Genomic DNA, 72,089 nt, shown 5'->3' on the forward strand with positions numbered 1-72,089 from the left:
AATGAATTTCTCTCACATATGAAATATAAGGTTTGTGAATACTCAACATGCCTTTGACAGAGTTATTTCATTAAACTGACAGAAACATTTCAATTTTACAGCATTGATGGAGCCTTTTAAGCATATTAGGCATATAGCCATTTATAGATTGTGGCTAAATATAGGAACTGCAAGCACAATATTAGTGACAATATTTGATTTTTATTGGTTGAGGACATTCAAGTGGAGGTACATAGGGATACCGAATAGCTGTTGTCATGTAAACCTACTCATCTGATTGATGACTAAGAATTGGCGGTTACAATCATATATGCTAGTACTGATAAGAGTACTAGAACTTTATTATTGAATGATATATGATATTTCCACTCAAATGAACTCCCCATTTCTAGTAGGAAGGATTTCAAGTGTGATCACTGATGATATAGGGAAATTTGGAAGATTAAAGACCACAACAAATTGGATGGATTCTTACAGCTCAGATCCTTTCTGAAAATAACATACCCAGTGTGATCTCATAAGTAGGGTCTGGGGAAGGTAGAGTGTACGCAGACCTTAACCCTACCTAGACAGGTAGAAAGATTATTTTTGATAGACCCTCGACTCAAGTAAAGCAGAAATATGCAATACGAACACATAAGCAGCAACAATTTTAGGATAGTAAGAGATCTTAATCTTAAAGTAGACAACAATCCTATTAAGAAATCTTTTAGATTTTTGAATTTTTGGGTGGAGTATGAGACATTTCAAGAGGTGGTAAAGACAAATTGGATGGATTCTTACAGCTCAGATCCTTTCCTTAACTTTCATAACAAATAAAAAAAGATCAGTACAACTCTTTCTATATGGAGAAGGGATACTTATGGAGACATTTTCAAACAAATAGCTTCTTTGGAAGAAGTGGTTCTTATGCATGAGCAGGAGTTTGAAAAACATTCCATTAGTGTGAACAGAGAAAGATTATTGTAACATCCCGTAACTCCGTATAGAGTATGAAAGCATTGTATGAGTCCTTTGGAACCTTATATGTTGGGTTACATGCATGACTTTAGGCTAAAAACCCAAGAGGAGATGGTCATAATGAACACTGCAGTTTCACGAAAAGGAGGTTCGACGGTCGTCCTTTGTACCGTCGATCTGTTCGACGTTCCGTCCTTTTCACCGTAGACAGTAAGGAAGAGAAAGTTGCTCACTGGAAATTTCATGACTTTAACGGAGTAGATTGACGCTCCGTCGTTTGTACCTTCGAATTGACCTAACATAAAGACCATTTGATGGAGCAGATTGACGCTCCATCGATCTATTCGACGCTCCGTCGTTTGTACCGTCGATTGTGCCTGACGGGCTGAAATTATATAAGTTGCAAAATTTTAGTTTTTCTTCCATTCGTTTCACTCTCAAAAACCCTAAGGACGAAAATCTCTCTCTAGGGCTCCAACACTAAGGTAAGAACATCTTAATCATTAATTATCAATCAACATCTTAATCATTGATTATCAATCCTAACATCAAACCCATGATTCTTAACATGATTCTTGTGACTAAAACCTAGGATTTGCAACATAATACTTTCTAAAATGATTCAAGCTAGGGTTTGGGTGTTCTTCACTAGAAAAGTGAATTGTTAAACTTTGTTTAATGTACTAAGGTATGTCTCTCTTTTAAAAACCTTATCATGGATGTCTGTTTTCTTCTCAAAGGTTCTTTATTGAATAAAAAGGTGAACTTCTCATGCAAAACCCTAATTCATGTCTTTGCTTGTGGTTAGTGTGCATGAGGGGACAAGCCCACATTAAACCTTGATTGTATTATCCTCTATATACGTATATGAAATCATAATTGTTTTCTTCTATAAGAGATGATCAGTGATGATGGTTAATTGTTGGTATTGATGACTTTACAAAGAAACTAAGACAAAGGAATATTGTTTAAAGAAGTGGAAACATTTTTAAGATTATCTATGGAATTATGGATTTTTGTAATGGCATAATGAACTTTAATGCTATTTGATGGTGTGATTACTTTGAGATAAATTGTGAATCGGCTTCTATACTATGAACTTTGTTGTTATGTTTGGCTTTGCTATTCGAGAGGAAGCGTAGCCACTATGGATCCTAGTGTATTAGTTGTCTTGCCATTCGGGGGGAAGAGTGGCCACTTCCGGGTTCACTACCTGGGGTGTATTAATTGCCTTGCTATTCGGGAGGAAGAGTAGCCACTGTGAATCCATATTCCAGTGTATTGTGCAGCGTTGTTGATATGGAGTTGGGCCTATATGGGCGATTGTGATATCCATCTTTATTATGGAACTGGTATTTATGCCTGATTGATTTAAAGCATAATTGAAACTGGGATTTTGAAATGGCTTTATAAATTGTTTAACAAATGATATTAAGAATCACAAAGTGGAATAACTATTTTTATACTATCTTTTCAGAACTGACTTCTTTACGTATAATTGTACTCCATTTTTATATTACTTGTTGTCCCCGAGGCACTCTATGAGTACGAAGTACTCAGGCATACCACTGTTATTTTTTATGGTATGTTAGGTAATGGAGAAGAGCAGGTTCTTGATACTCCAGGTGCTTAGGAAGGACTTGTTGTTACTACTGATTTGGTGAGTCCACACATTCATTCATGGGACACCTTATTTATTTATTTATTCATTATATTAGTTTTTCCGGGCTGCGTCTCGATGAGTCAAACTATTAATCCTTTATCTTAGAAGCTCCATAGTATACTTTCTTGTGGGTAGTTGTTGAGTTATTGATTAACTCTCGGGCACGTTGTTGCGTTTGACTAAGTATTGATTACTAAAGACTTCCACTGATTTAATTCATATATACATGATTTGTCTACCTTTATTTTATAAACTGATGGAGGCGAATGTCGAACCTGGCGGGTTCAAGTGTTATTATTGTGTCGTTTAGGTTATTCCGATATTGTTCATGACGTTAGATGCCGGCCACGTCTAGGGTGGGTTTTAGGGCGTGACAATTATACAAGTTCAAGCTTAGCTTATTAGGTTCTATGAAGTGGAAGAGAAGTTCTGAAAACAAAATGCAAAAATGCAGTTGTTTATACCAATTTAAGAGGCTAAAATTTAGGGATTTTTTTTATTAATTCGTTACTCACTACATCCCAATTTATGTGATATGTTTGACTTGACACAAATTTTAAGCAAGGAAGACTTTAAAAAATTTATCATCTAAAACAAACCTTAGACATTTGTGTAGGATTAAATTGCTCGGTGGGTCATTTGCACTTTTGCCCCTAGAAAATGTGACATTCTTTTTGGACAAGTTAATAGAGAAAGTGCGCCACATAAATTAAGACAGAGGAAGTATAATTGATAAAATATTACTATATTACATAAATAAGTGCAAATATCAGAATTTCGCACTCCATTACTAAAGTAAATTTATGTACTAGATTTAGTTTTACAGCCCAAAGGTCAAAATAAGCCCAGATGGGATTAAATTGCTCTGTGGGTCATTTGCACTTTTGTCCCTATATTATGTTGGTCTTTTAATTTTGCCCCTCAAGGAAAATAATTTTTCGCGGGGCATAAGTTTATCTTTTCACATTATAATAATTTCACAAGTTATGCCCCGCACCCGTAGGGCCTGTTTGGAAAACCATGTGTAATTACTTGGAAGTGTAACTATTAGGGTAGTAATTACACACCGTGGTAATTGCACATTATAATAGTTGAAGTGTCCTATTTGTTTGCCACAATGTAATTACATTGTAATTTCAATTGTCATGTTTGGTTGAACAAGTGTAAGTAAACAATTAAATTTTTTTTTTCAAATTGACATATAAATAAGTCTTACTGCGTGACAAACACTATATATATAAATAAAAAAATATCAAATATTTGTTTATTATAAGGTATTTATAATAAGTATTACTCCGTAAAAAAAATTAGATAATTATAAATTAGTAAATAATAGCATATAATATCATAAAAATATAACGACCCAGTCGGTCATTTTGAGAACCGATACCTTGTTTTTTATGCCATCTATTCCAAAAGCTCTGTAATAATTATTTTGACTTGCTTGCAAATTTTGAAGTCAAACGGATATCATTTGGTTCACTTTGGGAGAAGGTTTCACTTTGAAAATTCTGGCACTCAATTATTTGGATAAATTTTTTATATTGGGAAAATGTGCTCTGATTGGTGATTCGAAGATTCCGTTAGATTTGAAATATTATTTATGACCTGTATAAATTGACAGAGCTGATTTTAGAGTTCATTTGGTTGATTTTTGATAATTAAATCGATTTTAACATTAAATAGGCCCATTTATGGTGAAAAGATGGTCCTGGAAAGAAATAAGAGCCGGATTTGAAATTTGTTTGTTCACATAACTTCGTATTAGGGTTTATGACTTGCAGGAATGGATGGCTCGATTTTCGAAGCTTTCAGGTGAGTTTGGGGTAAGGAAAAGGACATTTTGGAAATCCTTAAGTTATGAAATGAATAAGATCAACCAAAGTCAACACCGGGGGTAAATGAGTCCTTTTTAAAGTTTCCTTGATCCCATTAGGTCTAGAATGTGATTTATTACTTAGTCGAGTCATTGGTTAGGTTCCCAAAAGGTTCGGGTGTGATTTAAGTGGTTGGCTGAGAAACTAGCTTTTGAGATAATTTGGAGTTGACCAAGGTCAAAATCGAGTCAAGACGGTCCCGTTTGGATGTTTTGAGAGTTCGATCAGGTTAGTATGATGATTTTGGACTTGTCCAAAAATTTGGTTAGATTCCGATGAGTTTTGGATGGGTTTGGTTTGTATGGTGTTTGTTTTCAGTTTCGACGTCGTTTTGAGAAAAAAAGGGTACCATATTAAGCAAACAACTTTTGATTTGTGTTTCAATTAAACTGTTAGATCCGTATCATAATTTCAGAACTATAGCAACAGGAATCGTCGCGTTTCGCCATCGTATGAGGGAGATATGGCCATTTTACTAAAATATTTCACTGCTAGTTTTCTGGTGTTTTTCTAAAATAAAAATAAAAAGTTTGGCCTTCGCAATCACAACACGTGCGACGCGATCGCAAAGAAAGAATCGACCAGTCCGAAATATTTATAGAGCATATTTTAAGTTCTAGAGCTCCATTTGAGGTGATTTTCGCATCGTTGTTCTCGTCTCAATGAGGGGGTAAGTATCTAATCTTTATTTTGATGTTTCCTCAAGATTATTTTCGTTGGTTATTATTTTTATCCATGTTTAGTTGGGAAAATTGGAGTTTTGAACCCAAAAGTTGAAAAGTAGTAAACCATGGATTTGAGGATCAAGATGAAGGCTTTTTGAATTAGTTTCCTAGATCTAGACTAATTAAGCTATAGGTAAATCAATTTTGCAATAAAATTTCACTTGTACACTTTCGATCTCGGGTTACCTTTTTGGGTTTATTTTTGGGAAAATTGGACTCGTTTAAACTCGTAGCGTACAATCTTGACTATATTGAACTTGACTTTGCAACAAAAGTACAATTTTACCCTTTGGGGCTCGGAATTAGCTTTTTGGGTGACTTTTTGGACCCAAATTATTAACATAGCAATATGGGTGTCTACGGACTCGTGTACTTATGTAGATTTCGTATTTGAACAGTTTTGGATCGTTCAGAGGCTTTGAAGAAGGGCAAGGCCGTGTGATCATCGCTTGAGCTTCAGACTTTAAATCAAGCATGTTGAGACTATGAACCTTAACTTAAGCGTCATGGTTGGTTAAAATTGGACTAATAAGAGGGGGAAATAGGGTAATGTAAGGGGGTTCTGATACTTGTGAGGTGTGAGCACTTGTATCGGATAGTGGTGTCTTAATAAGGGTGTTAGCGTAATTTTTATTGTATATTCTGGTCTGAATGCCATGTTTTGGGCATTAGCTAATAGCGTAGATTGATTGTGTCTGTGATTGGAATATGAGGTCCCTTACTTATTGCTTCTATGCTTACTACATGTCTCATTGTGATTATATGTTTCTCATCACTCCTAAAATGCTCGTTTAAACGTGGAAAAAGATAAAAGGTTGAGTCATTGTTGTTTAACATTGGTTTATTATCATGTTGCATGTCATATTCATGCTTATCATAGTATCTCATGTGCATTTGAGGGTACTAGTGAAAGGTCCAATGGGAAGTGATTCCGGATGGAGTGATAATGGTATTGTGCGCTAGATTGGTGATTTGACAGGTAATGTGAGCCTAAGGGATATAAGTATTGTGATTGGAAGCCTAAAATGGCTAAGACCCGATGTGATTTAGGGAGATCTAAGAATGACCGGTTGGTGTATGGACCTCGCGAGTCCCCCACGGGTCACGATTCATTAATGTTCGAACGTGTGTGTACTGGGAGATAGAAAAGGCCTTGCATTGCATAGCATTTCATATCATTGCATAGCACATATTCTCATTGATTTCTTGGTTGTTGATTTACTTGAGTTGTTGCCTATTTTATGTTAAATGCTTACTTAGAAACTTGACGGACTTGTGGAATAGAAGCTTTTACCTAGGCTTATAACCTGATATTATTGAGATTGTTGAGAATATTTTTATTATGGACTAATAGCGGTTAAGGGTCGAAGTAGTAGTCGTAGGCCAACCCTCATCTCCGTTTTCATTAGGGTCGATCGACGATGCTGCTGAGTACAGGTTGATTTCCAGTACTCACTCTACACTTGCTGCATATTTTTTTTGGTGTGTAGAGTCTATCCCTAGCACTATTGTGTCTTGAGGCTTCATCGATCGTTGAGAAGCCTGCCTTGGAGGATTCGAGGTCAGCTGCTAGCTGATCCGTGGCATCATATTCTTCTTTTCTTCATTTACTTATTCCTGTCTCCTTGTTTCAGATAGTGTATTAGCTATTATCCTAGCCTTATATAAGTTTCTTAGTGATTCTTGTACTAGTGACACTAGGTTTTGGGTGGTTGTACTAATTTCGCATATTCATGATTATGAGACTTAGTTTATGACTCTTAAATGAATTTATTTATTTATTTCTGCATAATATACTTATTAAATTTGGCTTATTCGTTTATGGATGGTTCGCCTACCGAGTGGGGATAGGTGCCTTCACGGATTTGTGATTTAGGTCGTGATAAATTAGTATCAGAGCTTTAGGTTCACCGGTCTCACGAGTACAAGAACAATGTCTAGTAGAGTTTTGCAGATCGGTACAGAGTCGTTTGTACTTATCTTCGAGAACTTGTGGGACACTTAAGAAAATTCCACTCCTTCATTCCTTTTCGTTTGTATTTGATTCAGTTTAAGGTCTAAACTTATTTATTTTTATCTCTCATTGATGGTGAGGACACGTTCTCGGGTTCGTACATGAACGGATGGATATGATGTCGCATGGTATGGTAATGGAGATGTGTCACCGTGATGAGGACGCTTGACCGGATTCAGATTACAGTTGTGGTTCGAAACTTCGTTGGGTAGAGTTATGATTAGACTCTCTAGTTTAGTGATATCCCAATGAAATGGGAGTGATAGTGCAAACGACTACATGATAGCCAAGTTTCAGCAGTTAATGGCTCGGATGTCGAAGAAGTGCATTTATGGTATAGCAAGTGATGAGAAGATATTTAAAGATTCTAAATGGTACGGTTAATGGATTAACCAGGTGATGAGTGATGTGGCTTTGAAGACTACGCTTGAAGAGGTTCGGGCATAACATAAAGAGTTCTCGAGATATAATGAGATGGGAAATTCTGAAGACAGAGGAAAACTTGGATGAATCAGTTGATCGGACAAGAGGAATAATTGATGAGGCTATGAAGAGAAGTTGAAAAGCATATAAACATGAAAGATGACCTTTTGTGATAAGGTATGAGGAAGAAGGACTTCGTATTAGGGTACGTGGAAAAGTCTTCAGTTACTTGACGGAACATGAATGTAATGAAATGAATTTGAATGAATCATTCTCAGTTATAGGACGAGCACAGGTGGTGGATGTGCTCGTCTGGGCAAAAGTTGTTATGGACGATTGAATCTTGTGGGAATAGACGAGTGTAGTCTTTTAGCAAAGGTCGTTTTGAAGGTTCTCTTAATATTTCGGGGTTATGGTGATAATAAGGAGTCATTTGAGCTATGAACTTGTTGATTTTGGGAGACTACTCTATTTATGAAGAGAATGCTAAGGAAACATAAATTGATCGATAAGTTTGACTACGTTGTAGTCTTCTGGGCAAATAGTGAAAACCTAATAGAAATGACTCTAGCGATGTATGAGTGTGAAGATTTAATTACTTTAAGAGTTAGTAGTTGTTGCATCTAATTTGGAGAAGAAATGTGGATATTGTATACGTGATGCGTTTGGCTTATAGGAATGTTTAGTTTTAAGGTTCGAGTCAGGTTAGACGCTCAAGATTGTATTTACTACTACCTTTACGATTAACTTAGTTATTTTGCAAGATTTCTGTTATTTCAATCTACCCCATGAGTGGGTTTGAGTGATTTTTGGTTGATAATGATAAAAGCGATTTTGAATGGAATATGGAAACAAAAGAATTAAGATAAAGGCATCTTACTATCGGATTTAGAGGATTAAGGTTTGTAACACTTGAATTTATAGCGGCGTGACCACTTCAATCATAGCAGCGTGACCACTTGAATCATGTAGGGTTATGGTGACATTATATTATATCATTCAGATAGGGTGTAAAAGTGATAAGTATGATTCAGGAAGGAAGTCTATGGACAATTCTAGATAGTGTATGGCAAGTGCCAACGGGACTTTGTGATTGAAGATTGATGAGGAGGTAACTTGTGCAGTACCAAGATGGGTAATTTTAGGGCATCCTTGAATAGACGAGCTAGAGTTGATTGATAAGAAGAAATCTCTACAATTGAAAGTTGAAGACATAATTTCGAGGTAAGACTATGTCAGTGGTAGTATATTGTGTCGAAGTGATGGTTAGATGATGAGTTGAGTAATTCAAATACGAATGACTTGAGAGTATTTGTGCGTAGTAAGGCACATGGATTGTAAGATTTAATACTTTTGGATTGCTAAAGGTGTAATAAGGTAATGCACTTAGAGGTTTGATGGTTGTGAAGGGTGAAATATGGGGCCATAGGCCTTACGTTGGACTGTTCGTGATGAATGAGTTTAGTGAAAGTAAAAGGAGAAGAGTTCGATGTAATTAGATTGCATGAAGTTTATCGTATTTGGGTGACTAGTGCGAGTTGAGGAACATGAAGATTTTGAAGTCATAAGGTATAGTTCATCAGTGCTTGGTTGACGACTAGGGGAAATTTCAGCTTTTGAGGTTGGGAACGACAGCATAAGGTTGAGGATTCAGGAACAACAGATTACATGGCTTACTGTCCATTTTATAAAGATTTCAAAACATTTTGGGTGATTATTGGTGACATTTAGAGAATGGTGCATTTTAACCGGGTCAGGTCTATTTATTTAAAGCCGGGTGGCTTATGAATATATTACCAAGAGTATTTATGGTTATTCTAGTAACCCATCTCTGAAGATTTGATGGATTTCGATTCGGGATAGAGGAATGGCAGGTTTACGCGAGCGTTATTAGAGTTTATAAGGAGATTTGTTAATATTTTCTTGATGGCATTACGAGAAATTCTAATGGTCTACGCAGCTATCTGGTGATATTTGAGGAGGTACAAATGGATAGGGGAAGTCTTTGGGTGATCAGTTGCTTTTTACAGATTTCCTACAGCAAGATAGTCACTAGGATAATGCGCATAATACGTTATTTGAATAAGTAAGATGAATTGGATGATGAGTGTTGACTCAGTAGTTTCAGCTCGTTGAAATTAAACTAAGTGATTTGAAATTTGGGCAATCGACCTTGGATAAGGTCAGTTTTTTATGGAAATGCATGGATTTGGCTCAGTACAAGCACAAATTCTTTTGACAACGTGTTTTCTAAGGATTCATGTAGCTAAAGTCGAATTTGGAAGGTGTGGAAGAAAGATAAGTAGAATTACAGTACTTTACAGGTATAGTTTGACAATGGGTTACGACTTCAGCTAGAAGATTGAAAAAACTATGATGATAATTGTGGAATCAACCAATTGCATTCAGAGTTATGATTATAATCAAGATCAGGTATTTCAAGTGGAGTCGGATCAAATGTGTGAGAATCAGACGAATGAGCTATGTTAAAGGAAGATTTGACAGATTAAGTGAACAAGGGGATTTCTATGGACTTTATGGTAGAATTACCATGGACTTTGGGTTTGGTGATTATTTGGGTCATTGTGGACCGTTTAACTAAGTCAGCTTTTCGTATCGGATCAAACTACTTCCAATTTAGGCGGAGTTCAGGTCATTACACCCTTAGACAGATGGCTAGCCCGAGTGAACTATTCAGGCCCTTGAGGAGGTGTGATTGACCATGGTGATCATTGAAATCAGTTCTTACTTTTGGCCAAGTTTGCTTAAAATGATAGTTACCATTCGATCATTGAGATGGCACCATTTGAGATATTATATAGTAGGAGATGTTGTTCTTTGGTTGTTGTTCGATGCGTTCGAGGTTAGGCCTTAGAGTGCAGACTTGTTTAGGGATTCTTTGGATATTGTCAAATTGATTCAGGAGAGGTTTCTCATAGCTCAGAGTAGGCAAAAGAGTCATGGAGTAAAAGATCTTTGATTTGAAGTTCATGGTTGGCGAACGTGTTTTGTTGAAGGTTTCACGCATGAAGGGTGTGATGAGGTCCAAAAAGAAGGGCAAGTTGAGCCCGAGGTATATTGGCCCCTTCAAGATTATTCAGCGTATTGGCGATGTGGCCTATGAGTTAGCTTTGCCACCTAGTTTGTCAGGTGTTCAACCCGTATTTCATATTTCGATGCACAAGAAGTACCATTCGGATGCTGCTCATGTGATTCAATGGGTTTTGGTGTTTCTTGATCTGAGTTTGACTTTTGAGGAAAAGCCGATAGCCATTTTGAATAGGTAGATTCAGAAGTTGAGATCCAAAGAGTTAGTTTCAGTGAAGGTTAAATAGAGGCGTCATCCGGTTGATGAGGCTACTTAGGAGAACAAATCAAACATGTGGAGTGGATACCCATAGCTTTTCTATAGTTCAGATACCTTCCTTCTTCTCTTTACGTTCGAGAACGGATGTGTGTTTAAGTGATGGATGGTGTAATGACGCGGTTGGTCGTTTTGAGAACTGATGCCTTGTTTTGCATGTCATCTATTCCAGAAGCTCCGTAATAATTATTTTGACTTTCTTGCAAATTTTGAAGTCAAACGGATATCATTTGGTTCACTTTGGGAGAAGGTTTCAGTTTGGAAATTCTGACATTCAATTATTTAGATAAATTGTTTATTTTGGGAAAACATGCTCTGATTGGTGATCCAAAAATTCTGTTAGATTTGAAATATTATTTATGACCTGTAGAAATTGACGGAGCTAATTTTAGAGTTCATTTGGTTGGTTTTTGACAATTAAATCGGTTTTAGCATTAAATATGTCAATTTATGGTGAAAAGATGGTCACGGAAAGAAATAAGACTCGGATTCAAAATTTATTTGTTCCGTTAGCTTCGTATTAGTTTTTATGACTTGCGGGATTGGATGGCTTGATTCCCGAAGCTTTCGGGTGAGTTTTGGGTAAGGAAAACGACATTTTGGAAATCCTTAAGTTATGAAATGAAGAAGTTTGACCAAAGTCAACATCGGGGGTAAATGAAGCTTTTCGAAGTTCTATCGATTCCATTAGGTCCGAAATATGATTTATGACTTAGTCGAGTCATTGGTTTGGTTCCCGAGAGGTTCGGGTGTGATTTTGGTGGTTGGGTAAGAAACTAGCTTTTGAGGTGATTTGGAGTTGACCACGGTCAAGATCAGGTCAAGACAGTCCCGTTTGGATGTTTTGAGAGTTTGAACAGGCTCGTATGATTTTGGACTTGTCCACAAATTTTGGTTAGATTCCGATGAGTTTTGGATGGGTTTGGGTTGTATGGTGTTTGTTTTCGGTTTCGACGTCGTTTTGAGGAAAAAAGGGGCACCATATTGATAAAAATGACCTTTGATTTGTGTTTCAATTGAATCGTTAGATCTGTATCATAATTTCAGAAATATAGCAACAAGAATCGTCGCGTTTCGCCGTCGTATGAAGTAGATATGGCCATTTTACTAAAATATTTCACTACTAGTTTTCTGGTGTTTTTCTTTAAAAAAAATAGATTGTCCTTCACGATCACGACACGTGATGTCGCGATCGCAAAGAAGGAAAATGTATGGACAGTGTATAAATCGACCAGTCTGAAATATTTAGTGTTTTGAGCATATTTTGAGTTCTAAAGCTCCATTTGAGGTGATTTTTGCATCGTTGTTCTCTTCCCATCGAGAGGGTAAGTGTCTAACCTTTATTATCATGTTTCCTTAAGATTATTTTCATTGGTTAACGTTTTTATCCTTGTTTGATTGGGGAAAATTAAGGTTTTGAACCCAAAAGTTGAAAGGTGGTAAACCATGGATTTGAGGATCAAGATGAAGCCTTTTTGAATGAGTTTCCTGGATTTAGACTAATTAAGTTATGGGTAAACCAATTTTAGTTTTGCCCTTTCGATCTCGGGGTTACCCTTTTGGGTTCCGAATCAAATAATAGCAGTATGGATATCATTAGACTAGCTTAAACTCGTAGCATACTATTTTGACTATATTGAACCCGACTTTGCAACAAAATTATAATTTTACCCTTTAGGGATCAGAATTAGCTTTTTGGGTGACTTTTTTGACCCGAATTATTATCATAGCAATATGGGTGTCTACGGACTCGTGTACTTACGTAGATTTCGTATTTGAACAGTTTGGGATCGTTCGGAGGCTTCGACGAAGGGCAAGGCCGTGTGGTGATCACTTGAGCTTCGGACTTCTAATTAGGCATGTTGAAGCTATGAACCTTAACTTAAGCATCATGGTTGGTTAAAATTGGACTAATAAGAGGGGACAATGGGGTAACGTAAAGGGGTTCTGATACTTGTGAGGTGACGAGCACTTGCATCAGATACCGATGTCTTGATAAGGGTGTTTGTGTAATTTCCATTGTATAGTCCGGTCTGAATGACATGCTTTGGTCATTAACTGATAGCGTAGATTGATTGGGTCCGTGATTGGGATATGAGGTCCCTTACTTATTGCTTCTATGCTTATTATATGTCTCATTATGATTATGTGTTTCTCATCACTCCTAAAATGCTCGTTTAAAAGTGGAAAAAGATTAAAGATTGAGTCTTTATTGTTTAGCATTGGATGCTTATCATGTTGCATGTCATATTCGTGCTTATCATAGTATCTCATGTGCATTTGAAGGTACTAGTGAAAGGTCAGATGGGAAATGATTCTGGACTGAGTAATAATGGTATTGTGCACCAGATTGGCTATATGACAGGTAATGTGAGCCTAAGGGCTAAGTATTGTGATTGGAAGCCTAAAATGGCTAAGACCCAATGTGATCTGGGAGATCTAAGAATGCCAGGTTGGTATATGAACCTTACGAGTCCCCATGGGTCACGATTCGTTAATGTTTGAACATGTGTGTACCGAGAGATTGAAAAGGCCTTGCATTGCATAGCGTTGCACTGCATTTCATATCATTGCATAGCACATATTCTCATTGATTTCTTGGTTGTTGATTTACTTGAGTTGTTGCCTGTTTTATGTTAAATGCTTACTTGGAAACTTGACGGACTTATGCATTAGAAGCTTTTACTTAGGCTTATAATCTGATATTATTGTGATTGTTGAGAATATTGTTATTGTGGACTAATAGCGGTTAAGTGTGGAAGTAGTAATTGTAGGCCAATCCTCGTCCCCGCTTTCATTAGGGTCGATCGACGATGCTGCTGAGTACATGTTGATTTCCAGTACTCACTCTACACTTGCTACACATTTTTTTAGGTGTGCAGAGTCTGTCCCTAGCACTATTGTGGCTTGAGGCTTTGTCGATCATTGAGAAGCCTGTCTTGGAGGATTCGGGGTGAGTTGCTAGCTGATCTGTGGCACCGGGTTCTTCTTCTTCTTCATTTACTTATTCCTGTCTCCTTGTTTCAGATGGTGTATTAGCTATTCTCAGACTTGTATCAGTTTCTTAGTGGTTCTTGTACTAGTGACACCAGGTTTTGGATGGTTGTACTTATTCCGCATATTCAAGATTATGAGACTTAGTTTATGACTCTTAAATGACTTTATTTATTTATTTCCGCATAATATACTTGTTAAAATTGACTTAATCGGTTGTGGATGGTTCGCCTACCGGGTGGGGATAGGTACCTTCACGGCTTTGTAATTTGGGTCGTGACAAAAAATAATCAGTATCTTCCAAATAAATAATAGTTTTACTTCAATTAATTAATAAAAATTCCAATTGCGTATTTAATTTTTTTGCCAACTCATGTGAATATAAGAAAGTTACTATACGAGCATAGATCAATAATAAATATTTATTCTAATTACTAGAAAATAAAGCTAGTAAAATACAAAGAAAGAAAATCTAAATGTGTGACACATAAATGTATAAATAAGAAGTATTAGATTTTATTTGTAACTAGGTATTTAACTACATTTTACCAAAATAACAATATTAAATAATTATAAATTGTAACTAATATCGTAAAGACTAATCGATATCTTTAACTATCTTTCAAATACTTGATATCTTAATTTAAAATAATTAATAAAAGCTTCAATTATGAATTTAAATTTTTACTAACTCATATGAATATAATATGAAATTTCTGATTTATTGCACTTTTATATGACAAAAAGATAGATATACATTTAGAAAGTATTTTTTTTCGTAATAATTATTTAAACTAATGAATAGAAAATAAAGCTAATAAAATATGAAAGTGTATTTAACAACAAAGAGAAAAGGAAAAATATGAAAAGTTCCATATTGATATGGAAACATCATAATAAACACATCGGTAGGTTGAAAATGAGAATAAGAGAAATGGGAGAGAAATAGTATAAAAAGTAATACTAAATATATTTGAAAAAGGAAAAAAAAATTAGAAAAGTTACATTAGCTTGTAATTATACAGTGTAATAACCACAAATTTTCACCCCCTTGAGAATTGAAGAGTATAATTACGCCCCTCCAATACTTAATTTCATGCCGATCAAGTAATTATTTGGCCAGACAAATATGTCACTGTAATTGCACACAAATTTAATTCTTGGGTGGCTTTTCAAATAGACTCCAAAGTATAAGTTTGTCTTTGAAGAACAAAAATTAAAGAGGGGTAAAAATTAAAGACTAGCCCATTGAAGGACAAACCGTGCAATTTTTTTTTTTTTTTTTTGCACGGCAGGAGGATAATAGAAGTGCTCTGCCCAGTAGCAGTGGTGTACGTTAAGTGTGTCTCCGCAATGGCTGTGTGCACAACTTCCTCTTTCTTATCTTCATCATGCCCCTCTTCCTTATGCTTTCGTTTCAAGCCACTTCTCTTCTCCACTACAACACGCTGTAGTGGAGTCCTACTCGTACTTGGAACCTAATTTGCACCACAAAGAGTGCAGCAAATGTTGTATGAGTACAACCTCTAGTACTCCGTAGGTATCATAGGACGACAATGAAGGAATCACGTATAAAGCATATAAAGATTGAAAACAAACATTAAATTGACCAACAAAGCTGAAATTCCTTAGTCTTGACCATTTAATCATGCTTCGCATAATTCAACAGGTAATCACGTAATCACATAGAAAATGTAGTTGATGAAATGAATGAATGAACGAATGCAAGCAATGCATTGGCCAACATCAATCTCGGTACACACATACTATAGGCCATGCCTTATAGTCATGACTCATGGGGGACTTGCGAGGTTCATATACCTCTCAATTCCATTTGGAATTTACCCTCAGACTGGGTGAAAATCATATTATATCATATCATGTCATATTTTATCAACTCGACTCTGATTATATCACCCGGAACCATTTCTCTTCGGGCTTTGAGAACATCATTCTTACCTCATTTCCAGTCTCGTAGGACGATCTCGTGACTCATTCAAGTCTCACTCCAATGAATATATATGTATGCGTGAACAAGTTCAACAAGAATGGTAACATATGCCAACAATGTCATGAAAGTATGAAATGGGGTGCGTACACCACGAAATTACATAATATCAACTCAATATCAAGAATGATTCTCTTTCATGAATTACACGAAATATGGAGTGATGAGGACAAAATGAAGTAATATTAACGAGTATTAATCAAACATGGCCATCATAGCCCAGTAAGCAACAACCATACCAACCTAGTGGATTTATCAACACAGCCAATGCCCGTAGGTTCAACATGCATTCCCTGTCACAATAAGCTACTTTGCATTAATTACCCCAACAAAGACACAGATACCCACCCAAGTGTGGGACCCCTTTCACGCCCAATCCCCTTCAATATTTACAAATTATATACGCCCTCCAATCATAGTCTTAAAGAGTAAATCGTAACCTACCTCGAAGCCAAATAGGAGCCACGAACTCTCAAACCGGAGCTTTCCCTTCCGAAGTGCTTCTGAATGATTAAAGTCTATCAAATATAGAATCTATCTAAAATACGAATTCATAGATACCCATATTGTTATATTGTAGTTCGGACCTAAAAAGTCACCCGAAAAGGCAATTCCGAGCCTCGAAGGTCAAAACTGTAATTTCATTGTAAAATTGAGTCCAATATAGTCAAAACAGTAGTCTATGAGTTTAAACGAGTCCAATGATACCTATATTGCTATACTTTGATTCGGAACCCAAAAAGGCAACCTCAAGCCCCCGAGGGCAAAGCTGAAATTTTACTTCAAAATTAGTTTACGCATAGCTTAATTAGTCTAAATCTAGAAAATCCATTAAAAAAGTCATCATCTTGATCCTCAAATCCATGATTTATCACTTTTCAACTTTTGGGTTCAAAACCCCAATTTTCCCCAAACAAAATCAAGACTAAAACGCAAATAAGCCCCAGGGTTCATGGGGAAGTACAAAAACAGATGTTAGAAACTTACCCCCACTTCGAGACGAATTCATAGACACCGAAATCTCCTAAATCCGAGCTCATTTGCCCATCCAAATCTCAAACATACTCTAATTTGGGTTTATGTCAAAACTCAAAAAATTAGGCTACAGATGCCAAGATTTCACAGATAAAATCACTTCAAATTCAAATATAATACTAATAAGATGGTAGAGAAGCATTACCTTGAAGCCATGAAGAAATTCAACTCTAAAATCCAAGTCCAAAAAGCTCAATTTGGTCAAAAATGGTGAAATAATGGGGAAATTCGAAATAAGTATACAAAGAGGTGAAACCATACAGCATACGGTGCGCGAAGTACCAGATCTCCTCCAACCGCAGAAACATACCACCTCACTATTTTGGCTCTAAAAATGACATATGACTACGGAATTCGACGATTCAGGTTGTTACGGCTCACAAATTTCAATACGCATCTATCCAACAATCAAAACTCAATTCCGACAACAAATGGATATAATGGTGCATCAAAACGTCGGAAGCTTTTTGTAACGCCCCAAATCTGGAAAGGCGTGTTCGGCAACCGATGCCATACCCGGCCTGATCAAACCACTCTAAATATGTAACTCTGGAGGGGTAACCCTCAACTTAGGCCGATAGGGCCTACCTGAAAATAGAAAATACCAACAAGGCCGCACTCTATGTATACATAAAGACCGGCTATCTCATCTGAACGGGGCACACACGCCCATAACATATATATAGCTGAGCAAGCCGACCGGGCTGCACACGTACATAACCAACAGCATCGAAATAGGCATATACAAGGCCGGCAAGGCTACAACACTGACATACTATATAAAGGACTCGTCTATAAGCCTCTAAAGAGTAAACAACTATATCATGGATGGGACAGGGCCCCGGCCTACCCATCAAGTTTATATATACAAGAGAAAGACTCCAAATAGACTTGGCAACTCCGTACGAAGAGAGCTCACCAATCAGTTGATATCTGGTCCTGCCTACTAGGGAGGTCTGTCAGTCTATCTATCAATACCTGCAGGCATGAATGCAGTACCCCCAGCAAAAAGGACGTCAGTACAAAATAATGTACCAAGTATGTAAGGCAATAGAATAACTGAAACTGAAACTGAACTAAAACATAACAATCTGGAGGCCAAGGAATACCCTGAAATGTCTCACCTAATGCCTCATGTGAAATGCAATTTAGTAATAATGTACATCTCACTGATTAAGTGGCCAGGCAACTGTAAAATCTCACTGACCATAAGGCCAGGCAATAATGTCTCACTGACCCGTCGGCCAGGCAATAATGTCTCACTGACTCGTCGGCCAGGCAATCTTTGTCTCACTAACCAAGTGGTCAGGCTAAAGAAAAATATGCGTATATCATGCATATCTTTGAAAGGCAATAAAACTGTAACATGTCTCTTCTATCTCTATATAACCTCAAGGACATAGGAAGGGAATATGGACTATTCGAAAGGATAACGTAACACTCGGAAGCTATGCAACAATAGGACAAGCTCTACCTAACAAATCTCTAGTCATACAGTTCGTTACCCTCTTACTATATATGTAATCATGCCAAGAAAAGAAGGACCAGACTTAATATACCTCAATCTCCTCAAGCTATAATACTTCCCAACACAGCACACAATGGAGTTTAATCTACATAAGCACAATAAGGCATATGGTTAATACCATTCGAAGACTTAGTCGAATCTTCACACTAGCAACTCCTTTATATAAATTTGGGCAGCATCTCCCCTATAACCTTAACTTCCTCCAACTTCATATATCAACAACAACAACCAGAAAAATCTAGCAAGTATTGACATAAATAACAACATACCATGTAGCTACAACAAGTCATAAACATTTCACGACAAGCGACAAGCTCGGATTGGTACCTATATAACCGATGTCACCCCTTATGAATTTCTTACCTCAACTCAACATGACTCCTAACATGATAAAATGTATATTCATCAAAAGATCCATCCTTATATCATACAAGAATAACAAGAAAACAGCCCAATACTCAATAACATCAAATATGATTTACTATATAATTTCCGTACTTTCTAATTTAGCAACTTAGCTATGATCTAGATTGACTTAAATAAATCTAGAGGAGGAGAATTATTACCCTATTTTCAAAGAACTCCTCTTCTTCCACCTTACTTCACTTCAAAGAAACGCCTAGATTCAACAACGCATCAAAATGGAGCAACGAGATCTAAGCGGTGATTGCTAGCAAAACCCGAATGTTGCTTCGTGAGAAAAACATATTTGCAATTGAAAACGTTGTTGTTGCTACCCAATTAAAATTTACATAGCTGCTGGTTTAGGAAAATATATTGCTGCCCACTTTCCTTTTTAAGAAAATGTCTAGCTTGAGAAATTGTTGTATCTACATTTGAAAGAACTCTCTAACTAAATGGGATCTTATCAAGATTAATACTCTCCATAACCATGGGACCCACATCAATTAACATTTTTCACCAAGCTGCCACTTAAGCAATTGTTAATATTAGTCACTAGCACTTCTGATAGTTCCAAGTGCATTCGTGTTTTGATGATTGTCAAACTGTTTCAGAACCAGATAGAGACCTGGTCTGTGATCTGCTCTCTGTGCACCTTGCACTGTCGGCAGAGACAGCTGTAAAGCTGTGCCACTCACTGCACACAAGTACATCAGTGAGTTGGCCCATGCTTTAGGTCAAAATTGAAGAGTGGTCTCTTTTCACCCCCACATGCTCCCACTATATATACAACATGATGGCAATATATTTGGTAGACTAGAAAACTAATCTAAATTATGCAAAGCTGCCGATACAAGTTCTCAAGATCTCTAAAGAACAAAGTCACCTACAAGTTGATGAACCTGATCCGGACATAAGATTTAGTCTAAGTTCTTTATATTTTTGTGAGTCTTTATTTGTTTGTGCTTAAATTGTAAACCTACTCTTCTCTTTAAAGGAAGCTGTTTGTAGGTAGATCAAAAGTCTCAAAGGGTGCTTGTTGGAAGTGTGTTTCCTCAAGCTGTTGAGTGGTACATTAGGCTAGGATTAGTCTAAGTGTATTAGTGTCCTTAGCTAGAGTTAGCTAAGTGGAGTTGCTTGCAATCGGAGTATTGCAAGGGTTAAGGGACTATGGGAGTTAGTTCCTAGCTTACGCTAGAGTTGTAACCTGAAGTTGCTCGGTGTAATAGAGTTGAAATCCTACTGGGGTAGGTCGTGATTTTTAATCCCTTGAGCAAGGAGTTTTCCACGATAATATCTTGCCTTCTGTTCTTACTGCATTGCATAAGGGAACTGGTACTCAACCAGGTCCTTTATATATTGTGTTTGGTAGATGCACAGCCTGTATCAATTGGTATCAGAGCGGGTTCTTTCTAAAAGGTTAACACCTAGAAAGGATCTTCATCATGGCCAGTTCACTAAACCAAATGAAGGGAGAGTGCATCACAAGTCCTCCAAGATTCAGGGCAGAACACTATGACTGGTGGAAGGCTAGAATGGAAGACTTAATCACTGCTGAGGATCCAGAATTGTGGGACATCATTTGTGATGGTCCTTGTGCTTTTGCTCACAAAAGCCATACTCTATGACAAGACCAGAGAGCTAAGTACATTTTTCTTCGAAGCCTTGGATCACAAGAGCACAATCTGGTTTCTTCTTGTAAAACAACAAAGAAAATCTGGGAAGCTCTCAAAAGTACATGTGTTGGAATAGACAAAATCAGCACAAAGCCTGGATCTCTTAAGATGAAGGATGGTGAGACCACTCAAGATCCAGAAAGAAGAAATAGTCTTGATGATAAGAGCAGAAGTGAGTCAAGTGATGACGAATTAGAAATCGCATATCTCACTCACAGATTTCAAAGAATCGTTAGGAAAAATACCAAATCTTTAAAGAGAAGGAGTAACAGTAAAGATCTCAAGGATAACTCCAATGAGACAGCTACAGAAAGTCAGACATCTATCAAAAAGGTTACACAGAGAAGGGCAGCTGAAAAATTGATAAAGGAGGCCCTAACTGCATGGAGAGATTCAATGAGGGAATCCGAAGATGAAGTTGACTCAAGAAATACACCTAAGGGTGAAGTCAATCATGAAGCCTCGATGAGTAACTTGAATCCCTGTCTCCTAAAAGAATCTGGGACCTATGATGAAGCCAACGAAAAGGAGGCAGATCCTCTTAAAGATCAGGCAGAACTGTAAGGGCACTCTCACAAAAGGTTGATCTCAGTGGTAAAAGGATTGATAAGTGAGCTTCATGGACTAGCTAAAGAAAAGAAGGAGTTAACCGAGAAGCTTGACAGTGCCGAACAAGAGAGTTATGATATGGTCGTCTGCATCGTATATCTACAAGAACAAGTGGAAGAAGTCACCAAGGAAAATCATCTATTAAATAGCTAGATCAAAAAGCTGATGAATACGATTTATGGAAGGAAGAAGGTAGAAAAAGGAGATCAGGTGGGGCATAAAGGTAGACAAGAAGGAGAACCCCAAAAGATCAGCAGTCTCAATCATCCTCAAAATGAAGATACCGCCAAACAAAGGTCAAGAGAGGAGGAACCTGGTCCGTACCAGAAAAAGGAAGACGTACCTGGTTTAGAAGAAGGAAGCTCAAGCTTTACTAGTCATCATCCTAAGGCACCCGATCTGATACGGGTTCCCAAACAGAGCCAGTAGTTTAGTTTGGAGACCTGGGTGAGAAAAGGACGGTCAAAAGGTAGCATGTGAAGTGTTGTTGCTCAAAATCCTTTTGAAAAACTTGAAGAATGTCATCTCACTCAAGGAACTCTGAGGGGAGTGTGCGCTTTTGAAAAACACACTCCTGTTATATTAAATCTGCTTACTACTGAAGAAAATGCTACAAGGTTCATAAAACTCAGGGTGAAATTATTTCTTCATGGATACTTAGTGGAGCAAGCACAAAGGGACCTGGTCCCCATGACTCAGGCTAGTAGTCTTTCTAATGCTTATATATGCTAAATTGCTAAAATGCCATGTCATTAAAACTCCTCTCGTCCTCTTTTAAAAACCTAAGACCAAACGTTACATCCTCTCCTGAACCGAACCATTTTGCAAGCATGTCTATCAAACGAATTGCCTCTCAAGTTGTCCCAGACATGAACAGTTCTTTCACACTCTTTAAGAACGCATTCCTTTTGGAACCACAGTCACCAAAATCCTTCACACCATCTCCAGCTTTGAAAGACCAAAATTGTTCCTCTGCACGCTTAGATTCCCTCACAACTGGTCCCTCTACAACTAAAAATGACCAAACTCGTGAAAAATCAGTGTGCCAATCCTTAAATCCTGTTCCATCTTGTAAACCTGATTCTGACGAGAGCAGTCAAATACTCTCTGCTTCCAAAATTCCTCCAAACCATTGAGATAATCAATGCAAAGGATGATGGAGCAGAGGTATGTAGCAAAATAAGGGATTATGAATGTGTAACTACTAAGGTCCAAAGTTCTGCTACTAAAAAGTTGAGCTATGAGAGCATGGGTGACTCTAAAAATGCCAGTACTACTAAGGGAAATGAAGTTGCAACAGGAATTTCAGGTAACCCCATCTCCTTCAGTTGGGTTAAAGACGCAAAGGACTCTATCTTAAATGTAGATGGGTAACTTAGCTGAAAAAGGAGTGGGACTATCAAATATCTTAGAGAGTGAAGTGGAAATTGTGGTTGGGTATGTTGATGCCCTGCAGGCTACGAGAGATGATGAAAAGGTTAAGGGTGAAGGAAGTAAAATAGGAAATTTACAAGAGGGACCTAGTGAAATGTGCAAGAGGGACCTGGTCTCTTAACTCCAGGAGTGTTCGAATCATTCTGGCCTCTAAACTCCAGGAGTGTTCGAATCATTCTGGTATCTAAACTCCAGGAGTGTTCGAATCATTCATTCGTCGGACCACTCCTACCTCAATTGAAATTCCAGAACCCTCTAGAGTGATAAAAGATAGCATCCCTGTGGCTGTGCTCTTAAAAGAACCTTCCTCTGAGAAGGAAAGTGAGTCTAACAACTCCATTCTTAAAATAGATTCTAATGAGGATGTACAGAGTGAACAAGAAGTCAAGGAGAAAAGCATGGGTCGACCTCCTCAAAGGTAAAGAAAGCAAAGCAAGTGAGTAACCCTGTTCCTCCAAGAAGAAAAGAAAGATACAGGACTTGAATGATGAAAAATAAGTCTTTCTGGGGAATCAAAAAGTGCTGCTTCACAGAGTATTTGACCCAGACATATCTTAAAAACATAGCATGAAAGAACTTCTGGAGATTGTCAAATTTCAGAAGTGGGAACATCTTCTTGTTGCTCTTGCTCCCAGTGTCTTTGAACAAGAAGTAGCCAAGCTCCATGATAAACCTGATTTATACTGAGAAATCTACCTTGGCTCTGATAAATCATTCAGAGGAATTTGAGATCACTGAGACAAAGCTTGGAGAAATTATGACACTCCCAACCAGTGGATTGAAAACAGTGAAAAGAAAAGCCTCGTAAGCTTTCAGAAATTCGACTGTTAAGAAGGGTCCTGCGTCCTCCGAACGATTCCATAAGAAGTAGTCAAGCCGCAATATCAACTTATGTTTGAATTCGTTAGTAAAGTGTTACTTCCTAAAGCTTAAAGGAGATGCACGACTTCAATTTCAGACTTGGTTGTAAATATCAAAGACAACAAGCATGGGCTTCCTTATGGTCTCTTCTTGACCAAGGTGTTTGAGCATTTCAGTGTCAAGACCATAAAGACTACTGGGGGGAGCAAGGAAGCAGATGATCACTCTAGGGATCTTGGAAGAATGCGAATGCATACCCAAAAAGGAAGGTATGGGGAGTAGCTATGTTATCTCTGACCTAATCAAAACACAGCAGCAAGCAACCATTGAATCAAAAGGTGCTGCTTCACAGAGTATTTGACCCAGACATATCTTAAAAACATAGCATGAAAGAACTTCTGGAGATTGTCAAATTTCAGAAGTGGGAACATCTTCTTGTTGCTCTTGCTCCCAGTGTCTTTGAACAAGAAGTAGCCGAGCTCCATGATGAACCTGATTTATACTGAGAACTCTACCTTGGCTCTGATAAATCATTCAGAGGAATTTGAGATCACTGAGACAAAGCTTGAAGAAATTATAATACTCCCAACCAGTGGATTGAAAACAGTGAAAAGAAAAGCCTCGTAAGCTTTCAGAAATTCGACTGTTAAGAAGGGTCCTGCGTCCTCTGAACGATTCCATAAGAAGTAGCTGAAGCCACAATATCAACTTATGTTTGAATTCGTTAGTAAAGTGTTGATTCCTAAAGCTTAAAGGAGATGCACGACCTCAATTTCAGACTTGGTTGTAAATATCAAAGACAACAAGCATGGGCTTCCTTATGGTCTCTTCTTGACCAAGGTGTTTGAGCATTTCAGTGTCAAGACCGTAAAGACTACTGGGGGGAGCAAGGAAGCAGATGATCACTCTAGGGATCTTGGAAGAATGCGAATGCATACCCAAAAAGGAAGGTATGGGGAGCAGCTATGTTATCTCTGACCTAATCAAAACACAGCAGAAGCAACCATTGAATCAAAAGGTGTCTTTGCTTCACGAGTATTTGACCCAGACATATCTTAAAAACATAGCATGAAAGAACTTCTGGAGATTGTCAAATTTCAGAAGTGGGAACATCTTCTTGTTGCTCTTGCTCCCAGTGTCTTTGAACAAGAAGTAGCCGAGCTCCATGATGAACCTGATTTATACTGAGAACTCTACCTTGGCTCTGATAAATCATTCAGAGGAATTTGAGATCACTGAGACAAATCTTGGAGAAATTATGACACTCCCAACCAGTGGATTGAAAACAGTGAAAAGAAAAGCCTCGTAAGCTTTCAGAAATTCGACTGTTAAGAAGGGTCCTGCGTCCTCTGAACGATTCCATAAGAAGTAGCTGAAGCCGCAATATCAACTTATGTTTGAATTCGTTAGTAAAGTGTTACTTCCTAAAGCTTAAAGGAGATGCACGACTTCAATTTCAGACTTGGTTGTAAATATCAAAGACAACAAGCATGGGCTTCCTTATGGTCTCTTGACCAAGGTGTTTGAGCATTTCAGTGTCAAGACCGTAAAGACTACTGGGGGGAGCAAGGAAGCAGATGATCACTCTAGGGATCTTGGAAGAATGCGAATGCATACCCAAAAAGGAAGGTATGGGGAGCAGCTATGTTATCTCTGACCTAATCAAAACACAGCAGCAAGCAACCATTGAAATCAGCAAGCTTGAAGCTGAAAATGATAGTCTGAGAGCTGAATTGGTTGGACAGACACACGAACTGGTCCCAGCAGTGAGCTTGTTCATGCAAATGTTGAGGTCCAAGCAGAAAATGCTTACTTAAAGGAGAATGCGGATGAGCTTCGTGATCAGTTGATCGAGAATCAACGAGCTACGGGTGAACAAGTAAATAACATTCTAAAGGCCTTTGCTCGTGCTCCCTAGATCTTCTCCTTGTTATGTCCTCCATATTTCAGTCTCTTGAGCCCTAAAGTCCCCTCTGGCTACCTCCAGTCCTCTCTGCCTCTGACATGATGTTTTAGCTTTTTAATTTTCATATTTTTATTATCTAGACTACTGCTTTGGATAATTACTTCATCCTGCTTTGGATGTCTTTATGCCATACGACATTTCTATTATTACGTATGCCTGTGTTTGTTATATTTTTGATGATGTCAAAAGGGGGAAGACATACTGAATTAAAAGGAAAGACAATGCTGCATGATGTAGAATTAAGGGGACAGACAATGTTGAACTAAAGAGGAAGAAGAATACTGAACAAACGGGGAAGGCAATGCTGAATTAAAGGAGCAGACATGATGCTGAACTAAAGAGGAAGTTTGAAATGTGCTATAATTAAAGAACCCGTTAGTCCATTAGTGGGTGACCTGTTCTTCTAGTTCACACGGAAGCTGTATTTTGTTGCTAACATGTTGCAGGTGCCATGAAAATGATGGTCTTCTTCGAAGGGGGAACAAGTGGAAATCTAGTTCTCAGGGGGAACATTGTCTATGAGTTTTTAATCATCAAAAAGTGGGAAATTGATAGTTCCAATTGCATTCGTGTTTTGATGATTGTCAAACTGTTTCAAAAGCAGATAGAGACCTGGTCTGTGATCTGCTCTCTCTGCACCTTGCACAGTCGGTAGAGACAGCTGTAAAGTTGTGCCACTCACTGCACATAAGTACAGCAGTGAGTTAGCCCATGCTTTAGGTCAAAATTAAATAGTGGTATCTTTTCACCCCACATGCTCTCACTATGTGTTGCGGTTCGCATTTCGCGGGCGGGATTAGCGCTCGGAAAGCTACTTTGAACTTGTTGGTGCTCTTTCGAACTTTGTTTTTAAAAAGAGTCGCCACCTAATTTTTAGAAAATTAGGAAAACCGGGTTGAAGGATTTATTCCAATAGAGTGAAAAAGCCTTCGAAATCCAGAGTTCTAGGTAAAGATTCTGGTGATCCCATGGGGAAGGTGTTAGGCACCCTAGTATTAAGGATCCGTACTATACGGTTGACCTTTAAATTCCAGTGTGTGATTATTTGCTTAAACTGCTTATTTAGTGTTTATTTTCCGCATTATAGAAATACTGTCATTTGCTTGCATATCATTTGCTTTGAAAAGATTTGAATATATTCCCTTTATATATAAGGTACTTTAGATTCTGATTTATAATATCCGGGTGAGAATAGGCTCCTTTTATGTATAAGGATAGTGTATTTTGTTTTGTAAAAGTATAAAAATGTTTTGTCTTTTTTAGATATGTATGTGTATATAAGTATATACATATATTACATTTTAATCACACACTTTGTCTCGGGTCAATCCGTATGATATGTTAGACTATCTTATCTTAAACTTTGTATTCACGAACGTATTTCACTCACTTGAATAAATCCGGTTTTATAAAATGACTTGGTTTATTATTGAGAATTTGTGATTCATATAAAATGATTGTTTTGTCTTTTAGAGAGGCTTGGGCACAAAAATCATTCTTTCTTCCTTTTGTTTTCTGGTTCAAACTCAGATGGGCTAAGGCCCCAAAACATTAGTTTTTTGGGTTGGGCTTGGCCCAAAATCAGTCTGTTCTAATCTAACTTTTTGTCCAAAACATGTTTTATCTTTCCAGAATGAATTGTTTTGTTGCAAAAACTTAGGGGAATGATATAATGTTTGTGGTTTTTGAAACTTCTTTGTATCCGTTTCGAACTTGTATCAAAAGTTGTTTTATTTGTTATTCATTTAGGTTTTAAAAATCATTATACTAAATTCGGGTTTTTTTTTAAAAATCGTTTGGGGATTTAAAGTCTTCTAAGTGGCATAAGCACCGTTGGCCTAAGACGACTAGTTCATAACCGTAAAGGATTCCAATAAATACAAATGTTTTACAAACACACAAATACAATGCAATATCAAAATAAAAATATGTAAGTAAAAGATAAGTTAGGCTAGGGGCATACCAAGCCCCTAGTTAACCATTTTTACCCATGGTTGGGCCTTCAACGGATCTTCAATATTTGCTTCCCTTTCTCTCCTCCAATGATATACTCATAGGATATGTATACCAAGTGTATATCATACGTATATCCCTTCTCTTTCTCATTAACCTAGTGTATATTTTATGTATATCTAGCCTTAAAACATGACCTTGAACTACGATTCAATCAATCGCCTAACCCTATTTCCAAATTTGCAAGCAATGATGTTTAACCTGCACTAAGGCTGACTCAGACTCAAACTAACCAAACCGGCACTAGGCCGACAATCCACACTTCATTGCATGCACAACTTCACACAAGTAGCAGTTCTATTCAAGTAAGGAGACCACCATCGGACTGGTATGTCCTCTCAGTAACCCTACACATTACCTTAACTAACCAACAATCCTTACAACAAATTACTTCAAACCACATATGTTCCCAATTCATGATGTCAACAATGCTAATCATAACAAGGTAATGTGAGCTAAAGAAAATCAAGCATATCACACTTATTATCACAAGTAGGTTTGAGAATCAGACAGAAACAGAAACAAGTAGTATAGCATCCTTCTAGTTTGAGCAACAAGACGCAAAGGGAAAGGGGACAGGGCTGAACAGGTCCAAATGCATAGAAGATGCCACAGAGCTAGCCAATGCTCATTCTAATACTTGTAAATAGGATACAGAACAGAATATGTGCACAAACAACATGGGCCTTCATATGCATAGTTTGGTTGAACAGGAAAAAAACTATCTTTGTAGTTTTGACAAGGTCTTAAGAAAGAAATGGCATCAGAATTTCAAACAGCTTAAGTGGCTTGTGTGATTAACATTTTTAATTTAGATTACACTAAGGCTCCTACTTGGTCTATTTTTCCCCCAAGAGATTAGCATCATCAAATGGACAGTTCTTACTTTTCACAAATCATTAAGACACTTAATGAGTTTATTTTATGGCAACCTTTGGATTCAATGATAAGTATGAAGGACCAATAACATACATCTGATCACATTTATCCCACAGACTCATAGGGCATGTCATGGTGCCTTTTATTTGGAGGAGAGATGTTAAGGACCCAAGTTGAACTTGGACCCTCTCAACCTCTCTTTAAGACACCTTTAAAAAGACTCCCTATTGTCAAGTGATTTACATGGATGATATACACACTTGTAGTCCTGTCAACTCATCATCGACATAAACTAAGCCCTGGGCCAACACTGATATATATCTATTGAGGGGAGGTGCATAACAGATTCATGCCTAAAGTTATTATAGTCAGACAGGACTGTTCAATGATCAAGACAAAGCAGAAACACGAAAAGCCTACACTGTGAGCCTCATCTAGACCTTTTCCCAATTTTATTAGCACAACAAGTTGAAACCTTAAGCAAGTTAGGATACAATCAAGTAGCAAACCTGTTTCAAAACTTAAAGATAAAGCTAGCAATGTTTTACCATTAATTCTAACTAGGTTTGGAATCCTTTCATACTTAGTTTGCGAACACAGTTTCATACAAAAGTCTAGGCAAATTCATGTATACCCTTCCTCACAAAACCACTTTAAGTACATTTGAATAATTTTGAACGAAACTTAAGCCTATGCAAGCATGTTTGCATATTTTAGCTTCAACTAGATATGTCCAGGCCTAGCTGAGCACTTCTAGATTATCTTAGACATGTTTAAGGCTTAAGAGACATGCTTAGATTCATTTAAGACTTTTTTTAAAAACCTATTCAATCCTGTTCAAGTATAGTTAAGAGTATCCAGGCATATATGAACATTTCTAGATATGATTAGGCATGTTTATATCATTCAATAGATCCATATCAATCTCTTCCAAGCTAACAACCAAGCAAACAAATGCAAACCAACATAATTCTATACTAACAGGCCTATATCAACAAAAACAACTAAATTAGCATTAATACTAACTGACGTCATGCAAAAAACTAAGCAGATGAAAGCATAAAAAAGGTAAAAGGTGTGATAAGGAAATTACCTTTTTTGAGTGCAACCGGAGCAAGAATGGACTTGGAGCCTCCTTTGTGCTTCCAAAATCAAACTCAGCCACACAAAAGCAAAGTAAATTAAAATTTTGAACTCAAAACTCAACCCAAGAGGCTAAGTTGAAACTTTTAGACTAAGAACCCCAATTTTGAGTATGAAAGCTCAAAACTTAGGTTTTTGGTGTTGTATCCCTGTGTTCCCAACTTGTATTATTCAATGAAATGGGGTTCTATTTATAAGACCCCAAAATACCAAAACACTAATTCCCCAATCGATGTGGGACAAGTGAAAGTTCTAAAAAATACACTTGGTTCTCACAATGAACGACTCATATCGTCCCAAAATTGAACTGAATGCATGATTTCTAAGCTTATTCCCTTGATCCGGTTGGTTCATGAAGAACCAATGCGATTCGAGGGTTGAAGAAGTTCAAAACAAAGGTCATTAATGTATTGTGTACTTGATTCAGACGAAAAAAATGGAAAATCAAAGAGAGAAGGGTGAGAATTACCCCTCTTAGGTTGTGTTTGGTGAAAAGGAGTGGAGAGACACTTATTTGTAATAAATACGGCCTGATTCGACCATGCACGTACTGAGAAAAGACAGTGGACTCTGCGTTTTCACCATTTCTGGCAATCCACCTCAGAAGAGTGAGAAGGGAAGGGGGTGGCGGCTAGGGTTTGGTGAAGGAGAGGGAGGAGAGAGGGAGTAGGGTGTGTTTGGCGTGGAGAAAAAAATGAAAGGGAGTATGGGGTGTTACCCCCTTTAACACGGAGTTGGGCCGGGTCTTGCTCGTTTGGGCTGGACTCAGTCCATTTCCTTTTAAATAGGTTGATGGGCCATTCCATTATACACACGAGATATACATGTATACATATATCCGTGTATACATGCGTATATGTACCCAATTTTGATACTCATTTTAATACATAATCATAATTAAGAAAAGACTAATTAATTTAGACCCTTAATCCTAATTAGTTGAAAACTATTCAAACAAGTTGTCACGACCCCAAATTAAGGGCCGTGTGGGCGCCTACCATATTACTAACTAGTACGCGAACCCTTACTAATCAACCTAGTATTCTACCAGTTTTATTAATAACAAATGCTTAATGATCAAACTTATAAAAGTAAATACTCATACAGACTCTGTTATTGACACAAGAAAACTAAAAAATCATCGGAATCTAGTCTAGACAGGTACAAGAGCTCCTATTACACAAAAATGAAAAAAATTAAACGACACAACCTCCACCTGGAGTGAGATAAGCGAGGCAGTAGGAAGATGCCTAGTAATCCACACGAAGAAACTTCAACTTAAACCTGCAACATATCTACACCCAAAAAGGATGTAGCAAGAGTAGTATTAGTACACCACACGTACTGCTAAGCATCATAGATCAACTAAGATTAGTTTACGCAACACAATATAAAGTCAATAAGATAAGTCAACAACCGTCAAAACTCCCAACATATATTATTACACCGACATGAAATTACCCTCCTACTCCAGTTGTTGACTTCTCTTATCCCCATAGTAATATCGATTATCTGACTAGTCATTGAAGTCCTATTCCGTATTCCCTAAAGGCAATTAATTATGCCTGAGGCAGAATTAAAAATCTGGGTTTTTCAACTACTTCATGCATGCCCTAACACTATTAAATCTTAGTGCTACATTATTCTAACTCGGTCTTCTTTTTTTCAGGCTAACTCTCTCATTCTGTTATGGTGAATCCACAGCAACAACAACCAGATCAACAAGAACAACAACCACAATAATAACAACCACCAGCTCCCCTCACAGATGCTAGGTTTGCCTCTTATGCTTGCAGGAGGCGTTAGATGGAATAGCAGACTAAGTGCCTGCTCCATGAGCGGGCCTTTTTTATGGACCGGGTGGAAGAGCTGGCCCCGAAGTTCTACCAATGTTTACAACACATACTTTGGGGTCCGCTAGTCAAGGAGCTGGGAGACATTAACTACAACTGGGTTAGGGAATTCTACGCCATGCTCCCTACTGTAGATTGGACTGCCCTAGAGCCGGAGATCACTATTAGAGGTGTCAGCATAAAGGTTGGTGTCGAGGCCATCAACGCTGTTCATAGGTTGCCCAACCCTTCACAAGCTGAGCTTAGGGCCAAAGACCATGAGGGGAACGGACTGCGGCAGGTGAGGATGCTGGTGAAGGAGTCCTCGAGGAGGAAGACTACATGGGGTGTCACCCGTTCTGCCATTAAGAGCCGGTATTTTACTCCCGATACTTAGAGGTGGTTGAACCTCGTTGCTCGATGGGTTCGCCCTTCGAGCAATACTACTGATGTCACTTACCCCTGGGCCTTTGTAGTTTCTTGCATCTTAGATGGCATGCCCGTGAATGTGGGTATGCAGGTGATTGAGGAGTGATGTAGTTTTATGGCCATGGCTGGCCCGAGCTTGATGTTTCTCTCCCTGATTACCCACCTATGTCGTAATCTTTGGGGTGCTCTTGGAGCCTAACGACTACGATGTTGAGTGTGATGTCCCTTTTGACCCATTGAAGGCCAAGGGAGCACAGGGTAGGGGCAAGAGGAGGAGAGTTGACTCGGACGATGAGGAGGACAGCGATGGCCAGCAGGGCAGTAACGGGAGTGGTCATTCACAGGCCCCGGGTACCTTGGAGCGTATGAAAGCAAATATGGCTACGGTGAAGGCGGCCATGATGGGGTTTGCACGGCCTTCCATGGAGGTCGGTCATCTAGTGGTGCTGCCGATACTGGCTATTTCACTACTGATCAGATGAAGAGCTATATGGATGTCCAGACCGTTATAGCGGATACTATGGATGCCTTGCAGGGCACCTATGGATCATTGGCTCAGGCCCATGTGGATCTCTGGGAGGACTTAGATCAGGAAAAGAAGAAAAGTCGGGCTAGGGACAAGCTGTTTATGAGAATGTGGAAAGGCGTCAAAAGCCTTTTGAAGACACTAGTCCCGAAGGTGAAGCATCCCAACTGTCACGACACCAAATTACGGGCCGTGCGGGCACCTATCATATTACTAACTAGTACGCGAACCCTTACCAATAAACCTAATATTCTACCAGTTTTATTAATAACAAATGCTTAATGATCAAACATTTAAAAGTAAATACTCATACAGACTCTATTATTAACACAAGAAAACTGAAAAATCCCCGAGATCTAGTCTAGACAGGTATAAGAGCTCCTATTACACAAAGATGAACAAACTTAAATGACACAGCCTCCGCCTGGAGTGAGATGAGCGAGGCTGTAGGAAGATGCCTGGTAATCCACACGAAGAAACTGCAACTTAAACTTCCAACATATCTACACCCAAAAAGGATGTAGCAAGAGTAGTATCAGTACACCACACGTACTGGTAAGGATCATAGGTCGACTAAGATTAGTTTACGCAACACAATATAAAGTCAATAAGATAAGCAGATAAGTCAATGACCGTCAAAACTCCCAACATACATTATTACACCGACACAAACTTACCCTCCGACTCCCAGTTGTTCACTTCTCTTATCCCCATAGTAATACTGGTTTTCTGACTCTTTATTGAAGTCCTATTCCGTGTTCCCTTAAGGCAATTAATTAAGTCTCATCTCCTCATTTACACTAACATCTAATTCCTAACTTTTAGCCGTAGAGCTTTTCTATCCAGTTCACTTACTAGAATACGATGCACCTATGGAACAAACTTACTACTTAGTAATTTTTTCTTACACTTACCTTCATAATGATCACCACCTAACTCAACTTCCACAAAATCATAAGAGATGCACAATGTAATATAACAGACTGACAGTACACAACCATAAGGACATAGTAGTATGAAATGTAATGCAATGCAAATGCGATGCAAGGGACCAATCACGCTGTACATACATGCTAACTGATGTCATTGCTCAGTAGTCATGACTTGCAGGGGACCCATGGTGCCCATGTACCACTCGTTCTGAATACTCATTGGACCCGAACTTTAAATCCTTCGCTCCAGAAAGAACCTCGGACGCGGATCCACATCATATAGATATACTTACCTTTACATTACTGCCAATGATTGGCTATCAAATAGTACCTCATATTCAACCCAACTCGGCCATACAACCGGATAACACAACTGGCACGTACTCAGACTTTATGCTCTATGTATTACCTCATAACCACCTGCAATGTATGCAATGTATGCAATGATGCCAATGAATGAAAACAATGTCATGAATAATGCCCTTGATGGGCGTAGCACTATTATGCCTTCCTTCAATTCTCCCAATGCAATCCTCTTTGTTATCAAGAATGCCAATTATATGAATATTTCAATATACTTGAAAATAAATACGAAAATCAAATATACCTAGGAATACATATTCTGAACAACTAAATACCCCTTTTTAACTATGGAAAATAATCACTTCCTATCCCATAACGGATAAACCTCACGATAGTAGCACTCAACACTCAATTAAAACACTCGTTGTTACCCTAGTTACTATTTACATATAACTTCCGTTAACTTGCGAACATATCCATCCAAACTCCGTGTCCGAAGATCAAATCATGCAATCTCCTGTCAACTATAAATGCATACACGATTCACTAATCAAAGTCTAACTCAAGTAAACCGTAACCTATCTTGATGACGAACAGCTACTTGAATTTCCATGAAATACTCGCTCTCCTAGCCCTTATCTGAATCCATGAGAAATGATAGTTGTGGGGATAGATGTGGAGAATGTTGGAAAAAGCCTCTTCTCTTGGTGTCAAGGGTTTTGATTCTTGTGGAAACCTAATAGTAGCCTTGGATAGTCTTTTATTAAAAAGGAGGGTGAAATATAAACTGAGCATCAAAAACGCATCTACTGCCCCGCCACATCAGCTGCGGCGAACGAAGTCTCGCTATAGCGGGACCGCGGCAGCTGTCCCTTGGCCACTATAGCGGTCCATTTCCTGCCCCGGGCCCATGATTTTTAACTCTTTTCGAAACTGATTTTTCCCACTATTATACCTTTAAACACCCCATGGGCTTGCTATTTACGATCGTAGACCTGGATTGGACAGGGGTTCGCGACGTATTAAATAACGATCGGACGGTTCGTTACACAAGTAAAGGGTAATTTTTGCAAATATTCCCTTAATCAATCACGCCAATGTATTTGGCCTTTTCATACAAGGTCACAATTAAACTTCACAGGCAATTTAAAGGTTATTTTTGCAATAATGGCCTCAATTAGGTCAAACCACAAGATTGACTTTCAATTAACGTCAAAATTGACCATTTCAATTGTAACCACTATCAATTTTGTAGTAAACAATTTTTAGGGAATTAACCACAATTAAGCATTTAATTAATTATGGTAAAATCCTAATAAAAATGGGGAAATTAAGAGTTGAGGGGTAAAACGATTAATTTATTTAATTAATAAAATTCCTTGAATTAAAAAGAATAAAATACTTACTAATTGATTTCTTTGATAATTTAAACAATTAAATAATTGTTGTGAATTTTCTTCTCTTGGTTAAATTTAGCAAATTAATTTCATAAAGATTTATGACATCATAGAAATTATTTTACCAAATAAGAATGGTAACGTATTAGCTAAATAATTTTATAAAATCATTTTGACTTCTAAACATAACTATTTCACTCCGTTTAATATCCAAGGACTCTGGGTAATTAAAATAAATTATGGGAGGTCAAAAATTAGGTGTCAATAACAGCCCCTTCAGTGTTCGGGGATGCTAAGACCATCCCCGAGCAACGAAATTTGACTAACCCTAATTTTTGGCTGACCCTACTCATCCTACCTCTCATTTTATGTAGTTTTCAAATATGTGGCCTGACCCTGGTTTCTGGGCTTCCTACATATCTCGGGCTCTACGAGAATTCAGGTCACTCGTAGTTCGACTTAACTAAGGACTTTAAGTGATTTGAAGGGAAAGTCCTGAGATCTCCAATGTTGTGACTGATATTTCTCTGGACGGTTGTTAGATTATGATCGACTCTCTGGTGTTGAGCGCGCTTACATATCCCTAGTTTCGGGAAATCAGGTCCCATGTAGTTCGACTCGCTGGGGAAGAGTATGTCCCTTATGCGGGAATATCCTCAGATTTCCCGGTGTGTACCCGATCGTTCGCGGTTTTTAGTAAAGAAAGTAAATAACAAACAAAATTATGGCTAAGATTAAGATCAGATGGCTTCCAAATCTTAGCCGGAGAGCATGACTCTCATGGCACTCAATCTTGACCGGCTGCGTAAGAAAAAGTTCTATGTTTGCTCCGCAATCATCCGGATCTGGTTCAGTGAGCCGACTCCTTCTGGCCGCTGTGTACTTGTTTCCTGATTTTGACAATATTGCAGATATTCCTCGTGGTGTAATCATGTTTCTTTGATAAATAGCCTTTGTGGTTGTTGCTTGTTTGTGTAAATGGCCTTTGTGGTTGTTCGTATGAATGGCCCTCGTGGCAATTTTTATGAATGAATGGCCCTTGTGGCAGTTTGAATGAATGGCACTTTTGGCTGTTTGTATGAGTGAATGGCCCTTTTGGTTGTTTGTATGAATGAATGGCCCTTTTGGCTATTTGATATAATTGGCCCTTTTGGCAGTTTGTATGAATGGCTCTTTTGGCAGTTTGATATGAATGGCCCTTTTGGCAGTTTGTATGAATGGCCCTTTTGGCAATTTGTATGAATGGCCCCCGCAGCGATGTTTGTATGAATGAATGGCCCTTTAGGCAGTTTGTATGAATGGCCCTTTTGGCATGCAGATGATAGAAATGGCCCTTGCGACTGGATAATCTTTCTTTCATTCATTGTATTGGCTGTGACCCTTGTGGTCGGATATTTCCTTTCGTCTTTGTCATGAACCTTTTGGTCGAATATGTCTTTGTCATTTGTTATTTGTGTAACTCTTGTGGTCAGATATGTCGTCATTGTTCATTCTTTGTATGACCCTTGTGTTCAGAGACGTCTTTTCCATTCATTTGTTTTGTTAACCCTTTTGGTCGAATATGTCTTTTTTACTCATTTCGTGACCCACTTTTTGGTCGAATATGTCTTTGTCCATTCGTTTCATGACCCTCGTGGTCAGAGATGCTCTTTTCCTTTGTTTCATGACCTTCGTGGTCAGAGATGCTATTTTCCTTTTGGCCACTTGATGTCTGGTTGAGTTTTGTCTTTTGCTTTGTTGCGGGTAAGCCGGTTGATGACTTATCCGCCTTTCTGTTTAAAAACCTGCATCCACAAAAAAATAGTTAGTTTCCTAAGAGGCCAATTAGCGTCGTTGTCCTCCCGTCTGGTGTCTTCTCTTGATGCTCCTCTGAATCCTCTTGGACTCGGTATTTCGAGAGATGGCTTTAGAGCGAACTTATACTAATTTTGAAAATCTAAAAGTAAAGGTATAAAATATGTGTTGTTTTCTTTGAAAATCTTTGTTTTCGTTTTGGTTGTCATGACGTGTGTTTTTTCCAAATGAGGTCTTCCGAGAGGTCTCGTTGCCGTGTTCTTGGACTAGTGGAATTTTTGAGATCTTTCTCAAAAAATTTACCCCAGTTTCAGGTCTTGCTTTGATTGATTCTTGAATCGTTTTGTTGTGCAGGATTTTTGAGGTTCCCTCAAAACCTCAAAAATTCTGCCCCAGTGTACGGTTTGGGCTTCTCATCCTTTTGCTAGTCGCTTTTGATAGGAATTCTTGAGGTCTCCTCAAAAATTTAGCCCAGTGTAGGGTTGACGTTGGTGGACTCTTGCGTTGATCCTTATATTCTGATCTTGCTGATTTCTTCTGACTTCATGTCTCTGAGTTTTCCTAAGGGTTTCTTGGGTTTTTCTTTTGTGACGACCGAGCTCGAAAGCGCCTGCGTATCATGTCGCAGAATTCAGGTCAAATGTAGTTCAAAATAAAGTAATTGAGTTTTTGGTTTTTAATAATAATGCGACCGAGTTCGACATGGACTGCGTACGTAACCCACTGTGGGGAAGTCAGGTCATTGCGTAGTTTATTACACAGATGATTATTTTTCCCTATTTTATTACAAAAGTACGATTACAAGCAAAAGATACGATTACAAGGAAATAATAAAGTGATTACAAACAAATGAAATCTCAGACGTTGTATCTCTTGAGTGCGTCTGCATTAATGGCTTTGGGCCATTCTTGTCCATCCATCTCGGCTAGGACCACGGCTCCTCCTGAGAGTACTTTTCTGACCATATATGATCCCTGCCAGTTTGGCGCAAACTTTCCTTTGTATTCTTTTTGGTGGGGGAAGACTCGCTTGAGTACGAGCTGTCCAATTTGGAAAAGTTAGGCTCTGACCGGTTTGTCAAAAGCTCGAGACATTCTTTGTCTGTATAGCTGTTTATGACATACTGCCACCATTCTTTTTTCGTCGATCATGGCCAGTTGTTCGTAGCGGTTTCTGACCCATTCTGTGTCGTTCAGTATCGCTTCTTAGATAATTCTCAATGATGGGACTTCTACTTCGGCGGGGATGACCGCTTTTGTGCGGTAGACCAGAAGATACGGGGTTGCTCCGGTAGATGTTCGGGTTGTCATTCTGTACCCCAAAAAATCATAAGGCAGCTGTTCGTGCCAATTCTTGTTATTGTCGATCATCTTTCTCAAGATTCTCTTAATGTTCTTATTGGCAGCCTCTACGGCTCCATTCATCTGTGGCCAGTAGGCGGTAGAGTTCCTGTAAGTTATCTTGAATTTTTCACAGACGTCTTTCATCAGATGGCTGTTCAGATTGGCTCCATTGTCCGTAATAATGAACTCGGTCACACCAAAGCAGCATATGAGATTGTTCTTGATGAATTCAGCCATGACTTTTTTGGTTACTAACTTGTAAGAAGTTGCTTCCACCCATTTGGTGAAGTAGCCGACGGCGACTAAGATGAAGCGATATCCATTTGATGCCAGTGGCTTGATGGGTCCGATGACGTCCATTCCCCATGTCACGAATGGCCAAGGTGAGCTCATTGCATGTAGTTCTATTGGAGGAACCCTGATTAAGTCTCCATGTATCTGGCATTGATGGCATTTTTGCACAAATTTGCAGGAGTCATGCTCCATGGTCATCCAGTAGTATCCTGTCCTCAACATCTTCTTGGCCAGGATGAATCCATTCATGTAGGGTCCGCATGCCTCTGCGTGTACCTCTTTCAGCAATTTTGTAGCCTCTTCGACATCCACACATCTGATTAACCCGAGGTCAGGTGTTCTTTTGTACAACACTTCTTTGTTCAGGAAGAATCCGTTGGCTAGTCTGCTGATGGTTTTCTTCTGATTTGCTGATCTTTCTGGAGGATACTCTCCTTTCACCAGGTATGCCTTGATGTCCGCGTAACATGGTTTGCCATCTGGTTCGGCCTCAACGTGAGTGCAGTGAGCTTGATCTTCTTTCAGAGTGATCTCTAGCGGATCAATGTGGGTACTCTCGGGGTGCTAAATCATTGAGGTTATTGTAGCTAATGCGTCAGCAAACTAGTTTTGAGCCCTCAGAGTACACCTGAAATTAATGCTTTTGAATCTTTCGCACAGTCTCTGTACCAGGTTTACATATGGTAGTATTTTTTCATTCTAGGTTGCCCAATTTCCTTTCACTTGATTAATGAGCAAGTCGGAATCTCTGATTACCAATAACATTTGTATGTTCTTGTCCAAAGTCATTTTGAGGCCGAGAATACATGTTTCGTATTCGGTCATGTAGTTGTGTTACACCTCGGAAATTCCGGATTTGTTGCCTTGAAAGTAGACCAATGCGAGCTTAAGATGGACATGAAGTTCTTACGAGATTAAGGAGGTATTAGATATCTTAAGGTGCATACCATAAGACTTTGAAGTTGTACGAATATGTGAAATTTAGTTTGTTGACACTCAATTTTGGCTCATCCTTTTTGAAATTAACGTCTCAGCACAAAAATAGCACGAAATGCAACTTTTTTACATATTTTTAAATTTTAATACGATTTATTGATACTTATCCTTATTTATGCAAATATTAGGATTTTTATCAATTTATCGTCATTTGAATTAATTTAAATAATTATTACTTTTTCAGAGTCATCTGTACAGATACAGCACAACAGTGCAATTATATCTTAGTAAATAATTATTTTTTATTTCTTTACAGCACATTACAAAAATCAATCACATTTTATTCACATTTTTTTAATTGTATATTAATACTCTCATTCTTATAGGTATATTAGTCATATTTTAATACTGTCGCTCAATACATAAAAATCGGAAGAGTTTATCCCAAATAAAGCTAATTCAGCGATATTTAATTTATCTTGTGCAAATTATCATGATTATACCACATTACTCCCCAAAATGGGGAGACATGTTCCTAAATTTTTGGCTCCCTTTTAAATTACTTTTAACTAAATAATTCTTTCTTTTTTTTCTTTGTTTTCTCTCTGTACACACACGTGAAGTCCAAATGGTTTGGCATCATTTTCTTTTCTTTTCTGCGGGGTTCACATGTTTTTAACTTTCTGACTTTTCCTCTTTTTCCCCAAATCTCACATGATTTCTTTGATTTTTGAGCAGATGAAAAATGCTCAGTTCTCTCCTTCCTCCCACACGCATGCTATCACACACACACACACACTTAATTTTCAGATTTTTTACTCTCTCTCTCTCTCTTCTAACAAAACAAAACCCTAACAAACATTTTCTCCCTCTCCTCACTTCTCTCTCAGCCGCCGCCACCCCCTCCACGCCGGAGTTCCGAGCTCCGGTGAACTCCTACCACACCTCCACAAACAGAAACACCACCACGCCGCCCTTCCCCATTTTTCCCTTTGCTCTTCCCATCGCCACTGCTGCTCCGACAAACAGAAGATACAACACCATTATTTTCCTTACAACACCATTATTTTCCTCTCTCTTCCCTTTTCTCCATCGCTGCAACCAGCGAGCTCCACCACCACAATGACAACACCACCACCATTCACACCCTTCTACTCCCTCCGCCACACCTCTCTCCGGCCAGCAACTAGCCACCAGCCCAAACACCCCCGCTTCCTCTCCCCCTTCGTTCTCCTCCCTCCACTGCTCCGGCGAGGAGCTCCAGCTCCGGTGAACCGGAGCAGCCACGATGGAGCAGCGATCAAACAGACCCTATACTCCATCCTTTCTCTACCTCGTCGCTACTTCACCGGAAGACGCCACTGTCCAGCCCTTAGTTTTCTTCTCCGATGAACCACCATAAAAGTCCAGATCTGCCCATATCTTGTGTATTTGCCATTGAAATAACACCACCAACAGTGACGCCCCTCTTCCTCTTTCATATTTTTTACTTTTGTTGTTGCTTTGTTGCAGAACCCATCCAAATACTTGGAACCACACTTTGGTATTCAATTTATTTACTTGTGGTGATAAAAATTATTTCAAATGGTTGCGTCTTTAGTGCTGTATGTTGTTCACTATTTTCTCTTTGTATGGATTGTTTTGATTGGCGTACATATGTTTCTTGGTAAACTTTGTTTCCGTTGATATTTTAAGCATGCTAGTTGCTTGGCATTATTTCTTATTGCCTTCTCGTTGCTCCAATGTTTCATTACTATTCGGGTCTACTTCATTGTTGCTATTTGTTGGACTGTTTTTACATTATTTTATGTAAGTTTCCGTTGGTTGTGTGCCCGGAAAATAATACTCCGGCGGCTAATGGGACTGTCGTTGGCACTTTTACTCTTTTTATCATTTATTTAAACTTATTTGGGCAAATACTAAACCCAAATGGCCGATGAAGAAATTTCCGTCGATTTCCAAGGCCTTCCATGTACAAAGACGGGTTTTTTATTTTAAGTTTATTCATTATTTCTTTATTCATCCGATAGTTATTTATTTTCTTACTAACATTTTTATTAAGTCTCATGCAGGTATCCGGAGTTAACCTTTTTGAAGATGACACTCAAAAGAAGTTCAAATAGCTTCTTAAATTCTCTGTTTATATTTTGTTTACATTCTTACAAGCATAAAATATAGTGAAACTTTACTTTTTCTAGGGTGCAGGTTGATGGTATTTATTTATGATCTGCTTAAGTGATTTAAATTTTATGTGTTTTAGATAAATTAATATTAGGCGCTTATTATTTTTCGTAGCTAATATTCTTATAGTTATCATGTTTCGCTAGAGTTTTAATTCAATAGCTTAGCACACTTAAGTAAATAAATAAGGTGATTTTCCTCAATATTTAGGCTTTAGAATGTACTCTCATAATTAATTGATTAGGCGTACATACCTAGCTAGTTAAATTAGTTAACTCACCTTGAGTGCAAAATAATTTCATGTCCATTCCTTATACCTTTTTTTCACACAAGCTCCTAAGTTGCGAGATAACTTTTTTAAATAATTATTATATCACATATGTTTTGAATCTTTCTTTTTTTATTCAAAGGTAAATCGTTCATTGTTAAGTAAATACCTTATGATATATTCATGTAAAGCCAAAATTGTTAGTCACTATAATTGTGCACTTTGTTCACTCGTAAATAATCATGTATACGTATTTTCTACATATGTAAATACTTACACCCTTTATTACGTGAATAGTCATATTAGTTATTCTTTAGTCTAAATTTCATTAATCTTTTTTTATAAATAATAATCAAGCCCTTTTTACACATCCTCGTATAGTTAAATTGGTCAGTAGGGAACCACATTTGTGGATTCAAGGATGCCTTACACCTTCCCTTCGGAATAATTTGAACCCTTACCTAGAATCTCACTTATTTTCGTAGACCATGTTAAGCTGCATATATTAATAATTTATAGGTACCCTAGTATACCTTAAATGCTAGGTGGCGACTCTGTACATAATTAATTATTTTAGAGCTCCATAAGTTGTGCTTTATTTAGCCTTGGTAAAAATAGGGTGCAACATAGTTTGTTGAAGGAAGTGAAATATAAGTCGTCTTCAAAAAGGTTTTCGCCATAATTGAGCTAATATTTATTTGGTGATGTCTTGAGAGGCTGCTATAGGGCCTATTGTATGGTTAATGAAGTATTATGTAAGTGCCAAGAAAGTTCCACGAGGATTGAAAGTCAAACGAATCAACAAGAGGAAGTTTCGCATAACTGGGAGTTATACGGCCACTTATACGGTCCGTATAAATTTATACGGTCCGTATAAGGAGGGTCCGTATAACATGACCTTCACAGAAGGGTTCATTTTCTTGGTGGTGTTATACGACCACTTATACGGTCCGTATAAGTGGGTCCGTATAACTTGACCTATTTCAGAAAGGGACTTTCCCATGGTGGTGTTATACGGTCCATTTATACGGACCGTATAAGTGGTCAGTATAAGTCCATCGGGCTGAATTTTATGTTTTGTATAAATAGATGGCCTTTGTTCATTTATTTCATTTTTCATCTTCCACAAGTCTTGAGAGCTCAAAACCCTTCTCCAAGCATATTCCACCCCAACCCAAGAGAAAACAAAGATCAAGAGGCAAGAATTAAGGTACCCATATGTTAGGAGTCTTGCTAGGGTTAGTAGACTACAAGGAATTCTTGAGTATTGAAGCTAGGGTTTTCACCTAAGTTGATAGCTGCTCCAAAGCTCATTCCCATGAGATAAAAGGTTAGTTTTCATGCTTATTTCATGTTATCACGAATGCTTGATTGTTGAAGAACTTGGGTAGAGGAAGAAAGTAGAAAATGAGGGCTAAGTGTAACTTTTATGATGTTTTGAGTAATAAGCTAACTCGAGTCATGATTCTTATTATAATATGGATATAATATTGTTATGGAAGGTAGTAATGGTGATGAGGAAACATTGTATGAAAATGTGCTAAAAATGGGTGTGAAGTTGTTAGTATTAGTTGAGCATGAGAATAAATTTTGAAGTCTTAATGGAATGTGATTACTTGATGAAGATATTGTGGGTGTTATTATGGATTTTTGGGAGTTGTTTTGTAATATGGTGGAAGTTGACGAATAGGGGAAATGCCGCCCAATTTTCGTTAGATCATGAATTATTCTAGTTTGAATTTAAGAATATCATTAAGGCTTAACCATGGTATGAATCCTTCTAATGTAGATTGTTCAAGATTCGACGGTGAACGTTAAGTAGCTAAGAAGACAAAGAGGTATGTAAGGCTAACCCTTCTTTCATTAAGGCATGGTTCCTTTGTTATATATCCTTTCATGAGTTCCATAATGTCTTCCAAATGACTATCTCAAAGATTACCAAAGCTCATGATTCTCGATACTTTCACCATTCTAGTATCTCCTTTATATGATAGTTGATCCTCTAAGGATAGATGTAATGAAAACGATGGTGGCAATGATGTTGATGATACTTATGGACTTTTATGTATACGTGTCTAAGTATGTATGACTATTATGTAACACCGAGCATATATGGTGGGGTATGATACCTATCGCGCGCGCACCTCTGCAGTTGGGTACAGATAACACTGATCCTTGGTAGGGCCAGGTATGTATAATCACCGAGCCTTGTCATGGACGGGTATGTGAATCACTGAACCTTTGTGGTCGCGTACGGTATAAATACGAATAAGAATATGTATATGTATGTATATATGCATGAGTAAGCATTGGAAATGGAAGGCCCCTACGAAAGACAAGTAACTAAACATGATGATGGCCACTAGAGGTACAAAGGGCTCTATTGCCTCCTGATTATTCTATCTTATGCTATTCCTTATGCTACTTCTTACGCTATTTATTATGCTCCTATTATGATGTTGATTATGCTTTACATACTCAGTACATTATTCGTACTGACGTCCTTTTGTTTGTGGATGCTGCGTAATGCCCGCAGGCGGACAGGGAGACAGGCTTGATCTATAGATTTCTTGTTCAGGGACTGCATAGAAGAGCTCCATTTCGTCTGGAGCTATAGCTTTTGGTATTATTCTTTTGTGTACATACATATGGGCATGGCGGGGTCTTGTCCCGTCTATATGATGTGACATACTCTTCTTAGAGGCTCGCAGACAGTTATGTATGGTTAGATGTCTTGCAGCCTTGTCGGCTCATATTTTGTATATCATTTTGATAGCCTCGTCGGCTTGTGTATATGGATATGGGCATTGTTGTCGATGATGATATAAATGTGTTGCTGCTCAACGAGATTAATATTATAGATGTATAGAAATTATGAATAAGCTATGTGGCTCACCTAGATGTGAATGTGAATGTACGATAAGAGGTGCCCGGGTGGGTTAGCACCGGGTGCCCGTCATGGCCCACCGGTCGGGTCGTGACAAGTTGGTACACCTGAAATTGAGTTTTGCGACCATCGGGTAGTGTTATCCTTTTTCTAATATCAACACTGCTCTAATGCCGGGACTATTGTAGTTGACTACTCCATCGAAAAACAATCTCCATCCCGAGTAGGGCTCAGCCACCTCTTCTTCCATAGCCATTACTTTTTCATCTAGGAAGAAAGTCTGTAATGGTTCAAGTTCATCATCGACGGGCCTTTCTGCCAGCAGCTCGGCCAGCTCCTATCCCTTTACTGCCTTTTATGCTACATACACGATGTCGAATTCGCTTAGTAGCATCTGCCATTTGGCTAACTTTCCTACGGGCATCGGTTGCCAAAAGATATACCTCAGTGGGTCCATTCTGGAGATAAGGTGAGTAGTAAACACCGACAAATAATGCCTTAGCTTTTGGGCGATCCATGTCAGGGCGCAACATGTTTTCTCTACGAGTGTGTACCTTGAATCGAAGAATATGAACTTCTTGCTCAGATAGTAGATGGCATGTTCCTTTTTGCCTTCTTTGTCATATTGGGCGAGCATACATCCAAAAGCATTCTCTGATACTGACAGGTACAGTAACAGTGGGCTCTCTGGCCTGGGTGGCACTAAGACGGGAGAATTGGAAAGGTATTTCTTGATCTTGTCAAATGCTTCTTGGCACTCCTCCGTCCATTTTGTGGAAGCGTCTTTCTTGAGCAATTTGAGGATTGGTTCTACAATCACAGTCGATTGAGCAATGAATTGCCCAATGTAGTTCAACCTTCCCAAGAAGCTCATGACTTCTTTTTTGGTTTTGGGAGGTGGCAGTTCCTGAATTGCCTTGACTTTTGTAGGGTCTAACTCAATGCCTCTTTGGCTAACTATGAAACCTATAGTTTACCTGTGGGTACTCCAAATGCGCACTTCGTCGGGTTTAACTTCAGGCTGAACTTGCGAAGTCTGTCGAAGAACTTATGCAGATGCGTAGTATGCTCTGAACTTTCTCTTGACTTTATGATGACATCGTCCACATATACTTCGATTTCTCGATGTATCATATCATGAAACAGGGTAGTCATTGCTCTCATATATGTGGCGCCGGCGTTCTTGAGACCGAACGACATTACCGTTTAATGGTAGACTCCCCAAAGGGTGATGAAAATCGTCTTTTCAGCGTCTTCTTCGCTCATGAGTATCTGATGGTACCCGACGAAACAATCCACAAACAACTGTAGCTCGTGCTCAGCGCAGTTGTCAATGAGAATGTGGATGTTCGAAAGGGGAAAGTTATCTTTTGGACTGGCCCGGTTGAGATACCGATAGTCCACACAGTTTCGAGTTTTTCCGTCTTTCTTGGGTACTGGCACTATATTGGCCAACCAAGTGGGGTAGGACGTCACCTCCACTATCCCGGATTCGATCCGTTTTTCCAACTCGTCCTTAATTGATATTCATGTCCGGTTTAAATGTCCGAGTCTTTTGCTTGACCGGAGCAAAACCTTCTTTAATAGGCAATATGTGGGTCACTATGTTAGCGCTCAATCCTGGCATGTCAGCGTATGACCACGCAAACACATCCACATATTCCTTCAATAGAGCTATGAGCTCTTTTTTCGCTGGCACTTCCAAATGCGCGCTGATTCGTGTTTCTTTGACATTCTCTTCATCACCGAGGTTGATTACCTCGGTTTCGTCCATGTTTGGTTTTTTCTTGTCTTCCAATTCTTCTAATTCCTCTACCAGGCCTTCTGGCATCATCGTCTCCTTGTCGTATTCCTCGTACTCTTGTTGATCATTCTCCTCATTTTTTTCACGACATGTCATGACATTTTCGGTTGTTTTATTATTGTTATTACTGAAAAAGCGAGGCAAAGTAAAGTTAGGTTTTATTATTGTCCTTTATGCATGGTTATAGGGAAAGTTTTATTATTATTAGTAAAAAAATAATGTTTTTGTGTAAATCGAGGCTTTCATTAATTCGAAAGTAATTGATTACAAACTGTGGTCCTGATCCGGAACAACGTCGGACCATTCCCATTTTTTAACATTACGAGATAATTTTGAAAAAGGGCGATCATTCGGGCCTCGTCCGATGTCGCCATTTTAGCAAAAAGATTTAAAAGAAGCCCATCTCTCTACTGAGGAGCCAAGAGGGAAGTAGATGTCCAATTGTCCAAACGCTCTCTCGATTTTAGGCTACGTATGGTAGGCATCTCTTGGCATTCTTTGATGATTGCGCAACATTCCTTCTCTCGAAACAGCCGCTCCAGTCCCTCGTCGGCTCCCTCATCTCTTTGTATCGGCATCTTTTTAGGAAATGACTGGTATAACCCCGGAATTGGTTGAGGCAAATTCCCCATTCTTGGTTCTCCTATGATGGCTTTTGTGAGCTCGTCCTCGCTAGGAGTATATCCCAGACCGAAGTGGTAATTTTCCTTCGGGATCGGCATAGGTTTTGTTATGCCTTCCAAATCTTTTCCCAAGCCTTTCCTTGTCTCAAAACCGTTTCTCAACATTGTGGAGGCAATCATTTTGTAGATTGCGGGCATTGGTTGGTCAATTTTCCCTTCAGCATGGGTTGCCTCGATATATTCCACCACATGGAAATATGATCTATTGGGGTTTTCTTCGATCACTGGTATGATGTTGTAAGGTTACTTCTGTGTATCTTTTTCGGTTGTGATTACAATCTCTTGGCCTTGCCACTCAAACTTCATTTCCTGGTGCAATGTTGATGGTATAGTACCAACAAAGTGTATCCATGGTCTTCCCAGAAGCATATTTTAATTGGCGGTGATTGCCATAACTTGGAACTTTATTGTGAAGGAGGCGGGTCCTATTTGGATGTGCATGTCTATTTCTCCCAAAGAATCACTATGGGACCCATCAAATGCCCTGACATGTGTCCTACTTTGGCGGATTTTGCCAATATGATAGTCGAGTTGTGTTAGCGTGGTGGAGGACAAATATTGAGTCTTGCCCATTATCACGAGCACTCTTTCTATCGCTTTGTCACGACATTCTAGAGTGATATAGAGAGCTTTGTTGTGGGAGGTTCCTTACCGGCAGTTCTTTTTTAGAGAAGCAAATTTTGTGTTCTCCGATGATGTGAGCTACTAACGGCTGAGATCCTCATTTGCTCGTACCCTACGCACGTGCGCGTCATCCAACACTTTCATGAGAGCTTTCTGTGTGATGGTGAGGCGGCCGGTAGTAACTACCGATATTTGTCTTTGGTGTTTTCTTCATATATTCAATGATTGAATAATCCTTTCGTCGCATACGCGTAAAAATCTTCGGCTTCTCATTCCGTTATCGCCCTTTTTTGGGTGTTTTCCTTTCTTGTGGCATTTTGAGCCAGCTCGTCAGGAGTGTAACACCTTCCCGAGTGATCATACCTTGGGCCATGGCTGCTTGCACGTTGACTGATTCTTTGGGAGCGGGCGCATATCGTCGTGCCACACAGGCCACCGGTGGTCTTTGGGACTAAGGTTCTGAACCATGGTATAGCCTTTGCAATTTCTGGTGCCGGGATCAGGACCTTGAAATTGGGATGATCCTGGAGTGTGAGGGAATCCACAATTTGTTCAACGGACTTAACTGTTCTGGGGACCAATGCCATGCAAGCTTCCCAGTCTTCGTCCTTTTCAATCATGTGGACTCCGTTGTTTCCATGGTTGGGCAACGGGTTTGTGTTTACATTGGGAGTTGCGGTTTCTAGGATGATCTCTCCCTTGTCAATCAGATCTTGGATCTTATGTTTGAGATTTATGCAATCTTCTGTGATGTGCCCATTGCCCCCTGAATGATAGGCGCAAGTCTGATCAACTCTGAAAAACCTATTCCCGGGCTGAGCCGATTTTGGAGGGACTTTTACGGATTAAGCTTTCAGCGTGTAGCCTTTCAAAGAGTCGAGCTAGTATTGTCAATTCTCTTTCTGTCTTTCTCTCGAAAGCAGGACGTGGAGCATTGTATGCTTGTGGTGGTGGTTGATTTTGGTAGTTCGGTGGTGGATGGACTTGTGGTGGGTTGTTTTGTGGTGGGCGGTAAGCATGGGCTGCCGCCTGGTAATTTTGTTATGGTGGTTGATAAGTTTGTTATGGTGGTGCTTGGTAAACAGGAGCGGGTACTCGGACACTTGGTGGAGCCACATAAGCCGGTACAGTAGTGGTAAAGCTTGGTTGTGCATAGAATATGGGTGTAGGGCTGTAAGGCGAAGTCGGGTAATTGATAGGGAGTGGAGCTTGGTGAGAAGATTGTGGTTCTTCTCGCCTTTTAGGGTTGGGCTTGGTATGTGGGATATGCTCGCCACGTCCTCTTTCTTTTTACGGAAGACTACCGCAGCAGCTTGTCCAGATGCCTTGTTGAAGACGCTGATGATTTTACCAGACTTGAGACCATCTTCTATGGCCTCTCCTATTTTGATAATTCAGCGAAAGGCCTCCCAACCATGGACAACATTCTGTCATAGAAGTTTGGTTCCTATAATCTAATGAATATGGAGACCAGTTCTCCCTCACACATTGGTGGCTGCACACGGGCTGCTTTGGCCCTCCACCGGCTGGCGAACTCTCTGTAGTTCTCAGTTGACTTTTGTTTGACCTTTTCAAGATAGTATCGGTTAGGCACTGTTTCGATGTTGAATCGAAATCTCTCCATGAAGCTTTCTGCCATGTCCTCCCAAGTGAGCTAGTGGTGCATGTCTTGGGTTGCGAACCATTCAGGGCCTCACCAGTTAAACTTTTGCTGAATAGTCGCATGATCAGAGGTTCGTTCTTTTTAATACCGACCAACTGGTCGCAGTAGGACTGAAGATGTGCTTTGGGATTCCCTGTCCCATTGAACATTTCAAACTTTGGGATCTTGAATCCTTCCGATAAGTCCAAGTGTGGATGCATGCACAGATCATCGTATCTTAACCCTGTGGAATTTTTGGTGGTCCTGTTAGACCTTTCCAATAGTTCCTCCATTTTCTTTTCCATATCCCTCTCACGTTTGTCATCTTTAGTCCTCCAGGCCTTCTCCATTTCCTCATAGTGGTCCAGTTCTTTGTGTCCTGGAGAAGATTCGTTTGGGACATTGGGAGTGTAGAAAGACATAAATTGGTGAGTGGGATGGTTGAGTGGGATTGATGCGGTATGCCCAGTTAGCAGAGCTGAAACATGTGGTTGATTTTTTTGATTGATGAACACCGGCTGGGGAGCTTGATATGAGGGAACCGAATGAGTGGTTCCCGAAATTTGGGTGTATTTTGTTGGTGGTGGAGTGCGGTAAGAAGTACCAACGTGATTCGAGTCAGTTGGATTTAATGGAGGTAGGATGGTTCCTGATGGGTAGATGGGGAAGTGATCAGGCATCAGAGAGCTTAGTGAGGGGAAGTGAGGGGGAGGACTCCTTCCTTTAGCAGCAGCACCCGTGTTAGCATTGGCTGCCTCATTCTTAGCAATCTTGTCTTGGAGGGCCGTGACAACACTTAGCAATGTTGCAATCACGTCCTCCTGAAGTGACGTCTCCTGGGGATCCTGAGTATCTCCTTCACGAAGAACGAGCTCATTTCTTCTGTCATCCACTGTACCGGTCATTTTCTCTTTTCCTTTGTCATCATTCGAGAGGGATGCTAACGTGGCTTGTGATTTCATGAAGTATGCCAGCTTGCGATACTAAGCTAATCGGCCTCGTTCTATAAGATAAGAAAAACTCAACGGTAGACAAAGTTAGCCATCTGATATTGAATATAAAAGCAAAATATCACATATTTGTATTTAAAGGCGCACGTAGCACATAAAGTCATGTATTAAAGCCAGAATACCGATTGATCTTTTGTTCTAAAGATTCGGATATCTTGGGCTTTTTTGTTTGAGTGGATCTTGGTCCAATGGGCTTTGAGGTTGACTTACTTTGGCAAGCCTTCTTTCTTTTACAAAAGTTAAAATAACGGGTGGGGGGGAGGGGGCGCGGATTATATTTTATACTATTTAAGGGCCGAGTCTTACATAGACTGCCTACATATCCCACCAGGGAAAATCAGACCCTATCGTAGTTTGTTTTACAAAAGAAGGATATATACCTTTCCCTAGATGTCCTTTAGGCTAACCCTAACTAAAGACATCCCCAGACCAGGCCCGATAAGGGCTTCCCCCGTATCCCTCCATAGGGACATCAGGTCAGTGCGGTTCCTTACATATTTATGGTGGGAGGGGGTAACTTTTTTGCAAAAGAGGAGGACACGTAATATCTACCCAAAATGTAGCTCTGTGAGTCGCTGTCCTTATGAACTCGCTTTCTCATATTTGTCTTTCTTTTTCTCAGCACTGTGGCGGGAGGATGACCAAGATCTCCCCAATTCTAATCTTATGCTCGAGCTCGAGCTTAAAAGCATAGCATTCGTCGATATCATGTCCCATAGCTCCTGTATGGAACAAGAAAACTTTGTTTCTGCGGGTCCCCACCGGTAGGGGCTAGTGGACGGGTTCCACAGGTCTGATTTTCCCCAAGACAGCCAAGGTTGAGAAGATGCGGGAGTACGTCTCCTCAAAGACTGTGAAGTCGTACTGCCAGATCTATGTTTCAGCAGTGACTCCTTCTCTTGGGACGATAGGGTCATGGACTAGTAAGTTATGTGGCCCCCATAAAGTCCCAATGATTCTATTGTCTATCAGACTGACGATTCTTCTTCTTAATCCTAAACACGCATTCAGATTATGGCCTGCTTGATGGCGGTGAAAAGGGCATCTCTTATAGGCATAAACCAACTCGGGGGTTGGTAGTCTAGCTCAAGTGGTGCAAGGTATTCCAACGGCTTGCATCTTTTCGAACACGTCTTTGCAACTGACGAGTCGAAGAGCCACTTAAAAAAGGAAAGATCGAGCTTTGAAGGCTGGGGCCCACCAGATGGGTGCCTGGGGGTCCATTCTTCCAAAGTTTTCTGATGCCATGGTGGATGTAGCTGGTACTGGCTCAGGTGAGGGTGCGTAGAAATCAGATCCTTCGTTTGTCGGTGCGTAGTAGTGAGACTTATCATCCACATCACGTCCTTTCATCTGGAACTCAGGGAACATTCCAAAAGGATCCAGGTCTCCCTCAACTTCTATGTCCATAGGTTCGGACTCTTCTTGTTCCATATCCTGGGGCTTTACTTCCTCTAGTTGCTCTTCTTCAGTTTTTTGTGGTTCGGAGGCTTCATCTTCAAGCTCTGGCTCTTTTTGTGGACCTGAATTCATCATCCATGGGTTAGATTCAGCTCCCTGATTCTCATTTCCCTATTCTGGGGCTCCTTCTCGAGGTGGCTCTGGCCTCCTTTCCTTCGGTATGTAGTTCATCACCAACTCCCTTACTTCTTCATAGACATTCTCCTCGATACTGTTCTTGTGGTATCCCTTCCGGTAGGTTACCAACCAGATTCAGTATCCTATCAACCTTTTCAATCTTCTTTCCTATCTCCTGAAGATGCTCTTCCCTTTGCCGAACCTTGAGTCTTAGCATCTCAGTGGTTTCTCCTAGGGGGAGCATGTTCTGATCTCCTTGGTTTGCCATTTGTAAGTCAACCTTTTTGAGTGGAGATAAACTAGGGTAAGTCTTAAGTCAATTGGTTTTTCTTTTAGGTATGTAATTTAAAACATTGGTTCAATCGTATTCAGGCTTTAATACATGATAGCACATATAGCAAGTAGGCATGTGAAGCACGTAGCAAATAGTCATGTAATTTGTAAACAATTATACTACTCGTGTTCCTAAGGCTTTTTCAGCCAAGGCTGTCCTAATCGTTTGAGACATGCAAGTGCCATTTGTAAAGATGAACCATTGCCCCGAAAATCATCATTCATTAATAATAATATCTTCCCCGAAGGGATTACAAAAGATGACGAAGCCGACATGGGGCTATAATAATAAAAGCAGTAAAATCAGCAAAGTCCTCCAGCGGTTGATGTCGAGGCTTGATCTGTTTTGGCCTTTTTGGCCCTTCGAAGGGCGGTCTGAATGTGAAGACATGTCTGATACAGCTCCATTCTGACTATCACAGGATCCGACTCTTCCAGAATCTTAGCCAAACGCTCATCCACACTTTCCAAACATTCTTTTAAGTGATCTTCTTCTCGGACATCATGATGAAATTTGGGCCCTAGGATAGGTGTGCGGGCCAAATGACCTTGCAGCTATTCATAGTAGCCTGGGTCACATCCTGCTTCGAACCTGTCTGGGGCTAAGGTGTCTATTACCCACCTCACACGACCATTTCATTTTTTGAGAATTATCCCAGCATTCTTGATTTTCTGTTCTGTATGTTCGATGATGAACTGCCCGGGGTTCCCTGCTTGGGGTATTACTTGCCTTCTCCCAAACTGCCTCAAAACCCGGGATGGATAGTAGGGGCGGATTCCTCGGACCCCGACTAATGGCACAAATGGGAAATTTTTGCCCCGAACTACTATGGTTTCAGATGTGAAGTCGGGGAACATCCACTGAATCCGATCTTCAGTCAAGTCAGCGAAGAAATTAGCCCAACCAGTTTTGGACACAAATCCGAGAGCTGGACAGTAATCTACGAGGCGGTCTATCCTGTTCTGTCGACTCCAACCCTGAACCTCTTTGGCCATGTTGAGGTGTTTGATAATCCACCACTGCAGCAACATATTACATCCCTGGAAGTATCGAAAATGATTCTGGCATTTGGCTAAGGCCTGGAAATGTCTGCCAAGATGATAGGGGCTAGGTTGAAATACCTAGTTTCTTGATCCTTGGTCACGCCATAGAAGATAACTTGGGCTAAGTAGATCACTCGGGTGTCTATAGCCAATGACCCATATTTTGGAAACACCATAGTACCCAATAAAGCTATGGTGAATGCTAAGGGCCTGACGGCTTCCCACTCTTCCCGACTCTTGAACTCTCTCTGATATAACGTATACGCAGTGACGCCTCCAAATCTCTAGTACATGTCTCTGAATGCTGTAGTAGGCCCATGTGCCCAGGGTGCCTCGGTCAAATCAAAGTACTTCAGAATTTGACCAATAGACGGCTTCTGAGGGAATAGTAAATTATGGTCCGGCTTATGTCGGCTCCTTAGACAGGTTCCATTGTGTCTGTAGCATCCCTAATCTCTTCTAGAGTCGGGGTCATCTCGATCTTAGTAAAAAGGAATAATATTTCCTTGTCATCCCAGTACCCGTCTAACAGTTCTATTAACTCCGGGTGACCTTTCATGGCCATGATAGAGGGTAGGTGACCCAAAGTATAACTAATGGTACAACGATGAGCATCTCCTAACCATTCCCACCAAGCTCTAAGCAAATCCGGGGCCTCGAGGACTATGTCAAATCGAATTCTTCTTTCCATCTACAAAACAAAACACCGTTAAGATCCCCCCCCCTTCCCGTAGGGCCAATGGTTCACCACATAGGCACAAATATGTTTTCAAATAACACACAGATGAAATGCGGTGTCTTCGGGTCAAAGACCGTTCGATCACAAGGTAGTCTTCTTAATGAGCCCTAGGTAGTTCTGAGATACCCAAGGCTCATCTAAGTACGAATTCTCTAGTTCAGTAGGGATTTGGCTTAGCTCTATCCTAGTTATCACTAGAGTGGACTTTTACAAATAACCGGGAACCCGAGCATACAACTGGGGTTGAACAGTTGCTAGGCTCTTGGACGATCGCGAACCAATCCTGCCTCATAACGGTTCCAAAGAAAGTATTTTGTTTTATAGTGAAGGAATGACCGCATGCTCCACGAAGTCGCCTTAGGAACAAAATGTAAAATATATGCCAGGAGTAGCGGAGTTATGATATGCATGCAATGACAGTTATAATTGCGGGAAAATAAACACATAAACAGTTAAAACAAATAAAATCATATTATACTGGAATCCTTATGGTTAGAACCTTTATGTCCATAAGAGAGTCGCCATCTGTTACGGTCCGTATTTTGCGGGCGGGGTTAGCGCTCGAAAACTACTTCGAACTTGTTAGTGCTCTTTTAGACTTGTTTTGAAAAAGAGTCGCCACCTAATTTTTTAGGAAATTAGGAAAACCGTTGGTGAAGTGTTTATTCAAATACCGTGATAAATCTTGTGTAATCCAAAGTTCTAGGTAAGGGTTCTGGTGATCGATCCCCCCTAGGGAAGGTGTTAGGCACCCTAGTATTAAGGATCTGTACTATACGGTTGACCTTCGAATTCCATTGTGTGATTATTAGCATGAACTGTTTATTTTGTGCTTACTTTCTGCATTTATAAAGACTGTCATTATTGCATATCATTTAGTTTTGGAAAAGAGTTGAATATATTCCCTTTATATATAGGGTATTTTAGGTTTGGATTTATAACATCCGGATAAGAATAGTCTCCTTTTATGTACAAGGATAGTGTATTTTAAAAAGTATTTTGGTTCTGTAGTGTGTGTGTGTGTATATATATATATATACATATACTATATATATATATATATAGTATATGTGTCCGTTTCCATTCATGCTTAATCCCACACTATGTCTCGGGTCAATCCTTATAATACGCTAAAACCTCTTATTCTACAACTTTGGTATTTACAAATTTATGTCACTTATTTGACTGAGTCTGGTTTGTATAAATGGTTTGATTTTTTTTGTCACGAATCTGTATATATGTATAAAATTGGTTTGTTGTTTTAAGGCGGGCTTATGCCCAAAAATATAGATCTGAAAAGGTATACTCCAGTTGGCTTAGCCCAATTCGTGAATTGCTTTTTCTGAGAAAATCTGGGTGGGCTTTCAGCCCAAAATGTGTTTGTTTTCAGGTGGTATTCAGCCCAAAATCTTTGTTTTCCATTGTTGGGCTTGGCCCAAATTACTTAGTTTCGATTAAATTTTGATCCAGAACTCATTTTATTTTTGTAGAAATATATTCCTTTGCTTCCGAAAAGCTGACCCGGTTTGTTAAAGGGAAAGGCCATAATACTTGTAGTCTAAAAAAAAATCCTTTTACCCTTCGATTTTTAACTTGTATCAAAAAATTAATATTAATCACTCCTAAAGCTGTTGTACTTAGTCCCTTTTTTTTTTTTTTTTTTGAAAATCCTTCGGGGACTTAAAGTGTACTAAACGGCATAGGTACCGTTGTCCTAAGATGACTAGTTCTAAAAATAAAGATTCCAATATATAATGTGAATTCTTAAAAATTATACAAGTACGTTATTCAGCTAAAAATAACAATATTCAAATAAAATAGCATAATTGAAAGAGTGGGCTAGGCTAGGAGTGCACCAAACCCCTAGTTGACCATTTTTACCCATGGTTGGAACTTCAATACATCTACAATATTAGCTTCCCTTTCACTTTGCTGGACAGCTATGACTTTGAACGAATTGATCTGTTGGGCCTCCGCCCAACAGATTTGATTTAGACTCGGCCCGAATGGCATGCAAAGAGAAAGGGAACTTGGTTAGAATTAATTTACTGAACTTATCACACTTACATATATAAATAACACATATATATATAAGGGAAAACACATGTATACATATATTGTTCCAGGTTATTTGGCCTGACAACCCAAAGTTGGATCTAAAGAAACCACCCGAGCCCCCTTTGCTTCCTATATGCACATGATATACCCATGGTATACACGTTTGACATGTATATCGCGTACATATCATGTATATATTTCTTCTCTTTTATCAATCCTATGTATATTCCTATGCATTCAGCAATCACTCAAAACAAATATAGAAACTAAATCAAACACTCCGGTTGCTATTACTACTGGAAATGCAAACGTACATCATTTAGCAAGGAGAAAACACAGGAACATTCTTAGGCTAGCAAACATGATACAAAAAGCAAGAAACTTAGCAAGTCTAAACAAACAAAATAGTTCATAATTTTAACAGATTTTGATGAGACAAAGATAAACATGGATGTCCACTCACACTTGGCTCAATTCAGTCAAAGGGAAGCACACTAAGGAGCACATACTCAAACAGAATAAGGGAGGTGTGCAAAAAAAAATAAAAATAAAAAAATAAATAAATAAATAACAATACAAGACTCATATGAGCCAACCTAAGATGTAATGATGAGGAATTGTGACTTTTAAGTTCAGCAGAATTCCTAAAGGAATAGGAGGATACAAGAACTCGAACAGGGGTTCAAAGAACGGGGTAGTCTAACATTCATTCTAGGACAATAACTTGATTATCAAGGTTTATTGTCACATCCCCTGTTTCTAGAAGAATCAGTCACTTCTCATGGGAAATTTCCTCTTTGACTTTTAAAACTTGTTAAAAACACTCAAAGGGTTCATTTTATGGCAATCCATTGGTGTGATGATGAGGTGTTAAGGCCAACTGTGCATGTAGCAACTATGTCCCCCATGGACTTGTGGAGTATGCCATGACATCCCTTATTTGAAGGAAGGGTACTATGGACCAAGCAAGGCTTGACTCTTCCCAGTCCTCACCTTAAGATGTCTTTTAAAAGGCTCCTCCATGTCAAGTTGTCCACAGCCAGTCTATGCACACCTTTGATCCTCTAGACATCATCATTAAACCAATCCCTAACCAAGATAAATAAGCAACATTTGACACAAACTAGGACTTTTAATTAATTCACCCGGAATTCTACTTATGGAGATTGCTTCTTTATCTACTCCTATGGTTGGTCACATGTGAAGTGAGACAGAACAGAGACAATTCAAGATAAATTCTCCTTTTGTTCTTACACCCTTTTTGACCCCCTTTTTATCTTTAGAACTATTAAAGTAACTCTTTGGGAAGCAGGTGAAACTATATGGGAGATTCTAGTTGCAAATTATTGAGAAAAGGTATTAGTTGATCCTTGTGTTGCCCTACTATAGCTAAGTGAAGACATTCAAGACAAAAAAAGGTTTCAGACACATCAAACTTCATCCTATAAGAGGAATACTTAAGCAAGCTCGTGTACACGTATATTCAAGCAGACAACATTCTCTTTATAGGATTAGCTAAAAGCATTTCCATTCCCAAATCTAATTAATTTCTCACAGACAATCACTGAATAAGTTACTTCATTATTGAAAGGTCTCCTAAGTCATCTTGTTTAACAAAAGAACCACAAGCTGATTTGAATCATATCCAGACTGAACCACAAATATGCAAATAAGCCATCATAGTCAAGCAATTGTATTGGATTCATAGACAAAGCATCTGAGTTCAACCAAGGACTTAAACACTTAAAGATAACCATAATAAGTTAATTTTCACCATAAGCCATTTACTTATTCATTTCAAAACTATGAAGGAGTTTTCTATGACTTAAGGTATATGTTCAAGTTTTAATAAGTTAGTTCACCCTCTTTAGAGACTTTAGTCACATAAACAGTTTGAAAATATTAGACAATTTCAGTTCTAGTTCATATTTAAACCATAGTTTTCAAGAAATGATACAAAGATAGTTCACATGAGAAAGAAATTGGATAGATTTGAACCAGTTTTAGTTTTGGTGTTAATCCTTTGTCTATCAGTCTAATTAGACCTTTAGAACTTCAAATATAGTCAAGTTTTCAGAGACAACAGGATTAACCAATATTAGGACAGATTCACCAAGTAACATATATAGACATGAAAAAACAGAACATTTATGACCATAAGCATATCATGCAGTTGTCATTTAAGTCACCATCTCATTCAAAGTGGTTTAATTTTAAAGAATGATCTAAACAATTCATAACAGCCTTGCCCCCTTGGCACAACTTCATACAGTGATAAGCAGTGTACATAAAAGGCCTAGACAAATCCAAGTTACACTTCTCTTCCTTTTCTTTACTTCTTTTGTACCTTAGCACTTAAATAATTAGTTTTAGAATGGACAAACAATACACATATATCTCACTCCAATCCTCAGTCACACTCCTGTGATTTTGAGAACCTTAACTCTGCCTTATCATGAACCAAACTCAAGCACACATTGAAAGGACCTTTAGAGTTTGCTACACCTCTTAACAAAGCCATTCACCCCATTCTTAATAGTTAGCAATCAACCACCAACTCAAACACTCCCTAATTCCAGTTTCATCATAATTGATCCTTAAACTAATGTACCTTATTTAGTTAATAGCAAGTAGCCTCTTAGAATGAAACTAAGCAACTCCATTACTGATCTATCCAAACCAATATTACTAAAAATCATGATCATATCAGCATATTAAGTGTCTAGGCAATTATACAGTGATTAAGATATAATAAAAGACCAGTCGAACCTCAATTCTTAAACCTAATGTTGGCTGAAACAACATTCAAACACAACAATCAACAACATAATTATTTTATTTTTGTACTAAACCAACAGAATACTAATTCAACACCCAAATTCGTACTTAAGCTAAACATAGAACTTAATGGAAATGAAAAGCAATAAAATGATAAAAAAGTTACCTTTTTGATGTGCAGCCGCGAGCAAGAATGGATTTAAAAGCCTTTGTGCTTCCTCTCCTCATCTCAGCCACCACAAAAAAAAAAAAAAAAATTAAACTGAAAGCTCAACCTCTAATAGTTAAGTATAATTTTTTTTACTAATAGCTCAAAATTCGACTCAAATGCTCAAATATCAAGCTTTTGTATATGCAAGAGTGTTAAAAAAACTTCCTTTTCTTAATGTGATGGGGGTTCTATTTATAGAACCCCAAACACCCAACCCTGATTTCCCAACCGATGTGGGACAAGTAAAATTTCTGAAAAATACACTTGGTTCTTATAATGAACGACTTAGATCTTCCCAAAATTGAAATGAACGCTTGATCTCTAGCCTCATCCCCTCGATCCGGTTGGTTCTAAAGGAACCAATGGGAATCGAGGGTTCCATGCACAAGAACAAGAATTAATTAATGTAATTGTGCCCAATTCAACATAAAAGTGAAAAGAAAAGCAAAAAAAGAGGTGGAACCGTATCTTTGGGGTGTTGTTTGGTGAGATAAGGTGGTAAGGAGATGAAGTAGCATTTAATGCTGCTTGTTTTGGTTATGCCAAAACTGATTCGGTTCTGATTTCTCTGAACGGACGCTATTTTTGGCAATCCAGCTAGGAAAGAGAAGGGGGGAAGGGTGGCGGCTGCTAGGGTTGGGGTAAGAGTGAGAGGAGAGAAGAGATAGGGTGTGTTTGGTGGGTGGAGGATGAAAAATGAAAAGGGGTTACTCCTCTTATCTGCGTTTTGGGCCGGATCCGGTTCTTTTTGGACTGGGCCTGGCTGATTAATTTAAAGGGAGGGAGGAAAGGTCCATTGTATACCTCTATATACATTTGATATACGTGTATACACACGTATACCAGTGTATATACGAGTATACATATGAGAAATTAACGCGTTTTTGAATAGATGACCGTATTTAAGAAAAAGACTAATTAAATTAGACCCTTAATTATAATTAATCAAGACTAATTAAACAAATAAAGGTTAGTTTTGCAAACACGCCCTTTAATTGACTTGATCTTAAGACCAAGCCATTTCAATTGTGGCCTTTTTGATTCAATTAAACAATTTAAAAAGACATTTGCAAAAAACAACCTGAATTGATCAAACCAATGAATTTGGTCTTTTCAAATAAGGTCACCATTAGACTAAATAACAATTAAAAGGCTATTTTGCAATAATGGCCTCAATTGGGTAAGACTACAAGATTGATTTTCAATTAAGGTCAGAATTTGACCCTTTCAATTGTAGCCACTTGTCAATTTCATAGCAACAATTTCCGGGGAATTAACCACAATTAAGCATTTAATTAATTAATTAAATAAAAATGGGAAATTAAGAGTTAAGGGGTAAAAATGATTAATTCTTTTAATTGATCAGATTCCTTGGATTAAACAAAATAAAATATTTGCTAATTTTTTTTTTTTTTGTGATTTAAACAATTAAATAAATAACTTTTCAAAATTGTTTTCTCTTAGTTAAATCTAACAAATATGTCATAATTGTTGTAAAATGTGAAAATTAATTTTTAAAAGATTTATGATCTTATAAAAATATTTTACCAAGTAAGAAGGGTAAAATATTATCTAAATAATTTTATACGATTATTTTGACTTCTAAAAATTACATATTTCATTCCGTTTAATATCCAATGACTCTGGGTAATTAAAACAAAACAATGGGAGGTCAAAAATTAGGTGTCAACAATTGTAGACCTCCTCGACTTCACCAGCACCAAAGGAGCTCAAAGGGGCCCCAACACCCCAGTTCTTCCACCTTTCACTTCTGATGAGGATATGCAGAGCGCGGTGCAGTTACTGACGAGGTCATTGGCTGCTCAAGCCCAGCGATAGACAATACCTTCTGAGAGGTCGGCGAGCTCTAGGGTCCGAGACTTCATTAATCTGGATCCTCCAGTATTAACTGGATCTGACCCTAATGAGGACTCGCAGAATTTCATACACCAGTTGCAAAGGACTTTGTGGGTGATGCTCGCCACCAAGACTAAGGCGGTAAATTTGGTATCTTATCGATTGCTGGATGTAGCTGTGTTGTGGTATGAGACTTGGGAATGGTCCAAAGGAGTGAATGCACCTCTGGCAATATGGGAGGACTTTTCAAAGGCTTTCTTAAGTCACTATCTACCGAGAGCTATCCAACAGACACGGATTGATGAATTTATAGCCCTCCTCCAAGGAGGTATGAGTGTGTAGGAATATAGCCCCTGATTCGATACTCTGGCAAGGCATGCCCCTTCGATAGCAGGAGAGATGGGAGATCGGGTATATCGGTTTGTGATCAATCTGGGGCCGCATCTAATTAACGAGTGAATGAAATATTCTTTGCATTAGGGTATGGATATCTCTAGTACACATATATATGCTTAGAGTTTGGAGGAATGTAAGAGGCAACAAAGGATGGACCGTGATCGAGGTAGAGGCCAGCATTAAAGGGCAAAAGCAGCAGGTTATTCTGGTGAGTCTCAGGGTGGCTTCAGGCCATACTTCTGTAGATATCTAGTCTATCCAGGGCTAGTGCATCCCACAGTTTTCGGGGCCAAGGTATGATTAGTTTGCTTATTTCGGGCCGGGTCAGAGTTCGCAAGCATCAGGTTCTCAGTATCGTGGGGATTCTAGTTAGATGAGACCACCCATGTCGGGATGTGATCAATGCGGTAAGGCATACCTCGGACCATCTCGACAGGGTTCAATTGCATGTTATTCTTGTGGGCTTCCAGGTCTTAGGATGAGGGATTGTCTGATGAGAGGTAGAGGTGGTATGGCCCAGCCAACCGGATTTGTTGCGGCTTCATCATCATCAGTATGCCCTCCAAAGCAGGGTCCTTAGACGTCGACTGGTCGAGGCGGGGGCACGGGTGGAGTGTCTAGCTCGGGCGGTGGTCAGAACTGCATTTATACTTTGGCACGTCGACAGAATCTAGAATCATCTCCTGACATTGTCACAGCTATGTTATCTGTTTGCTCTCATGACGTATATGCATTGATAGATCCAGGTTCCACATTATCCTATGTCACTTCCTTTGTTCTTTGGAAAGTTCGGCATAGAACCTGAGCTATTGTCCAAGCAATTTGCGATATCCACGCTAGTAGGTGAGTCCGTTATTGCTAGGAGAGTCTATCGAGGTTGTATGGTAGTTATTTGTAGCTGTGTGCCTTCGCGGATCTAGTTTAGCTGGAAATAGTTGATTTTGATGCTATTATAGGAATGGATTGGTTAGCATCTTATTGCGCTACTATTGAGTCTTTGGATTGTCACGACCCAATTTACGGGTCGTGCGGGCATCCACCGTATTATTACCTAGTAAGCGAACCCTTACCAACCAACCCTATATTCAAACACATTTTTATTATAAGTAATATAACTAATGGTCACAATGGAAAATAAATATTCATAACAACTCTGTTATCATTACAAGAAAACTGAAAATTTCCCAGGATCTAGTCTAGATAGGTACAAGAGATCTCATTTCACAAGAATAAAACAAAATAAATGACACAGCCTCTGCCTGAAATGAGATGCGCAAGGATGTCGGAAGATGTCCAGTAATCCACTAAGAGAAACTTCAAGTAATAACCCGCAACACATCTAAACCCCAAAAGGATGTAGCAAGAGTAGTATCAGTACACCACACGTACTGGTAATCATCATAGGTCGACTAAGATTAGTTCACGCAACACAATATAAAATCAACAAGATAAACAAATAAATCAACATACACCCTCCAGACTCCCAATATAGACAACTACACTGGTACGAACTCATCTCTCTAACTCCTGCTTATTCCGGTTCCCTTATTCCCACAATAACACCAGCTACCCGACTAGTCAAAGTGTAGTCCTACTTTGTATTTCTTTTAAGGCCAAATAATTAGTCTTTATCTCATCAATTCCATTAACGTATATCCTCTGATTATTTGCCCTAGAGTTTTCTATTCAGTTCACTCGCTAGAGTATGATGCATCCACAGAAACGTACTCAACACACTTTCGCCAAACACTGTGACTCTCTAAATCTACTAGATTTAACACAAAAATCCTGGAATTCAATAGTTCATTCTTACACCAACACCTTCATGCATGATCAGAATATCTCAGATAGTTCAACACAAATATGGGAGAAGCATAATGCAGATATAGTAGAATGGCAGCATGTAAGCATGATGATATAAAGGTATGTAATGCAATGCAATGGCTCAATACATAAACTGTACATACATGCTAATTGGTGTCGTTGCCCAATAGTCATGACCTGTAGGGGACCCATGGTGTTCATGTACCCTCGCTCCAGAATCTTACCTCGGATCACGAGCCTTTAACTTTGGCCACATCCTCACCCCCTGTCAAATGTGCCCAAAATCTAGGTCACATCTTCACCCCCTTTCAAATGCGCCTTTATATATATATATATATATATATATATATATATATATATATATAGTCACATCATTTTTAATGATTGATTTTCAAGTAGTACCTCATATTCAACCCAACTCGGCCAATAAACCGGGTAGTACAATTAATATTCACTCAGACCTACCGCTCTATGTAGTGTTTAGTAAATACAAGCACTTATATGCAACCATGCTAATGAATAAAATCAATATCATGGAATATGCCCCTGACGAGCGTAACACTATTATGCCTTAGCTTCAACTCACCCAATGCAACCCTTTTTATTGACGTGAATGAACAACCCTACGAATCTTGTATATACTCAACAACTTACTGCGGAAACTAAACATACATGTCGAATAATTACGCTAACCACGGGGTAACTTTCCTTAATAGCGACAAGTGACCTTTCCCAATCAGTAACACACAGACATCAATAAAACTTAGAACTGAGTATCCATTTATACACTAGTTGTTACCCTAGTTACTATATATACCACTTCCCTTAAGCTATATGTATATCCATCCGAATCCCGAAGACCAAATCATGCTTTCTCCTATCAATTCTATATATACATACGACTCACTAATCAAAGTATAACTCAAGTAAAATGTAACCTACCTCGATGACGAGCAGCTATTCGAACTTCCATGAAGTATCCGCCTTCCTAGTCTGTAGCCGAAATCCGTGAGAGATGATAATTGATGGAGAAGTTATGAAGAATTTTAGAGAAGTCTTTTTTTTTTCTTGGTGTCAAGGGTTTTTATTAATGTAAAACCTAACAGCAGCCTCAAAGGGGTCTTTTATTAAAAGGAAGGGTGAAACATAAAATTAAGTGTGGGAAAACGCGTTCACTGGTCCGTGATGTCCGCTGCGGCGGACAAGAGGCTTACTACAGCGAGATCGCTACAACAGACAACAGGCTCGCTACGGCGAGACCGCTGTGGCGGCGCCTTCTCCGTTGCGGCGGACCAAGCTTGCCTGGCCCCACGACTTTTAATTCTTTCTAAAACTAGTTTTCCCAACTATTAATCATTTAGACACCCCATAGGGCTTATCTTTTAAGATCTTAGGCCTTGATTTGGTATATGTTTGTGAAGTATTAAATAATGACCGGGCGGGTAGTTACATGGACAAAGATCGTTAAAGTCTAATTTTTGGGAGAGTCGACTCTTGAATGGAGAGGCAATGCTCTGACGCCGAAGGGTAGGTTTATTTCCTGCCTTAAGGCATGAAACATAATCTCTAGAGGTTGTATATACCATATTTTCCGAGTCAGAGTTGCATATGCAGACCCACCAACTCTTTAGCCAGTTTAGGTGGTTAATGAATTCCTCGATGTATTCCCAGATGAGCTTCCAGGTCTTCCTCTAGAAAGGGAGATTGAGTTTGGCATTGATGTGCTTTTGGGTATTTAGTGTCACGACCCAACGGGAGGTTCATGACGGGCAGCCGGTGCTAACCTTTAACGAACTTACTTTTGCCGATTCATTTAACTCCTAAACCTTAAGGTACATACTTAAAATTGTTAGGTTAGATACCTTCCTTAACTTCGTAAGGGCTTCATGTCCACTTTGGGCTTGCGTTAGTTTACTTATAATGCAAATGACACGAAATTTTCTAAGGTGTAACATCCTTCCCCCCTTAGGAACATTCGTCCTCGAATGTTAGATTCTTAGGGATCTTACAAAAATTTCGGCAGAGTTTCCCTTGTAAATATACCACTATCGTTCTGTCATAACAACCCAAAATATACAACACCTCATAGGGCCACAACAATAATAACAATAATGGCCCCACACGACTAAGAAATCATAAAAAGAAAGCATTACACACATGAAGACAATGGTGTCCCTGTCTGAATCTTTTCTGGGAGTGGAAACAAGTGTGGATACTTAGACCTCATATCTTCTGACTTCCCAAGTCATTTCTTTCTTATTATTGTTTCTCCAAAGGACCTTTATTGAAGCTACATCTTCAGTCCTCAATCTCCGAACCTGCCTATCTAGAATAGCAATGAGAACCTTCTCGTAAAATAATTGCTTGGTAACTTGAACATCATCTATGGGTACAACTCTAGAAGGATCTCCAATACATTTGTGAAGCATCGATACATGGAAAACTGGATGGACTGACTCTAAATCTGAAGGTAGATACAACTCATAGGCCACCTGGCCTACTTTGCGTGCAATTTTGTAAGGCCTAATATACCGAGAACTAAGCTTACCCTTCTTACCAAATCTCTTGACACCTTTCATAGGTGACACCTTCAACAATACCCAGTTATCAACTTGGAATTCTAAGTCTCATCGATGATTATCAGCATAAGACTTCTGATGACTCTGGGCTGTCAATAATCGGTCCTGAATAAGCTTGACCTTCTCCATGGCCTGTTGGATCAATTCTGCCCCTACTAACTTAATCTCCCCTACTTCAAACCATCCAATTGGTGATCTACACTTCTGCCCATATAAAGCCTTATACGGGGCCATCTGGATACTGGAATGATAACTATTATTATACGCGAACTCAATGATCGGAAAATTATTATTCCAACTACCTCCAAAGTCTAACACATATGCCCGTAGCATATCCTCGAGAGTCCAAATGGTACGCGCAGCTTGTTCATCAGTGTGGGGGCGAAATGCTGTACTAAGACTCACCTGAGTCCCCAAACCCTTTTGGAAGAACTTCCAAAAGTTAGCTGTAAACTGTGCACCTCTGTCAGAGATAATGGCTATCGAAACACCATGGTGTCATACTATCTCCTTGATATAAAGCTTTGCATAATCTTCAGCTAAGTACGTAATCCTAACAGGCAGAAAATGAGCTAATTTTGTAAGTCTATCCACAATTACCCATATGGAATCATACTTACGCTGAGATCGAGGCAAGCCTGTAATGAAATCCATATTTATTACTTAACATTTCCAAGTCGGAATCTCAATAGCTTGCAATAATCCACCGGGCTTCTGATGGTCAATTTTTACCTGCTGACAGTTAGGACATTGAGCTACTAACTATGCTATGTCTTTCATTCCGTCCCACCAATAAATTGACTTAATATCATGATACATCTTTGTCGCTCCCGGATGGACAGAGTAACAGGAACAATGGGCTTCCCCGAAAATCTGGCGGCGCAATACTGCAACATCAGGAACACATAATCTGCCTCGGTATCTGAGAACTCCATCTGCAGAAATCTCAAATGGTGACTTTTTTTCTGAGGGGACGTATTTCTATAATGAACTAACCTAGGATCCTCATATTGGCACTCTTTTACCTCAACTACTAAAGACGAAACAGCTGAATCCTGAATAGTAACTCCCGTATCACTCGAGTCCAATAATCGAACTCCTAGGCTAGCTAACTGTTAAAGCTAACGAGCTAACTCCCTTTTCTCTGGCTGGACATCACATAAGTTACCCATGGATCTACGACTAAGGGCATCAACTACTACGTTCGCCTTTCTAGGATGATACAAAATGATAACATTATAATCTTTCCATAGCTCCAACCATCACCTTTGCTGCAAATTCAACTCCTTCTACTTGAAAATATACTGGAGACTCTTATGTTCTGTATAAATATCAACATGGATGCTATACGAATAGTGCCTCCACATCTTCAATACATGAATCACTGCAGCCAACTCTAGATCATGGGTCGGGTAGTTTTGCTCGTGTTTTCGCAACTGCCTTGAAGCATAAGCAATAACTTTACCGTGCTGCATCAACGTGCAACCTAACCCAATGCCTGAGGCATCCCAATAAATAACATAGCCTTCCTATCCTTCTAGAAATGTCAGAACCGGGGCTGAAGTCAATCTGTTTCTCAACTCCTGAAAACTGCGCTCACAAGCATCCGTCCATTGAAACTTAGTTAATTTTTGAGTCAGCTTCGTCAGTGGTACAGAGAAGGAAGAAAAACCTTCTACAAATCTTCTGTAATAATGTGCCAAGCCAAGAAAATTATGAACTTTAGTATGTGTTGTAGGTTTTGGCCAAGGCTTTACAGCTTCAATCTTCTGGATATCCACCCGAATACCATCAGCTGAAATAATGTGCCCCAGAAAAGTCATAAAATTCAACCAGAACTCATATTTAGAGAACTTCACATATAACTCCCAGGCCGAAAGAACTCTAAGGGCAGCACATAAATGATCTGCATGTTCTGCCTCGGATCGAGAATATACCAGGATATCATCGATAAACACAATCACAAATGAATCTTGGAAAGGCCTGAATACACTGTTCATCAAATCCATAAATAATGCCGGTGCATTAGTCAACCCAAACGACATTACCCGAAATTCGAAATGACCATATATGTTTCTGAAACCTTCGGAATGTCTTTCTCTCTAACTCTCCCCTGGTGGTACCCCGATCTCAAATCTATCTTTAAGAACCATTTGGCACCCTTCAACTAATCAAATAAATCATCAATTCTGGGAAGTGGATACTTGTTATTTATCGTTACCTTATTCAGCTGTCTGTAATCGATACACATTTGCAAGGATCCATCTTTCCTTCTCACAAATAACACTGGTGCTACCCACAGTGATGTACTAGGCCTGATAAAACCTTTTTCAAGCAAATCCTTGAGTTGTTCCTTCAACTCCCTCAATTTTGCAGGTGTCATTCTGTAAAGAGGAATGGATATTGGCTTAGTATCCAGTGATACATCAATGGCAAAATCAATCTCCCGTTCTGGTGGGAGGCCTAGAAGTTCATCTAGGAGTACATCTGAAAACTCATTAACTACTGGAACAGACTGAAGAGTCGGCGGCTTTGCTTCTGTATCTTGAACCCGAACTAAATGATAAATGCAACCTTTAGCAATCATTGCCTTGAGATAGGAAATAAACCTACCTCTCGAAGACACTGTCTAATTGGAAACGAATTATTTTTGTTCTATAATCAACATTGGCATAACAAGAAGCCAACCAATCCATACCTATAATAACATCAAAGTCTACCATACTTAGCTCAATCAAATCTGCCATAGTATAATGGTCACAGACTACAATTACACAATTTCTATATACCCGTCTAGCTATTAGTGGGTCACTAACAGGTGTAGACACTTCGAAAGTTTTAATCAATTGAGGTTTTGCCCTAAATTGGCCAGCGATAAGAGGAGTAACATATGACAATGTAGAACCTGGATCAATCAATGCATATATATCATGAGAAGATACTGATAATATACCTGTAACCACATTAGGTGAAGACTCGAGATCTTGCCGACCAGCCAATACATAAATATGGTTCTGAGGACTGCTCGAACTGGACACCCTTCCTTTACCTCTATCACGACCTGCTGATGTCTGTGAACTTTTCCCCAGAAGACGTATAGATGATGAAGAACCAACTGCTGACCCTGTAGGCTTAACTATACCTCTACCACCTCTCGATGGACAGTCACGCATCATATGTCTTGAGTGACCGCAGGTATAACAGGCATTTGAGCCTAAATAGCACTGTCTCGAATGTAGCTTACCACACTTAGTAGATCGTGGTAAAGGTGGCCAGATCTGTCCTGAATGACCCTTATACTGGGAACCCGAGGCTCTAAAACTCTGACCCGATCTTGAATAAATAGGTCGATCAAATCTCCTGCCTGCAAATCGTAGAGGCTCACTAGCCGCTGAATGGCCTGAGTTCCTAGAATACTGCTGCCTCTGACCTCCTCTGAACTTAGTAATAGCACTTGAGGATCTAGCTCTCTTACTATAACCCCTATCATGCTCACGCTCAACCCTCCGCTGCTGCTGACGCTCCTTAAGATTCTGAGCGTGGGCCTGAATGCGAGAATTATCCATACCTTTGTAAAGTGAGGCCGTCAAGCAATCATCAATTAAGTGAGGTCCCAAACCACTCATAAACTGGTGGAAACGATCTCCCATATTAGCTACCATAGCTGGAGCATACCTAGCCAGCGAATTAAAATGAAGACAATACTCCCGAGCACTCATGTTCCCCTGTCAAAGGTTCAGGAACCTATCAGTTCTGGCCCATCGAATCTCTGGCGGTAAATAATATCGGAGAAAAACGTCTTCAAATTTCGGCCACACGGGTGGAAGTGCATTAACCCCTCTAGAAGACATCCAGGTATTATACCAATGAACAGCTACATCCCGTAATCTGTAAGAGGCCAACTCTACAGACTTAATATTTGAAGCATGCATCACCCACAATGTCCTCAACATCCTGTCTATAAAGTTCTGCGAGTCCTCATCTGGTTTCAACCCAGAGAATTCTGGAGGGTCTAAATTAATAAAATCACGAACTCTGGCACTAACAGCCTTATCACCATAACCCGCACCCTGTCGCTGAGCCTGAACGGCTAGTAACTGGGTCAACAACTGAATAGCCTCCCTCATCTCTTAGCCTGTGGCATCCGGTAGAGAAACTGGGGGTGCTGGAGCTGGAGCTAGGGCTCTTCTATGCTTCTCTGGTGTGGGCAGAGTGTGAGAGGACCGAGATGGAACTTCATTCTAGGACTCGCCCTCCTCTACATCTGTAAGCGGTATCTGTCCAGTTCTCCTACCTGCCACTGACTTTCCCTTCTGGGCCGCTGTAGCTTTTCACTTCACAGGCATCGCTGAAATCATAACACACGGTCAGGAAGAAGGGGATCCTTATAACATGGCTCTATCGCACGATCTAAGATGAGAAAGAAAGGTCAATCATTCCTAAATGCCCCGCAGCCTCCTGTTTATAAGTGTGGCACACTTCACACCAATAAACAAGACTCTACTAGACACGACTCATAGACACATCCTAGGATAAACTGCTCTGATACCACTTTTGTCACGACCTAACCGAAGGGCCATGGTGCACCCGGAGCTAACCTTGAATAAACTTGCTTTCGCCGATTCATTTAACTTCGAATCCTTAAGGTACATACTTAAAATTATTAGGTTAGATACCTTCCTTAACTTCGTAAGGGCTTCATGTCCACTTTGGGCTTGCGTTAGTTTACTTATAATGCAAACGACGTGAAATTTTTCAAGGTGTAACATTTAGCCGATATCTATTCCTATTTATCGTATAGCTCCTACCGAGATGAGGGAATTAAAGGTGCAGTTGCAGTATTTGCTAGAGAAGGTCTTCATTAGGCCCAACACTTCAACTTGGGGTGCGTTGGTATTATTTATGCGCAAGAGAGATAGCTCATTGCGGATGTATATCTATTATCGGTAGCTAAATAAAGTCACTTTCAAGAACAAATATACCCTCCCCAGAATTGATGATCTATTTGGCCAATTACAGGGTGCTAAATGCTTCTCGAAGATCAAATTGAGGTCCTGGTATCATCAGGTAAAGGTAAAAGAGACGGATATTCCAAAGACGACCTTCAGATACGGACATTTTAAATTCCTAGTAATGTCATTCAGGCTGACGAATGCGCCAACAACATTTATGGACTTAATGAATAGTGCATTTCAGCCTTTCTTAGACGTGTTCATAATCGTATTTATTGATGATATTCTGGTTTATTCCCGTTCTGAAGTGGAGCATGTAGACCACCTATGGAAGGTATTACAGATGCTCCAGGACCGTAAGTTATATGAAAAATTTTCTAAATGCGAGTTTTGGTTGGATTCAGTGGCGTTTCTTAGCCATATTGTGTCAGACGAAGGCATTAAAGTTGACACTAAGAAGAGAGAAACAATGAAGAATTGGCTGAGGCCTACAATGACATAGCAAGTCTATAGTTTATTAGGCCTTGCAGGCTATTATCAGAGGTTCGTAAAGGGTTTTTCTAGTATAGTAGCACCACTGACAAAGTTGACACAGAAAGAAACTAAATTACAGTGGTCTGATGCCTGTGAGCGGAGCTTTCAATAGTTAAAGGATAGATTGACGTCATCACGTGCTCTTACTCTCTAAAAGGTACATAAGGTTATGCAGTTCATAGTTATGTTTCGAGTGTAGTCTTGGGATGTGTATTGATGCAGCATGGCAAGGTGATCGCCTATGCTTTAAGGCAATTGAGAAAGCACAAAAATGACTATCCGACCCATGACTTGGAATTGGCGGCAATTGTGTATGCATTGAAGATATATAGGCATTATTTATATGGTGTTCTTGTAGATATCATCACGGATAATAATAGCCTCCAGTACATATTCAAATAGAAGGAGTTGAATCTGAGGCAGCGTAGATGGCTTGAATTCTTTGAAGGACTATGACGTCGATATCTTATACAATCCCAAAAAAGCTAATGTCGTCGCTGATGCCCTTAGCAGTAAATCCATAGGAAGTTTTGCACATGTAAGGGCAGAGAAGAAGAAGTCGACCAAATAAATTCATCAGCTAAGCAATTTATGATCCAACTCATGGACTCAGATGATTGAGGTATTGTCATTTCGAATCTTTGCCAAATCGTCCCTTGTGGCCGAGGTAAAAGCGCGACAATATGAAGATCCCATTTTAGGGAGAATTAGAGAGGGTGTGCGGCAGAACAAGACCAAGGCTTTTGA

The 72,089-nt window shown here is 39.2% G+C and overlaps 1 long non-coding RNA gene across 1 annotated transcript; it reads right to left on the reverse strand.

The window, feature by feature from the left end:
- Positions 1-27,390: 27,390 nt before the first annotated feature.
- LOC132029445 (uncharacterized) lies at positions 27,391-56,165 on the reverse strand. Its single transcript, XR_009407813.1, has 2 exons — positions 56,015-56,165; positions 27,391-27,567 (listed from the first exon to the last, which is right to left on the reverse strand). It is a non-coding gene; the product is annotated as an uncharacterized LOC132029445 (long non-coding RNA).
- Between the last annotated feature and the right edge of the window lie 15,924 nt (positions 56,166-72,089).

Source organism: Lycium ferocissimum, chromosome 9, assembly GCF_029784015.1.
Source record: "Lycium ferocissimum isolate CSIRO_LF1 chromosome 9, AGI_CSIRO_Lferr_CH_V1, whole genome shotgun sequence".
Classification (NCBI taxonomy): domain Eukaryota; kingdom Viridiplantae; phylum Streptophyta; class Magnoliopsida; order Solanales; family Solanaceae; genus Lycium; species Lycium ferocissimum.